The following is a 60,071-nucleotide window of genomic DNA, read 5'->3' on the forward strand; positions in this document are numbered from 1 at the left end:
GACTCTACAGAATTAAGTTTTGGGCAACTGAACTTTGAGCATCATAAATGGGTGGAAAGTAGAGATTCATAACAATGGGTACTTCTATGCCCGGGTGAACCACAGCAAAAGCCCAATGTTATCATCGGCTAACTAGCGCTGGATTTCTCAATGCAAGCACGAATGGAGTTCAGGTATGTGCCCACAGCATAATATTTTAACACTATTTAATCCATTTTACACCAGATTTCCCCTTTAATATCCAGGAGTCCATTTCAGCCTTGTTGAGGTCTAAAATATCTAATATCCCTGACATTATCCTTTGGTCTATCCCATGTTGATGAGTTTGGAGTCTGGTTGACTGACTGATACTATGAACCAATTCTTCTGATTCAATGTGTCTTTTATGCATGTTACTGCAGTTTACAGGTGTGTTTGATTCAAATAACAAGTTGATTGGAAGTACCTATCAGGTCTGTGGGACCAGAACTCCAATGCCTCTTTTCCACTGCCGGTTTTCTGGTAGGCCTACGGCTCGACACAGCTTGACTCGGCTGCCACTTTTTGCTTTACGATTGAGCTGTGTCGTGCCTATTTGAAAAGCAAAAGGTGGCGGCCAAGTCGCACTGTGTTGAGCTGTAGGCCTACCAGAAAACCGGCAGTTGAAAAGAGGCATTAATGGTTGGAAGTGGGATCAAATACGTCTTTGCCTCAATGAAATATAAATCATATTATATTATATTATATTCTTAAAAAATTATTTCTGGATTTTCTTTTTGATATTCTGTCTCTCCATGTTGGAATACTATCATTAAAATTATAGACTGATCATGTCTTTGTTAGTAGGAAACAAGCAAAATCAGTAAGGGCGGAATTCTCCCGTCTCCACTTAAGTCGGTTTTACGCACGCACTTTTTACGCGCTTTGATCCTACGCGTATTCTCCCCTCTGAAATATGACCACACCCCTCGCGCTTAACTCCGAAAAACAGCGCGTAGCCCAACATGGGCGTGATATATGCTAAATGGGGGGATGAGTCTTCCCCGACTTCATCAGTTGTGATTTCAAAGAAACCACGGAGCATAGATTTTCAGATCAACCATGTGAAAACCTCGGCAGTCCATTGAGATCCAAAACTGAACTTTAACTTTGAATTTAGAACCACGTGCCAAAAGTCCTCGTGCAAAAGCATCTCAAAATCTAACCTCAGCTCATTTTCACAAACACAAGACGAGTAGGTGAGATATTGAGATGGAAACGCGCGGGAACTGAGCTGAGCGTTTTGGTGCGCAACAGGTTGATTGAAACATGATGAAACGTTTGGTTAAAAATGGAGTTTGGTGTGTTGCCTAAAGTCCGGAAAATAAAAACTGATTTAAAAGGCTGATCATTGCCTCTGAATTTTCACAGTAACAGCCACATTGTATTTGCTGACTTTTAAAAGCGCTTCTCCACTTCTCTGTACAGTAACGTGACATTAATATCATTGGAAATATGTGGATCTCAGCTGTCCGTCAGCATATGACACTTACATGCATGCTGAAGAACGAACAAGGAAATCGATCGACATGAAAAAAACGTTATATTCTGTCGCAGACATGGGAATTAATTGGGCATGTGTGACGGAGGTCATCTTGCACCTGTTCACCCCCCTCGGGGATCGAACTTGCATCCTCGTCAACTACAACGGTTCGGCAATGGGAGACACAATACGATACCGCTGGGCCAAGAGACTAGTCTCTCGGCCCAACGGCACGAGACTGTATGAGGCTGTCGGAGGGAGGTTTACCAACGTTCCACGCCAACTCTGTGCTAGTTAGCCTCCGTTACACTCTCCCCCTTAAACCTCACTCCCATCCGGGTCACGGCACCACTGTGACGGAGGTCATCTTGCACCTGTTCACCCCCCTCGGGGATCGAACTTGCATCCTCGTCAACTACAACGGTTCGGCAATGGGAGACACAGTACGATACCGCTGGGCCAAGAGACTAGTCTCTCGGCCCAACGGCACGAGACTGTATGAGGCTGTCGGAGGGAGGTTTACCAACGTTCCACGCCAACTCTGTGCTAGTTAGCCTCCGTTACACATGCATGGGCATGCGACACCAAGCCAGGATTTAAAGGGTTTATGAAACGAAAACAAAGTAAAGGAATTTGACCATTTCCAGGACAGATTCTGAAAGTTCTAAGCCTTGTGAATAAAATGGGATATTGTCTGGGTGATATTTTGTCCTAAAAGTCATGTTAAAACGTTCCCAAAAAGTGTTATGTTGACTTTTTTTCGTGACATGCAAATTTTATGCAAATGATATGCGTGACATAGAAGGGGAAAGTTCACCTCATTCCACCTTGTTCAGATCAATGGCGGCTAGTACCAAAACAAAGCCCAGTGTCAAGCAGTGTGTTGCTGGAGGGCCGAACGGTGCCAGCTGCAAAAATGGCTACTTGACAGAAGGAATATCTTTGCACAAGTTCCCTTCTGTGAAGAATGATGGAACTGTGGCCGACAAGGAGAAGGCTAAAACAAGGGCTCTGTGGATCCAATTCGTACGCAGGCACCGGCGTGGTTTTGAAGCAAGCTCGTGGTCACTGTTGTGCTCGGCACATTTCCACCCCTCGTGCTTCACCACAAATGTGGAGATCGCGGGCATGGTTGGACTGAAGAGAATGCTATTGCCTCAAACAGTTCCAACAATTGACATCGTCGGCGTGCAGACTGAAACTGCCCCTGTAGCCTAACTGCTCGGGCACGAAGACAGGTGAGTGCACTGCTTTGCTTTAGGCTACTCGTTTTACCTTGTCCATCTGCTTTGTATGTTGTTTTCAAGAAAGGGTAATGCACATTACATGCCAAACCGATGCGAATGCTCTCGGGATATGCACTTTTTGTTGATTGCCATTCAACTGGTCAATAAATTGGTTTTGGGAGGATATCCGCGCTTCAGCCTCCGTGGTGCTCTCGGTCGAGGACAGCCAACTCACAGACTGGGCTACTGCTTAGCGAATAAACGGAGATGCATATAGCGTAGGCCTACTTTGAAGCGTTTGATTGTTTGTTTTTAGTATTGTGGTGCACGTGTGGCTGACGTTTGGACACACCTCGTCCTTAGAGTCAGGCTGAGGGACACGCGACGCCTGTGACTTTGAGCACAAAAAATAATAATAATGATAAACGCTAAAAATATGTTGAGGCGCGCTAAGCCCCCCACATTTGGGCTTGCCTGCCCACCCTTGGGGACCCCGGTTCGAGTCCGGCCGGGGTCATTTCCCAGTCCTCCCCTGTCTCTCTGCCCCATTCGCTTCCTGTCACCATCTTCAACTGTCCTGTCAAATAAAGGCATAAAAGCCCCTAAAAATATATATTTAAAAAAATATATATGTTGAGGACTCAGGCTATCTAGGGTGTTTTTCCAACAGCCTAATACCTCAGTTTTTTCTCTAGTTGATGATATTGTTGCATGTACATGCATTTCAATCACACTATATCGCGCAATTCAATCAAAATGCCGCCCATTTGTCAACAAATACACACGCCACGTCATCTTTGGGTCATGGCAAAGCGCCCTTAGCAACCGTCCGTAACCATAAACAAAACGAACTGTCAGGCTATGTCAACACCGCCATCGTCACTAAATCGTCACTTCGCCTGTCAGACATGTCACTTTCTGCAGACGTATCAGTGCCTCTGAAATAGATTTGTGCTGCTGTTTTTTTTTCTCATGAGGTTGGATGTGTGGTTGTTCGACACACTGATGTTTGTCAGAATTTTGGTTCCTTTATAAGATGTGGGTCCATCAAATGTGTGTTGTTTTCTCAGATCGCCATACTAGCAAACCAGGGACTTTCCTCTATGACGTCACAGCCCAGCTCATTAGTCAAACCAAATTTCACAGAATTCACACCTTGAGTTGCCATTTTCACAAGTTCCTCCAGGATGATTGGGTTCAAAGTCTCATCGATGCTATTGTGGCACTCAGGAATATACTTGTTATATTGAATACTTGTTTCATGCGGTATCTGATTCCCCCTTTCTTATGTGTTTGGTCTTTTCAAGTAAATGACTTATTTAGTTGCAGTACCGGGAGAAGTCACAGGGTGGCGCTGTGGGCTGCGGATGTAGCTTGGGATGCCTTTAGCTGCAAGGTCTCGTCTTTACTTTGTCCATTACTGGAGATGAACGAGACTACTGAAGATATCAAGCCACTCTGATTGTTTTGTACTGCATATGTGATTTCAGGTGGGTTTGTAGTAACAGAAACGAATGTATTTGCTGTCTTAGTAATGTATAAATGTTCTGGAAGATTAATAACTGTGTAAAGTGCTTTAGTTTAACTCAAGAATTCCGTTTGTTTTGTGTAAACTGTAGCACACTCGTCTGACAACACGAACGAGTGTCTGAAGGGAATTGCGTTGTACAACGAGTTGGGAATGTGAATATGTGCGCGGGATTTTCTAAGGGAATTGTATTCGACACTTTAGAAAGTTGGAAATGTTGGAAATGTAATGTTAAGGAGATTGTGTTTCAATGTTCATGAGAATGTTTATGAGATAAAGGTCTCATCTCGTCTTTACTTTGTCCATTACTGGAGATGAACGAGACTACTGAAGATATCAAGCCACTCTGATTGTTTTGTACTGCATATGTGATTTCAGATTTAATAAATATGTGGCACTGAAGAAGTGACTCCTGTCCGTATGTGCAACATATTTTGGCGAGCCACCTACAAACCTTGAAGACATGGAGGAATTGCAGGACTCTGTAAGTGCAAAGTTTCTTACACTTGAAACTCCTGATCTCATCAAAGTGTGCACTTACCTGAAATGCGACGAACCAGCTGGTGGGTTTGAAGGGCAATCCAGGCGTGCTCTGGTCCGACTGATGGAGAAGACGTTGGATGAGATTCAAGAGGGGGAGGAGGATTCTGAGCACTTCACAGCTTACCTCAATGAACTCTTGTCATTTTTGGACACATTAAATGAAAAATCCAAAGACCCACCATTAAACCACGAGGAACTGGAAGAGTTGAGAAAGCAGTATACGCAGCTGCAACAAACACAGACAGAAGTACGGCAGACTCTGATGGATCAGATAAGGACGATGGAGGAGAAAATAAAAAAATCACCTGACGCCTCAGCCTCTGGACCTGCCTCGGTGCCAGAAGTGACCCTGAGAAAGGATTTCAGAATTTTTGGACAGATAGGGGAGCCTGGCCAAAAAGAAAAACTCTCCTACACAAGTCTAATCAATCAGATAGAGTCAGGGCTGAAAAAGGGTTACACAGAGACGGAAGTCGTCGAGGCCGTTGTCAGGGCAGTGAGTCCGGGGCTTCACTTAAGAGAACTCCTTGAAATTAAGCGAAACATGACACTTCCATCATTGAAAACCATACTGAAGGGCCACTACAAAGTCGATTCATCATCAGATTTGCTGCACAGGCTCATGAACATTGCCCAAGAACCCAAAGAGTCAGCCCAGAGCTTCTTGTTCAGGGCTATAGAATTGAGAGAGAAATTACTACGCGCATCGGATGAGGATGAGGTGAGTGACAAATATAGTCCTGAATTCATCCAAAAGAAATTCCTTCGCTCTGTAGAGACTGGACTTGTAAGCGATTCTGTGAAATTTCAGATCAGACCGTATTTCAGCAGTCCTGACATTACAGATGAGATGCTGATAGAAAAATTAGGTGAAGCAGCTAATTTAGAGATGGAAAGACAAAACAAGCTTAAGAAAACAATCCTAACTAGACCCCTCAAGCTGAATGAAATTCAGGCAGACACTCAGGATTCTGGAGACGACGCGCTGAGCAAGGAAGCAACCACACCACGTGAGAAGAAAAGACAGGGGCAGAATAATGGTACTGCCATAGATACAGCTAAAGCAATTGAAGACCTCAGAGCTGATGTAATGGAAATGACAAAAATGTTCTCACAGACCATCCAGGCAGCCAAGTCGCTTGCTCATGTAAATGTGACACCAGTCTCGGCTGACAGACGGCAAAGGGGTTGCAAATCATGCCGAGATGCCCAGAAAGGTGAGATGTGTAGTCACTGTTATCGTTGTGGGCAAGATGGGCACTTCTCCCGGGGGTGTAGACAGAGAACAATGCAGGGAAACGAGAGGGGGCTGCTGAGCCGGGACCCCCAGTAGCCCACTCCTCGACCTTGTCCCAGGAAAACTCAGCGTTTCTACAAGCCTCCAGACCACCACAGGCTAAGCATAACAGTAGTGAAAATTACCCTGACACACAAAACATGGACAAAGCAACTCTCGATAGCAATGGCCATCCTCAACAGAATGAAGGCAAACTTCTCAACCTCATTGGAAAGCGGTGTCTTGTGCACTGTCAGTTAGATGGTGTGGCAGTTGAGGCTTTATGGGACACAGGGGCCCAAGCTAGCATTATAAATGACGACTGGAGGAAGGAACATCTGCCTGCTACCACCATCCGCCCAATTGAAGAGCTGCTTGGACCTGGAACATTAACTGGATTAGCTGCCAACCAGACAGAGATCCCTTTTTCTGGGTGGGTGGAGGTCAAGTTTTGTTTAAGCAGTGAGCCACACACAAGAGAAACCCTGCTAGTGCCAATGTTGGTGACAAGTGACCAAAATGTAGCAGAGAATCCAATTATTGGATTTAATGTTATAGAAGAGCTGATTAACAGGTGGGAAAAACAGAGACCAAAATTTAATTCTGTCCAGGTCATAAGCCAATCTTTCTCAGTCTCTGCGAAAACAGCAAGATCAATGATCAGTCTAATGCAAACTGCAGATGCAACAAAAGACATTGGGACTGTGCAGGCTGGCAAGAAAAACATACACCTGACTGCTGAGCACATAACCACCATTTATGCCAGGGCACATGTTGGTAAACAGTTTTGGGGCCAGAATTTGCTTTTTGTCCCATGCATGTCCGTACAGATACCAGAAGGCCTAGTCATCCAAGAAGGCCTTGTCAATGTGATGGGCGAAAAGACAGTCTATGTGCCTGTGTCCATTGCTAACACAAACACCCACCCAGTGACCCTTGGTCCACGCCTTATCCTGGGCCACCTCCAAATGATAAAAACAGCATATCCAGTTACAGCTGAGTTCTGGCAGAAGAAAGATGCTCATAGTGCAATGACATGTCACTTGCCCCTACCCAGAATGCAACAGTGTGAGGTCACCCAGTCCACAACAGCTAGACCGACCCAATGGGACCCCCCTGTTAAGCTAGGCCAGCTAAGTGAGCCCCAACAAGAGACAGTGAGGAAACTGTTAAGAGAGGAATGTAATGCATTCTCCTTTGATAGCGACGACGTTGGCTGTATCCCCTCACTCAATATGCATATTACTCTGCATGATAAAACACCTGTGCGGAAGACCTACCTGTCTGTGCCAAAGCCTTTACATCAGGAAGTGAAGGAATATCTCCAAGACTTACTGAGTAGAGGCTGGATAAGCAAGTCCAGATCACCATATTCTTCCCCCATTGTGTGTGTAAGAAAGAAGGACGGAAGCCTGAGGCTATGCTGTGACTACCGTGAACTAAACCGCAAGTCAGTGCCTGACAGGCATCCGATCCCAAGAATTCAGGACATGCTTGATTCTCTCCGTGGCAGCTCCTGGTTCTCTGTACTGGACCAGGGGAAGGCCTACCATCAGGGCTACCTGGATGCTGAGAGCCGACCGCTGACAGCCTTTATAACACCATGGGGGCTGTATGAGTGGAAGAGAATTCCATTTGGCCTCAGCTCTGCACCTGGAGAATTTCAGAGGAACATGGAAGAATGCCTGGAAGGCTTGCGGGATGTCATCTGTCAGCCATATTTGGACGACAATTTAGTACACAGCGCCTCCTTTCATGATCATGTCAATCACATCAGAACTGTTTTGCAAAGGTACCAGCAACATGGGGTCAAGCTTAGCCCCAGTAAATGTGAGATGTTCCGAAGAGAAGTACGGTTCCTAGGACGGATGGTGTCGGAAGAGGGGTATTCAATGGATCCAGCGGAGATAGCCCCCGTCCAGGCACTTAAGAAAAGGACACCACAAACTGTTGGGGAGCTTAGAAAGATGATGGGATTCCTTTCTTACTATAGGACTTACATACCCGATTTTTCCAGGATAGCACAGCCCTTATACAAGCTGTTGGCTGTACCTGACTTTGAGTCCTCACCTCCCAGGCCACGTAAAGGTAGGGACAAGAAAATGTCAGTTACAAAGTCAAAAGGTCACATGCCCCCCAGTACCCCCATATGCTGGACCCAGACCCACCAAGATGCACTGAAAATCCTGATTGACTGCTTAACCGAACCCCCTATCCTAGCCCCCTATCCTAGCCTACCCTGATTTTACATTACCATTTGTTCTTCACTGTGATGCATCCCAGGAAGGTTTGGGTAGTATATTATATCAGCGTCAGTCTGGAAAGATGAGAGTGATTGCATATGGCTCCAGAACCCTCACACCCTCAGAGAAGAACTATCATATGCATTCAGGGAAACTGGAGTTTCTGGCTCTAAAGTGGGCCATTTGTGAACGGTTCAGGGATTATCTGTTTCATGCTCCCCACTTTGTAGTATACACAGATAACAATCCCTTGACATATGTTCTTACGACTGCAAAATTAAACGCCACGGGTCATAGGTGGGTAGCCCAGCTAGCTGACTTTAATTTTACCATTAAATATCGCCCTGGGATACAAAATGCAGATGCAGATGGCCTCTCTCGCATGGCACTTGATTTTGATACGTTTGCAAGGCAATGTACAGAAGAGGTGGACCAGAATGTAATCAGTGCATCGATACAGGGGTTGACCATTGGATCTAGGAGCCCTCCTCTATGGGCAAACATGTTGAGCATACAAGCGATTGACTTACTAAGAGGTGTAAGTCCACAAACCCAAAGCCAGCTGTTGTCACCAGAGCAGATCAAACAGAGCCAAGAAAAAGATGCCACCATCAGCCGGGTCCTGTGGTATAAATCCAGCAACCGCAGACCATCCAGACACACCTTAAGAGCAGAGCCACCCGAGGTGAAACTCCTGCTGAAACAGTGGAACAAGCTGCAAGTGAATGATGAGGGAATCTTGTATAGGGTAGCTGGAAGGAGAGAGCAGTTGATTTTACCACAGGAGCATCGCCACCTGGTGTTCAGGGAGTTACACAAAGGAATGGGTCATCCAGGCGTGGAGAGGACTCTCGATCTGATTAGAGACAGATTTTACTGGCCAAGAATGCATAGGGATACAGAACACTTTGTGACAGCTGAATGTGAGTGCTTGAAAAGAAAGAAACCAAACAAGATCACACGGGCCCCGCTGACTCCAATCAAGTCAACACATCCATTTCAGTTAGTCTGTGTAGATTTCCTGCACCTGGAAACATGCAAACATGGGTATGAGTATATCCTGGTAATAATGGATCACTTTACAAGATTTGCCCAGGCCTATGCTACTAAGAACAAATCAGCAAAGACAGTGGTGCAATGCCTGTTTGAGGACTTCACCTTGAAGTTTGGATTCCCAGAGCGTGTCCACCATGACATGGGAAAAGAGTTTGAAAATCAATTGGTAGCTGAGCTGCAAAAGGTCTGTGGTATTCGTGGATCTCACACAACCCCCTATCATCCAATGGGAAATGGGCAAGTGGAGCGATTCAATCGGACATTGCTGTCAATGCTCAGAACTCTGGATGACAATGAGAAAACGGACTGGAAGCGTTCGTTGCCAAAGGTAGTTCACGCATACAATTGCATGCGCTGTGAGGCCACAGGGTTCTCGCCTTACTTCCTGTTATTTGGCCGCTCTCCTCGTCTGCCTGTGGACCTCATGTTCAACTTGCCTTCAAATGAGGAACATCGAAGCCATGTAGACTATGTGGCAGACTGGCAAACACGAATGCAAGAGGCCTACGAAATTGCATCCAAGACTGCAAATAAAGAGGCTTTGAGAGGGAAACAATATTATGATAGGAAGGTTCATGGTGTTGAGTTGCAAGTCGGCGGCAGGGTTCTCCTTCGCAATCTGAGTGAGAGAGGAGGGCCGGGTAAACTCCGGTCGCACTGGGAGAATACAGTGTACAAGATCCTAGGGAGAAAAAGCCCTGACAGTCCTGTATATGAAATTGTTCCTGAGACAGGAGGACCTAGCCGGATAGTACACCGAAATCTTCTGCTGCCATGTGACTGTCTACCGGTGGAAGGACAGCCTGTGATGAGAGAGACCAACAGACCCACCAAGCAAAGACGAGTGAAGACACCCCTTCAAGATCAAACAAAAGACCAACAGCCAGACTACGACATAGACAGTGAGGATGAGGAGGGTAGCTATACCCTGACCTTGCATGACCACTTTGTGGAAGATGACTCAAATGGACCCATCATGCTGAATGCAGCAGCAGAACCCTTTGAGCCAGCACCAGCAATAAATGTATGCCATGATCACTCAACAGCAGATGAATTCGAGACAATTCGTTTCACAGAAGAGGAAGGTATACAGCAGGAGCCTGAGGAAGAGGCAGTGTCTGAGGAGGAGCCAGACTATGAAGAAGCACAAGAGGCACCATACCGGTCTCCATATCCCCAGAGGGAACGCCGTCAGCCCAGGATACTTACATATGATGAGTTTGGGAAGCCGGCTGTGATCTCCAGGAACGCAGCAGTTAGAGGGGTAAGTTTGAATCCCTCTTGCCATCAGCTCCTGTGGAGACCTTGGGTTTCTGACAGGCACTGAAATAATGCTTACACTTACTGTGGTCAATGGACTAATCAATGGGGGAAAAAAGTAATACATACTTTGGAATGGCATTTAAATGGCCATATAATATGATTTAATTCATGTTGATTTAATTGTTTTTGAGACTCTTGTTTCTAACAATTTTGGTGATAATTGATGGTTACTATATTAAATGTCTGGGAGACATTTTTTTTTAAGTGGGGGAGGGTGTGGCACTCAGGAATATACTTGTTATATTGAATACTTGTTTCATGCGGTATCTGATTCCCCCTTTCTTATGTGTTTGGTCTTTTCAAGTAAATGACTTATTTAGTTGCAGTACCGGGAGAAGTCACAGGGTGGCGCTGTGGGCTGCGGATGTAGCTTGGGATGCCTTTAGCTGCAAGGTCTCGTCTTTACTTTGTCCATTACTGGAGATGAACGAGACTACTGAAGATATCAAGCCACTCTGATTGTTTTGTACTGCATATGTGATTTCAGGTGGGTTTGTAGTAACAGAAACGAATGTATTTGCTGTCTTAGTAATGTATAAATGTTCTGGAAGATTAATAACTGTGTAAAGTGCTTTAGTTTAACTCAAGAATTCCGTTTGTTTTGTGTAAACTGTAGCACACTCGTCTGACAACACGAACGAGTGTCTGAAGGGAATTGCGTTGTACAACGAGTTGGGAATGTGAATATGTGCGCGGGATTTTCTAAGGGAATTGTATTCGACACTTTAGAAAGTTGGAAATGTTGGAAATGTAATGTTAAGGAGATTGTGTTTCAATGTTCATGAGAATGTTTATGAGATAAAGGTCTCATCTGGTCTTTACTTTGTCCATTACTGGAGATGAACGAGACTACTGAAGATATCAAGCCACTCTGATTGTTTTGTACTGCATATGTGATTTCAGATTTAATAAATATGTGGCACTGAAGAAGTGACTCCTGTCCGTATGTGCAACACTATCAGAAAAAACAAGGCTTTAATGGGAATGACCGTTTGTTTTCGTTTCATAACCTCTTTAAACACGCAGCTGATGCCAAAGACATGCTCTGATATGTAGGCCTACCTTTTTACGTTTAGCTATAATGAGATTCAGGAAATATTTTGTGTCGTACAAAAACAGATAGGACAACCTGTAGCCTACCTCAGTAGGTCGTGGCTTTGTATGTCGGGCATCAGTTCAGAAAGTTTAAAAGGCTTCATCACATAGGCCCTATGCACGAGTTCCAATAAATCGCAAAAGGTTAGGAGTTGCAATAAAAACCCCTTACTTAACCTGGCTACAACATAGTAAAAAATGGTGAAGGTTCTTTTTGAATAGGCATACTTTGGGTGGCTGTTTGGACGACTGGAACGTCAGTCTTTAGTCTGACGTGCCTTGTCAATTTGCGCATGGTGCAATGAGGTGTTTGGTTTTGGTTACCGTCCGTGGGCACAAGATGATGATCCTCAAACTGATTGATTAATTAATTGCTTTTGTTTGGAAGTTCTTCGATATGAGAACATGCTCTGGGCAGCTGGTCATATTTTGTCACAGTTAATATGTGGAACAGTGAATGAATTTCGATTTGGACCCACGCTGACGGTAAGAAACATCAGCAAAGCATAGGCCTACCGTGTAACATGCTCAAAATGCCAAGCGAGCATCAAATGCAATATTACATTTTACCTCATAGTGGCGCTTGACCTTACTACAGCCCTTCGATGCGCGTAAAGGAAAAGGTGCGTAAGTGGACGGGAGAATACGCTTAGGATTGATTTACATGAGAAACACCCTGATTTTGGCCTGGCCCCACCCAAAGTGTGCAACTGGTCATATCCCGCGTAAGCCCCGCTTAATCACTGACTTGAGTCAGCTTGGAGGCGCTGTTGTGCGCTTTTTTTGACTTTCGCGGGTGGGAGAATTCCGCCCTGAGGGCGGAATTTTGCGCGGTCTTATCTTGCGCGTATTCTCCCCTCTGGAACGTCGCCACACCCCTCGCGCTTAACTCAGAAAAACAGCGCGTAACCCAACACAGGCGTGATATATGCTAAATGGGGGGATGAGTCTCCGCCAAGTTCATCAGTTGTGGCTACAATGAAACTATGGAGCATGGATTTTCAGATCAACCATGTGAAAACCTTGACAGTCCATTGAGATCCAACACTGAACTTTAACTTTGAATTTAAAACCACGTGCCAAAAGTCCTCTTGCAAAAGCGTTTCAAAATCTAACCTCCGCTCCTTTTCACAAACACAAGGCAAGTATTGGAGGTGAGATAATGAGATGGAAACGCGATGTGTCCCATTCGCGGGAACTGTAGCTCAGCGTTTTGGAGCGCACAGGTTGATTGAAAGAATAAACATCATGAAACGTGTTGCCTACATAATACCGGAGATTAAAAACGTATTTAAAATGCTGGTCGTTGCATCTTAATTCCCCCAGTAACAAACATTGTAGGGCCTATATGCTGACTTTTGAAAGCGTCTCTCCACGTCTCACACAGCAGCAACGTGATATTAATATTATGTGAAAGGGCAGAAAATCAGCCTTCCATTGATACCCACGCATACATTCTACGAAGCGATGTCAACGCAAATATTTATTGTAAACGTGTGTGCAAAACCTGACACTCTATATTCTGTCGCAGACATGGAAATTGCGCATGGCACTACTAGGACTTAAACACGCAGCTGATGGGGTATAATAGAGACCAGAAGCGAAATGCCAAAGAAATGCTCTGACATGTAGGCCGGCCTTTTTACGTTTAGCGGCAATGAGCTTCAGTAAATATGTGTGTGTCTTAAAAAACAGATAGGACAACATGCAATAGGTTGATGGTGATTTGTATGTCGGTGACCAGTCCAGGAAGTTTAATAGCCTACATGCACATATATGCACGAGTTCCAATACATCACAAAAGTGGAGCATTTACTTAATTTGGCTACAACATAATACAAATGGTGAAGATTGTTTTGGAATAGCCCAGAATTGGATGGCTGTCCAGACGATTGGAACAGCATTATACTCATCACAGACGGCATTATATTTGGTCGGACGTGCCTTCCTTGTCCACTTGCGCATGGTGCAACAAGGTTGATGTTTTGGTTGCAGTACATGGGCACAAAATGATATGATCCTCATACTAAATTAATTAATTGTTTGCATTTGTTTGTACGTTCACCGATATGAGAACATGTAATGTGCCACAGGTAACGTGTAGTTTAGAACTACTGAGAATTGAATTTCGGAATTTTGGACTCACGCTGACGGTACGGAACATCATCAAAGCATACCGTGTAAAATGTTCAAAATGCGAGCCAAAGCGGACACCAAATGCAATATTACATTTTGCCTCATAGTGGCGCTTGACTTTACTACAGCCCTTTGACGTGCGTAAAGGGAAACGCGCTTAAGTGCACGGGAGAATACGCTTAGGATTCATTTACATGCGAAACTCCCAGGTTTTGGCCTGGCCCCACCCAAAGTGCACAACTAGTGAAATCTAGCGTAAATCCCGCTTAATCACAGACTTCAGTAAGCACGGAGGCGCTGTTGCACGCTTTTTTTGACTTACGGGGGTGGGAGAATACAGCCCTAAGTGATCAAATACCTATTAGTCTCACTGTAGGCCTACATAAAGGCCACATTTGAACGGGGTCTGCTCGTTTTTCCGACGCACCATTGGTCCGATGTGTCAATATTCTGAGCATTTCCCATTGATCTTACAGCCCTTAGTCTTACAGACCTTTTACCAGATAAAATGAAACCCTTTGTCCCGACAGTCCAATCGTCCGACCAAAAGCTGCTTTAGATCACCGTCATCTCTGATATGCGCAGTGGTCATGCAGCTGTCTGTGACAGGTTAGGTTTAGGGAATGGTTTTAAGTAGAGCACAATTGTAAAACTTGAAAAAATTGCATTAATGACAGGTTAGGTATAGGGGTGGTTTTGGTAAGGGCACAGCTTGACCAATCAGACGCCATATGTGCTCATCGCAGCCCATGCAGCTGAAGTCTACTTGGCACCGGGGAAAAGAGGAGCATGCAGGACATATGACCTGGGGAATTATGATGACCGACCCCAAACAGCCATTGGTCGGAACATTGAGCTGTCGGAGCAAAGGGTTTAATTTAATCATTTCGAGTTAGTGGGCTGTGATCAATGGGAAATTTTCGCGTCGGCGAAAAATGACATGCTACATTTGAACTGACTCTCGCCAGACCCTTGTGTCTTTCTCAGCTTCATGAGCTCACACAAGGGTGTGAGCCCTGTTCCCAAACCAAAATGCAGTAGAACCAATTTCAGAGATGTAGTGGACGGAGAAGGGAAAAAATTGTTTCAGCAACAACGCACATGGACTCACTCATCGACATCGATCCTGTATTTTTAACTGTATTTTCGAATCTGTGAGTAGTTAAAGTAGCAGCTCGTTAAAAAAGCCAGACAAGTGTTTCCCATTTTGTCTTGGTTGGTCTGTTGTTACTGACAAGAGTTAAAAAAAATGAAACGTCTTAACTGGTTAGATAGTAGGCCTATTAGGGATGTTTGCTTACTACCCTGGTGGGATGTTTTTTTAAAATTTATTTTCCCCCTGTGGCTGAGAAAGCAGCGAATGGTTTGAGCGTCGTAGCCAATCAAAAACCAGCATGGCAGAACTGCTCTGGGAAAAGACCAGATGCATTATGCATCACAGAACAGCTGTGTTCATACTATTCTATTGATTGGAACGCACACAGATTAACTCTTCTATAATTAGGTCAACATTCGAAAATTCAAAAATCAACACAACTTTTGAAGACAACTATGGACTGCGAGTAAAGGGAGCTAAATACTTTTAGCACATCCAGAACCATGCATTTCAGGGGTGAGTTTCTCAAAAGGGAAGTTGTTAGCCTGTTAGCAACTTTGGTAGTTGCCAATGGGAAAATGCATTGAAAGCAACGAAGTAGCTAATGTAGTAAGCAACTTTGGTTTCGAGAAATTCACCCCAGAGTTGTGACAGTCGCGGTAGGTGACACGGTTAGTGACATGATTCATGTAAATTCAAATAATTCTAGGCAGTGGCTTTCTTTGTGCTAGAGACTAACACAGAACCACTATACTGGACTGGACTGGCCATCTGGCATAGCGGGCATTTCCCGGTGGGTCCCACACCCTCGTGGGTCCCTATTTACAGAAATGTTTTTAAAAAAATGCCCGGGCCTTGTTTCTCCCCCAGTCCAGCCCTGACTATAACAAGCAAACATGACGGAAAAAAAAGAATTAAAATGGATTACATTTACCTTTACTGCTCTTTATGTGTTCGACACACTTCCTGGAGCTATTTTGGAACTATGTCAATAGTAATTTGTGTGTCAAAGGCTTTGTGAGCCGTCATGTTTGTGTAAAAATTAAATGTGGAGGTCAATGGGATTAGCCCATCTCATACTTCCATCGCTCCCGGTACACCCTCTGTATTTGTAGAGCAAGTTTAAAATCAAATATAAATTTCATTTCACTTATCGATTGTGTGCAACATTTCACATCAACATTTAAATTGAATATATTTAGGCTATGTTTGTGGTCATAGTGTGGCTAAATGTTGAAAAGTTAGAAGGGTATGAATACTTTTTGCCAGGCTTTGTATGTTGATAAAATCATACATGCTTTAACTACTTTTTCTTTTGAATGCATTTGTTGTAAAGAAATACATGTGCGAACGTGTCATCACATTATGTGGACAATATGTAGAATGTAAAAATGTAAGAAGACCTAATCAGAAAAAAGTGTGTGTGAGAGAAAGAAAGAGTCAATGAGCACAGTTATACAATATAGTTTTCCGATTTCAAATAGAATATTGACAGTATTAGGAATGAGGGGCATAAGCCTGTAAGTAGTGAATATGATAAGATGGTAGAAGGACATGGAAAGGAATGAAAAGAATCTTCATAAAAGTCAGAGTATGCACATCCCACCTCTCTGAGGCCAGGTGCAGGACAAAGGCGCATCTAATAGTAGAAAAGAGTAGGTGTCCGCACACTGTGGCTCCGCTTTGAAAATGTATTCAGGTCATACAAGGTTTCGACCCAACAGGGTCTTCAAGGTTTCGACCCAACAGGGTCTTCATCAGCCTGATGAAGACCCTGTTGGGTCGAAACCTTGTATGACCTGAATACATTTTCAAAGCGGAGCCACAGTGTGCGGACATCTACTCCTTTCTACTAAGGAATGAAAAGAAGGCAGGGATGAAGGGAAAGGATAGAAGGAAAAGTGAAGTTTAGGTCAAAGGCCACGTTGTCAGATTCTTGGATATGTGAAATGTGTGTCTTGTGTTATTCCGGAAAAGCCATGTGCAACAGCGTTCTGCAACTGGAAAATCTGCTGAAAGGTCGTAAAAAGTATTCCAACTGCTATAAAATAAAATAAAAAATGACCCAAGAAGCTTCACAAACAGCCTGCATGAAGAAAATGCTGCCTTATACCTCACCAATTCCTTTGATGGTCTACATTATTCTACTGCATGTTTTGGTTGGCCTGTCAGCTTGTTAAGACTTTAGCTGATGATTCAGGATGCAACAGCAGCAGCAGCAGAATGTTCTTCTTTGGTCAGCCAAAAACAGCTGATGAGACTCCTTGTCCCATTATAGTTCCCCCCAGAACCAAACTACCCCAATTGCCAATTCCCCCTTTCGTCACTCAACCACGAAAAACGAGGCTATATCGTGACGGCACCACAAAGCTTATAGTTGATTTTGTTCTGTTTTTCTGTTCTGTTCTGTGAGCAGCCTTTCACATCAACATTTGAATTTAATATATTTATGCTTGTGCTCATAGTCTGGCTAAATGTTGAGAAGTTAGGGGGGTGTGAATACTTTTCTGCTGCTCTGTATGTTGATAAAATCATACATGCTTTAACTACTTTTCCTTTTGAATCCCTTTGTTGTAAAGAAATGCATGTGCAAACTTGCCATCACATCATGTGGAAAATGTATAGAATGTAGAAGACCTAATCAGAAAAAGTGTGTGTGTGAGAGAGGAAGAGTCAATGAGCACAGTCAGTAGGCCTATTAGGTTTTAAAACAAGGTCCGGAAAAATTGTGTGCAACAGTGTTCTGCAACTGGAAAATTAGCTTAAAGCTCATAAAAAGTAGGTCTATTCCAATGCTCAATCAACTACTATAAAATGAAAAAACAAAAGTGACCCAAGAAGCTTCACAAACAGCCTGCATGAAGAAAATGCTGCCTTATACCTCACCAATTCCTTTGATGGTCTATATTATTCTACTGCATGTTTTGGTTGGCCTGTCAGCTTGCTAAGAGTTTAGCTGATGATTCAGGATGCAACAGCAGCAGCAGAATGTTCTTCTTTGGTCAGCCAAAAACAGCTCATGTGACTCTCCTTGTCTGTCTGGCTCTATCTGCATTAGCTTCCTGTTACAAATCACCACTCACACTCTGAGGAGAACGCTCACGTATCTCCATGGGATTAGAATTTTAGCAAGTCTTTGAGCTTTGCCAATCATGTTAATACTTTGAGACTGACGTTTAACAAATATCTATGGGAGTTGTAGAGTGAAAGTTGTAGTGAGAGTAAAATCTAGAAGGACTGGGGAAAACCCTAATTCCTCGGAGGGTTCAGGGAACTCTATTGGAATGTACTCCCTCCTGTTTCAGTATAATCCGCATGGTTCAGCTTCAGTGCATGCTGGCTTACTGTCAGTGACAGGTGTGATCAGTCAAGACTGAAGGTTTTTGCATTGCCTTCGATACACACCCGTTCTGAGAGTAGGCCCATGGCCGTAACTACCATTGAGGACACAGAGGTCATGTCCTCTGTATTTTTTTCAGTAATGTAAAAATTATCTATGATGAAAATTGAAAACCAACAATGATAAATTCCGTCTGTATATGATACCCCCATTTATCCTCAAGACAGTGATTAATAAAAGCAAACTTAACAGTTTGACTTGAGTATTTGAAGCATTCTATAGTATACAGTACACCATGCAGTATTTGACCACAGTATTTGAAAATGTATGGTTACGGCCCTGAGTAGGCCTTTAGATATTTTCAACTCAAACAAGACATGTCTGCCAGGGGGTGGTGCGGTGCAGACTAGAGCGCTAATGATTTTAGGACGAAGACATCTGAAAGGCTCCCCCCATCCAATGTAATCAAAACCCAATTTTGGGCCGCCTCTCTGATCCCTCTGACAACTGATCCCTTTATCCTCCTGCTCAGTGTTGCCAAATTGGGCGGTTAAACCTGCGGGTAAAATATGGAAAAATTGGCCATTTGACGTTTTTATTTCTGCAGTTTTGTGCCCATAGAAATGCAAAATGCAATTTGCTGAAATTGGGCGGAATTTAGCACATTTTGAGAACCTTTTGGGCGGGATTTGGACAAACACATCTGGCAACACATGCTCCTGCTGGCTTTCCTGTGCCCGGTGTTCCAGGTTAGAGTTCGGCCTGGGTCATCCCACACCCTGCGCCATCTCTGTCTAGTCTCTCCCACTCACTTTCCTGCCTGTCACTCATTCACTATCTTGTCATATAAAGACTAACAATGGCCCAAGAAAAAATAAAGCAAGTAAACCAGACATACCGGTATTCTGTTCAACATACTCAAAACAATTCACAATATTAAATGCGCTAATGTTCACTTATTGACAATTAATTCATATTACATGTATACAGCCATATACACACCAAATTACAAACACTTTTTTGCTATGCACTGCGATACACAGACAATTCTTAAAGTGTAAGCAACTTGGTACTAGGCCTACTTAAGTGACAAAATAATTTAGTTTAATTAAGGTTAAGTATTCATGAAAGTAGACATAATTGTATACAAATAACAACAGTTAGGATGTATTATTATGCTATTGTTCCTTCCTCCTGTTTTTTCCCCTTTCCATGAAAAAAGGAAAACTGTGGTCATCTGTTTAATAGTTTAGCAGATTGGATGTCTACAAAGGATAATTTTAAAATGGGAAGGAAAGGAAGCACATTAGTGAAAGTTGCATGGTTTCAGTTATGCAATAAGTCTGCTGGAAGGGGGAAAAAAAAAATCCCGCCCACTTCCTTATGTTCCAGGCGGAAAGTTTGTGTGCAGGCTACTTGAGCAGCCACTATCAGCTTGACAAGAAAGGCAGGCGCTTGCTTCAAGAGTGAAAGGAAGAAACTCCCTTCTATGTTTGTGGTCAGTGCCCACGGATTTGTAAGTACACTTAAATAGGCCTACTCTCATTATCCCCATAACATTGTTGCTCTGTTGTTCTGCATGTACCATCTTTGAACCTATTTTGACAATTGAATAGGCAAGTACATTGTCTATGGTTGCTTTCAAGGTATTGTGCAACTTGTGAAGTGGCAGCACTGCACTTGGTGCTTTGTGAAACAAATCCTACTACTTTTTGTGATGGATGCAAACCTAATCCATAAAAGCACACGTTAACACAGCCTGTGTTAGTTTCATAAATTGTGTAAATCCACACCAAAGACAGCTATACTTCTCTACAAGTATAACATTAAGACATGTGACTAAAATCTAACATCCAATTGAATAACACGAAGGTTAGATTGAGGAAAAGTGATTTATTAGCTGCTTTATTAGTGATATGTAGCATATACTGACATGTGAAGCGCACCTATTCCCCTTTCTGTTTTGCTGAGGTTTGTTAGCTGTTGTATAGCAATCACCTTTTTGGCTGCTTTCCACAGTAATGAGTTCACATTCTGCATGTTGCTGCAAGTTGCCAAATCTTCGTTTGTTGCATTCCCGCATGCTCGCTCACCACGAACCACATGCACCAACAAAAACCTATGCTTTCACAAATGACAATGCCTCTTTAAAGTGATTTGACTGTCTTCATCTTTCAATGTAATATATTATTTTTTTGTAACATTATTATTTTTCAATGTGTTGTCAGTGAGGCAATATCAGATACCTGCTGGAAAGTTTGGGCAACTATATATTATGTTTGGAGGAAATGTGTGTAGCTTGTGTATACAGTGTATGCAGTATAGTGTTGATGGGAACTTTACGAAAACATTTGTGGCTCAATAAAGATCCATTCACAGCATATAGTGTGAAAAAATTTGTGGCTGTGTGTGAAAAGAGTGAAGGGAAGGAACAATGTCACAAGGATGCTAAGACAAGCAGGGTTTTGTAGCACACACAGCTGATGCATAGGAAAAAGCGTCTCCTCTTTTTATGATCTTGGTCATTATAGGATAATATTGTCTATCAACAGACTATATCACAAGTGGGGAGTCTAAACTACTATCTAAAACTTGATGGAAATCTGGTTTCACATCTGGGGTCAACATGGTGGATATTTAAAAAAAAAAAAAGAAATCCTGACAAATTTCTGTTTGTTTCATAAGAAGTCTGTCTGACCTTCCCTCACCATTCTGTAATTGGGATCCCAAAGATTTTTTGTCACTCCAGCAACTCTGGCAGCATTGTCTTATAAGGAATGGACATGGCAGTAGCATAAGTAACTTGTCAGTTTTTTCAAAATCATAGCTGGAATTGCAGAATTCTTCACTAACGTTATCCATAATTTCCGTTTTTAACATGTTGCATCTTTCAAGAACATGACGATGTGACATTTGCTTTGGGAATGGTTGGTTTTGAAGGCCCATGACATTTGCATGCATTTCGTGCACGGTCTTTCATGTCTGCCGGGAAACCTGAATCACAGACACACATGGTGAAATCCCAAAGCACATAATAATTAAAGTTAAAGAGCAACTTGGGTTAGAATGTTGCAATGTAGCCTAATATACTGTATATAAAAACTTAATCATGCAAAATGCAGAGACAGACAGCGACAAACTGAGAGGTTATATGGTGAAGTTTAAACTAGCAAACTAGCAAGAAAATTAGAGACGCTGTTGGTTCTCTAAAAATTTGCAAGATGACGTCATGTCATAACGTATGAATTCATAGCATTATGCATGTTACATCAATCCATACAAAATGTTTCTACATATGGTCATAATGCTAAAGAGAGAGATTACAAACGTAAAAAAAAGAATTCTGGTGGTGGCTCAGCGTTATGTTGAAAAACAACAGTGTTTCCCATACATTGAGGAAACTATGGCGGCCCGCCATAGTTTAAATTTGGCCGCCATAGTTTCCGAAAATGTATAAAAAAAATAAAAAAAATCTTTTTTTTATGTTTTTTTTTACGATTTCCGTGTTTGTTTTAAAAACGATTTGAATTACGATTTCCTTCGCATTTTCCTCCTGGAATAAATACATCCTATAGAGAAAACCACAAGTGCTTGAAAGACAGAGGGATCAAAAGCCTAGTCAAGTTGTTGTAGTTAACTTGGGTTTGGGAGCAATAAAAAATAAACCTTCAGAGAAGGGACAGTTGGGATGAGTTTACTAACACTCCCCAGGCTTTGTTTTACAGTTGTAATTAATTAGGTGACAGGCCTTCATTGACACGGCAGAGGAGACATCGGGCTGCATATAGAAATGAATGTGTAATGAATGTGAATATAAACATAAATGTGCAATATGTTGTTCAGCCCTTTTAATGGGAGGAATTTTGAAAAACTGGCCCTGTGACCAGCACCCCTCATGTAGAATGTGTACGCCTATGTGTGTGTGGGGAAAAGGCATAGCCTACCCTCTTAGACCCTTTTTGTCTATGCATTAACAATTTCACAGTACTCTTAAATTCTAATCTCTGCTCCTATTTTGTTTTATAATTTTTTTCATTACATAGACCCCTGCATGAGGGATGAATGAAACTGTGTTGTAAACAGAAATGATTCACTGTACTGCATTAAAATATATATATATATATAAATGACAATGTACTACTAATATCATGGGTAAAATGTTATGTAGCCTTATTTCTCAAAATATAATTGGCTGAAATGTAGGCCTAGGCCTATAGTTTCTTCATGCGCCAATGTCATTCTGTCCTCATTGTTTTGCCATTTTGCATTTACACTGCGTGAATACAACCCCCCCCCCCCCAAAAAAAAAGGCCCGCGTGAAAAGACCCCCCACCCCCCAGAAAAAAAAATCCTGGCTGCCCCCATAGTTTCCAAAATTTCTGTGGGAAACACTGAACAATGATTTTGTCACTTGAACTTGCCACTCGCCAGACAATCCCTGATAGAGATTTTGAGTTGCTGGAGACCGCTAAAGGCCGCTAAGTCTATAATGACAAAGTCACTAAATTGGGGAGCACCTCCGAACCCCCCGTCCAAAAATATGTCCAGCTTTTTACTGTCGTGGAGATGGTCACCCTATTCCGATCGCCGCAAAGCATGTGTGGTGGTAACCAAGTGAGTAATGCAAAGAAAAGTGTCCCATTCTTTTTAAGTCAAGCAGTTTTTGGCATCCCTGGCGACTAAAAACTTAATCTAGCGACTTAGCGACTTTTTGGTGCATCTGGCGACTTTTAAAAACGTTCCTTTCCATTGACAAAATCATTGTTTTTCAACATAATTGTTAATAATTAGATTAGCGCGGTGTGCGTAACACTGTGATGTCACACGTGACATCATGACGTCATCTAGCGACTTCTAGACTTTTCAGCGAGCCAATAGCGACTTTGGCTGATTTTTTTTTTGTTTGCAACACTGACTGTGACCACTGAAGCAGATACTCTCTGTGGAGGTTTAACATAGGGGTGTACTCACTTCTGCACCACCATAATTTCACCAAAAAAAACCCAAAACGTATCATTAAAGTTATATTATCAACCTAAAGTGGTATTGCCGATTTCCTTGCCAACCTCTGTAGTTCGGGCAATGTGGACTTAAGGCATTAGGTGCATTCGATATGTGTCAACGCATGCATGCGCATTTAGACAGCAATGCAACCTGGATGGAAAATGCTGCATGACGGTTAGATTTCCTGTCAAACTTCGAAATTTCGTCGACGTTGCGTTGACGAGGTGACATGTCACATGGTGTAAAACTATCGCGGGATGAATGCGGCTGCAGTCACATCTTGCAACCTCTGCAGTTGCTTATCCCCTTCAACGCTCGTCGGCGGACTGCCTCCGAGGTCACGCGCCCATGAACTGGTTGGTCAACAACTCACTCACGTGTGTATATGGGTCTTGTCTCACACCTCTACACAAGTTTGCGAAGGTCCCCACTTCAGCTCCTCCTCACTGCCTGTCCCCCCACTCCTCACACGTGGTGTGTTAGTAGAGCAAACCGGTGCGAGCTCATCGTCTCGTTCATATTTGTGGCCGACTTTAAATGCGCTGTATTTAATAACACCCACATCGTGACAACAAGTTCTCGCTCACGTGCTTCCGTCAACGTTGGTCGACAGCATCAAAGTCGTATGGGCTTACTGGCAGTGTTGCCAGATGTGTTTGATCAAACCCCGCCCAAAAGGTTCTGAAAAAACGCCAAAATGAGGTGAATTCCGCCGAATTTCAACAAATTGCATTGATTTCTATGGGCACAGAACTGCAGAAAAAACGCGAAATGGCCAATTTTTCCTGTTTATACCCACAGACGGACATCCCAAGTAGTCCAATTGGGCTGGCAACACTGATGGCATTGGTGTTAACCAAAGCAATCATTTCATGAGTCATTCCATGTCAATTCAGTTCAAATCCCTGCATGACGTGTATGGAAGGCTTACATTGTGCGACTTTTTGCCCGATTTTGCCGCAATTTGGCACTCGCACGACTTTTTGATTGTCGAGACGATTTCTTGATCAAGCGCAGGTCAGTCATGAGTCTCGCATCGTGCAGTGTACATGGTGTAAGGACAAGCAATTTCGCCTCACGATCGTGCAATCGCAGGGTCGCAAGAAAATCAAAACGGTTTGAAATTCTGGTTGTGGCTCGTGGGTAAACCGCACAGTGAAAGCAGTGCTACGACCCGATTTGACTTCACATGCACAAATGAATAGGGCCGTGCGATTCGCTGTTGAGCGTGACCTCATCTCCACCTCAGGTGCGCATGTTCCCTCCTCAGACCGGTGGAAGCATTTCGCTCGCATCCGACTGTCGGCTCGTGTAGTGTGAGGACGTGAGCTGTGAACCTTTAAACAGTGAAATTCCATCGTGCAGTGTGAGCAGAAGTTTAAGATCCACGAGTGAAGATATCGCACAGTGTATGCCCGGCTTAAGACATTCCTATTATCATCCAAAACAGCTTGCGTTTCATTCTGTTCTGCATTTGAATGCTCATATACAGTAGGGCCTAGTTGCAGGATCATTCATTCTTGTATCTGCTTCTTCATGGTAACCCTGTAGGCCTATATACAGAGTGCATATATACAATATGCGACCTTGCCTCCTCCACTTGTGCTTGTTTCCTCGTACCAGGAAGTAATATGTCATGATGACATCACTGACAACAGCATTATATTTTAATATCTTGCAAAAGCTCAATTGTAAAGTCTTCTTCTCATTTGCAATTAGGATGGTGAATGAAAAACAGTCTCTCGCAAGGTCGCATATTGTAACGCACTCAGAGAAGCGATGTCTACATCTGAACCAGAGCAATAGCATTTGGCTGTCTTATCCATGATCATCTGATAGAAATCAAGCTTGATTTCTGGCAAATGATACTGTCCAAGAACATTAATTCCCCCATCACATACTTGCACCAACACTCTAAGATACAATCTATCAGTTTAATCAAGGAAGAAGCCAATTAGCAGTCAATTTACCAAACTACACCCAGAAAACACACCCACATCCTTGAGCAAAGTTGGTAGAGGGGCCTGTTTGGCAAACAGAAGGTTGCCGGTTTCGTGCCATCAGCCGCAGCTTGTTTCAAAACTTGTGGAAAAAAATTCTCAACATGTTTTTAGAAAAACAGCACATCTATGGGCGGGCACAAACCCAAGTGGGCAACGCCTTTTTTCGAAGTGACGTAGAAGAGTTTGTATAGGCTCTTCCTGATTCGACCCTGGCTCTGCATTGTTTATGTAAATTGGACAGTGTTGCCAGATTCAATTGGGCTACTTGGGATCAGCGTCTGCGGATAAAAACGGGAAAAATAGACCATTTGGCGGATTTTTCAGCCGTTTTGGGCCCATAGAAGTCAATGTAATTTGTTGAATTTGGAAGGAATTTAGCGCATTTAGGCAGTTTTTGAGAAACTTTTGGGCGGGTTTTGGTCCGACAGATCTGGCAACACTGAAATTGGCAAACAGCCTGTGGCGATGACTCGCCACTTGGAAGCACAGCATGTGTATGTAACTTGGGCTAACCCTCCAATTTTCAGAAGGAGTGAGTAAACAAGTGGAAGTTGATCTTTAACCTCATATTGTTCCTGGTGGCAAGGTGGTACCTTGTATGTGAGCTGTACATGTTAAGCGCTTTTTGTACTCAAAGGAGTGGAAAGGTGTTATATAAATGCATGGGCAACCTGGAGTCATTAGTTTTACAACCCAGTGCCACATAGTCCAAATGACCTGTGTTTACCGGTCCGATTCAACCAGGTGATCATTCAATCAGGTGATTTCCTGTTGCAATGATCATCTGACTGCCAGGTCATTTGGAATGTATGGCACTGTAGCGTGTAAAAAAAAAACAAATCCAGGTTGCGCATCACTGCACATAATATGTACTGTACATAACCACTGCACATCAATGTTCATCCTGTTGTCTTTAGGATGCATGGCACGATGACGGCAGACCATAATGAGCGGGATTCGGCGAAGCAGGTTGCAAAACCAGCCCTGGCTCCACGAGGTGTTTTCTATAATATAAAGGTAAAGAACAAAGAAGATATCCTTTATAAAGTAGGCCTAATAGTTGACCACTGAATGTCGGGAAAGCCCATTGAAAGTGAATGGAAGCTCTCGCAATATTCTAGAGGGCAGTCATTTCAATTGTGTGTTAGATTTTTATTATTATTAATGACGTTGTCTTGTTGAGTAAAATCGTTCAGCCGGTAAAAAACAGATGGAGTAATCATCCCCACCATCCTCCCAGCAAGTCTCACCCTGTCTGTAGCATAATAACATAAACAAGAGTGAGGGGAAAAATAGCAAATTTATACAAATAATAAAATAGCAATAGTATTTAGTATTTAGAAATAGTATTTAATAATTCAGTGGGTTTAGTGTGAATGTACCTTTAATTACCTGGATTAAGTGGAAAGAATAATGGAGTGGAATTGATGGACAAGCCACTGATCTTTTAATGAAGAAGAGAAGAATGATGTGTATATCAGTGGTTAAGACATACCAAATGAGTGATTTTGTTTATTTCAATGACTGAAGGAGTCAAGTTAGGTTAATATGTTTGCATGTGAGGACATGTTTGTCAAAATGTGCTGCACAGCATCAGACAATGTTACTCATAACAAACCTTGGTGTATTTGAACAAGTTGAGGCACGTAACCCTCATTGCTCCAGGGGGTCAGAGAGTGTGGTTATTGAGACAGCATTACAATAGATTACTAAACTATTACATTAAATAACTTAACAATCATAAAACTAATGGTTGACATAAAAAAAACACAGAGATAGCCTTACCTTTAAACTTAGCCAGGTATTCTGCTATTAATTTGTTCTTTTCGAACATTCACCTAAACCATCTTTACACCAGGACTGCTCTTGACAGCTAAGCACGGCCCTAGAACCTACATATAAAATATATGTAAAAAGATATGATTTACTGTATGCTTACTTTCAGCATGGCTGGGAGACGGTGCTTTGTAAAACACCCCAGAGACAACAAGTTCCATTTTATAGTATCTGGTGCCACACAAATGTCTATTTTTTGTTATTTATTTTTTCAGGGCAGAAAGACTAACGTTTTGTCGAAACGTTAGTCAAAGAAGGTGGATCTAACAAGAAGCGTCATTTTGTTTCCTTTCCGGTATCCACTTTATGTCGGGTGAACGCTCCTTTAGGAGACCTTGGTTAGGAGACCTTTGGAGTCCTGAGGTTGAGAATCAATGAAGTCCCCTTAGCGCTGTAGATGGCGGTATCGCACGTCTTGCGCAAACACCTCAAAAAGTGAAGAAGAAGTGGGGGACAACGCCCCCTTAGGAGGAGACCCAACTTGAGCACACGCTTTTGCATTGAGCGGGCGTGTTTTGCGATATCTTGGTCTTATTCAGTATTTTTGTGTTAGTCTTAAAGCACTGAAAAAATAAATAAGAGAAAAAATAGACATCCGTGTGGCACCAGATTCTTTTCCCTTTACACTTATAATTAAGTCCTGCTCTCGTTGCACCGGATTGTTAATTTAGAAGCGCGGCGTGCATATCTCCTTTGTTTTCCTTTTTATAGTATTTTTGGGGCTTTTGCCTTTTATTTGATGGACATATTAGGCCTGCGGTTGATAAAACAGTGTAGAGACAGATGACAAGAAAGGAGCTGGTAGAGAGAGATGAGGCAGAATTGGAAAATGATCTGGGGTAGATTCGAACCCAGGTCCCCATGAGCAACCTACACATCCACAGTATGGTGTTATGGTGTCTTTGCGCAGTCAAAACAGGAAAGGTCCTATTTCAGCAGTCCTTTGTACACACATTCTAGTCACGGTTCCCCTCTAAAATAATCGAGCCCACATGCAGTTAAAAACCTCTAGTGCCCCCAATAAAGTCAAAGTTTGAGGTACCGTTTCTGCTTGTAACTTTTTAACCGTCCACCTAATTTTTAAAAAATTTGGTGCCTCTAAAATCGGCATGTCTGCCGGAATAGAATTGCCGCCATTTTTGATTTTAGGAAACCAATAAAATGATTCTACTCCTACAAATGTGTTCAGATTTTCCCAAAGAGAACACATGATTGTTGTTCCACTGCAAACAATTAAACCTCGAAGGGATTTTTAAAATGTCCTATCATTTGGCAGTGACAGCCAAACAAACGTGTTTGAAAAGTTGCAAAACAGGAATTGACCTCGTTTCTCGGCAGCTCTTAAATGGATTGAAACCAAACCTAGTACACATGATTGATCAGCACCCCTCTATGAGGGATGCACACCAAAGTTGTAGAGATTTGACCCATAGGAGACGCTGCAATTAGCAAAAATGCTACAAGGGTCATGGTTTGAGTTACAATTGTAACTTGTAAGAACTTGCCTCTGACCTACCTCTGCCATGTCAGTTCTATCTATTGCCATAGCAGCTTATGTAGGTTTGCTGCTTGGCCCTGAATTGCTGCTTGCAGCTGTAATTTATATATTGGCTATCGTAGTCGGTTCACAAACTGAGGCAGTGAATTGTTCGTTTTAACTGTTTGGCTGCTTCAGTTCACTGCCAACAATGGAAGGACAAGCTGAACTACCAGATATTTACAGCAGTCACGAACTAAGGCCTAGGCCTACTGCCAAAACGGACTTTGAAATCAGGTAACATAAAACCCTTACAGGAAGAGGAGTAGCCTAGGCCTATCAATAGATCTGGAACGTGTTCAGGAAGACTGGAAGAATTTGTTAAACCATTCAACCGTTACATTTCTTTTACTGTGTTTCAGAAGGACATATTGAGCCCGTTTGTATGCACATCAATAAACCGTTAATAATCAGGGTTTTGGAGTAGGCTAACCTGTTTATTCAAGTGCTCATGTAAACTGAATGAACAGTTTATAATAATCGACTTATTGCAGTTATCGGTTTATGAGAAATCCGATTTGCACAGATAGGTTTTTGGCTAATAAACTGATTTCTCAAGACATCTATCCAGCATAAAAGGCTTATTATCGTGTTATTGAAATTCTAGAATGATAAGTAGTCAATTACAAGCCTTAAATCCTAACTTCGTGTCACACACTTGAGTGGAACACAGGCAACTGACAGACTGTATGTAAACAGCAAACAGTTTGCTCCAATAGCCTGCTATTCCAATAACCCGATTATTGCGGCAATGTAAACAGGCTATGCAGTTGGCTACATCAAATAACCACATACAATTAAATAATATACACATACATTCCTTAAGATTGTCTATGAATCTTTTTTTTTGCAGTTTTTTGTGCTTTGTCATGGAATACTACAACTTTCTCAGCTACTGGTCTCCGGTTATTTAAAAGCTTCAATATCTACGATTGAGAAAAGGTATGGCCTCACCAGTCAGAAATCAGGACTATTTGCCGCTTTCAATGAGGTGAGTATTTCTGCTCCACATTACAAAGGCTAGGAAATAGACTACTAGACCTACCATAAAAAAGTGCTGTAAATTTACAAGGAAAATGATCTTAAAAAGTTTAATTCATGAAAATGACCCCTTACAAATTAGAGTGGTTTTTTTTTCAGTTTCCGAAGTATGTCTTTAAGAGTATCCATTACATGCTACCCAAATTATTTCAGTTCAAGTTATTACACTGAGAAGAAATGCAAAGAGGCAAATTTCATGTTCCAGCACAACTTTGTGAACAGAGAAAACTTGAAGTTGCTACCGTTAAGTTAAACTATTTTTTTCCTATGTGTCTAGGTTGGAAACACAATTCTTATTGTGTTTGTGAGTTTCTTCGGGGCACGTGTGCACAGGCCTCGGTTCATTGGTGTCGGAGCCATTATAGCAAGTGCTGGCGTCTTTGTCATCGCAGTGCCACATTTTCTTAGCGGACCTTATGAATTCTCTGTTCTACTCAACAGTGGGTGACGTAAAGAAAACTTATATAATATGAATTCATGTAGCCTAACATATACAAATTCAGTTTTTTTTGTGGGGGGAGGGGAGCTCAACCCATCAGATGGCGCAACGGCAAATGTCCATAACTTAAAGGGCAATTCCGGCCAGTTTGAATTCATATCCCATCTTGGGTGGACCCAGGGAAAAGGATGAAAGGGGAAACCGCGAGAAATTTTCATGCGTGCTGCGCAAAGTTGTTCAATTGCGCTGTTTTCGGTTAAACCCTGGCCCATCGGGCAGATATTTGACCTGTTTTAAAGCTCCTAGCGTGCATTAAAACCCTTTTGAACGCTTTGGCCGTGGTGTGTGGGTCCATACAAGTCGATCTAGTGGTTCACAGTTCCATTAGGTAGCACAGGTACGATACAACAAGAGTTTTCGAAAGTGGCGCACCTACCTCTTTCAGCTTCCGCCTTCCAACTACAGTCCCAGGAAAAAGTTTGTACACCCTTTGAAATTTCTTACATTTCTGTCAAAATTGGTCATAAAACATTGTCTGATCTTCCCGGAAATCTCAAGAAGGAACAATCAGAGTCTGCTTTAATTAATTCCACCCAAACATTTACATGTTATCGTATTTTCATTGGTCATAAGGCCATAACATTCACAGGAGAGCAGGGCATAAGTAAGTACACCCTTGCATTAAATAGGTTTTAACCCTCAGTTAGTGGCAATATCATCAACCAGACTTGTCCTGTAGTTGCAGATCAGATTTAAAAAACAATCTGTTTGTATCTTGTCTCCCTCTTCTTTAGAGAACTGCCTCTCGTCAGCAAGGTTTGTGGGATGTCTGGAGTGCATAGCTTTCTTGACTTCATGCCATATGATCTCAATTGTTTTTTTTCAGGGCTTTGACTGGGCTATTCCAGAATGTGTATTTCATTATTATGAAGCCATTCTAAAGTCGATTTGCTTCTAAAGTGGGTTGTTGTCACATTTCAGGACCCATACTCTTGTGTGCTTCAACTGTGTGACAGACTACCTCACGTTTTTTTTCTGTAAAATATCACAATAAACTTGAGTTCATTGTTCCACTGATAATAGCAAACTGTCAAGGGCCTGAGGCAGCAAGGTAGCCGCATATAATGATGCTCCCGCCACCATACTCAGAAGAGGAGATGTAACCCAGAATCGCTAAAAATGGGATTCATTCTGCCAATCTAAAATGAATGGGGTTTCTGTCCAAAAAAATATTGCTGCACCTTTGAGGTTTGCGAAAAAGCATTTATATGCTTCATAGAATTACTGCAAAATATTCTGTAGACCAACGTTGAAATCAAAGTTGAATTGTTCAAGGGAACACACAATGTCATGTTTGGAGGAGAACTGGAGAACCACATCTTCACCAAAACATCATCTCCACCTTTGAGTATGGTGGCGAGAACATCATTATATGCGGCTACCTTGCTGCCTCAGCTGCTTTCAGTTAGCTATTTTCAGTGGAACAATGAATTCAGAAGTTTATCGAGATATTTTACAGAAAAAAGTGAGGTAGTCTGTCACACAGTTGAAGCACACAAGAGGATGGGTGCTGAAAATGTGACAACAACCCATACTTTAGAAGCAAATCGACTTTAGAATGGCTTCATAATAATGAAATACACATTCTGGAATAGCCCAGTCAAAGCCCTGACAAAAAACAATTGAGATTATATGGCATGAAGTCAAGAAAGCTATGCACTCCAGACATCCCACAAACCTTGCTGACGAGAGGCAGTTTTGTAAAGAAGAGGGAGACCAGATACATCCAGATTGTTTTGTTAATCTGATCTGCAACTACAGGAAACATCTGGTTGAGGTTATTGCGACTAACTTAGGGTTAAAACCTATTGAATGCAAGGGTGTACTTACTTATGCCTTGCTGTCCTGTGAATCTTTACATCTTATGGCCAATGAAAATATGAAAACTTGTAAATGTTTGGGTTGAATCAGTTAAAGCAGACTCTGGTTGTTCCTTCTTGTGATTTCCGGGAAGATCGGACCATGTTTTATGACCAATTTTGGCAGAAAGGTCAGAAGTTTCAAAGGGTGTACAAACTTTTTCTTGGGACTGTACGTCCGCAAAATGGTTCGCCAAAGTGATACTTCATAGTAATCCATTTTATTTTTGTCCACCAAAGACGAGCCACAAGAAACATATTCACACGTTTCCATGACCTGTGTTGTTATTGTCTCGCAGATTCATTTCCCTGTCACTGAACGCAGTTTAGTGAGAGAGAGAGGCGCTGTCGTAATATACTGTTTGATATTTTGAGATGGATCCTTCGTTGGGGTCTGGTGGTTCAATTGAAGAGTTTGGTGGCCATGGTTATCTTTTTCGAACCAGAATATTTGTTACAGATAAAGAATTATTGCCAGGAGTCATGTGACACCGTGACGTCACTAAACTGCGTTCAGTGACAGAGAAATGAATCTGCGAGACAATAACAACACAGGTCATGGAAACGTGTGAATATGTTTCTTGTGGCTCGTCTTTGGTGGACATAAATAAAATGGATTACTATGAAGTATCACTTTGGCGAACCATTTTGCGGACGTAGTTGGAAGGCGGAAGCTGAAAGAGGTAGGTGCGCCACTTTCGAAAACTCCTGTTGTATCGTACCTGTGCTACCTAATGGAACTGTGAACCACTAGATCGACTTGTATGGACCCACACACCACGGCCAAAGCGTTCAAAAGGGTTTTAATGCACGCTAGGAGCTTTAAAACAGGTCAAATATCTGCCCGATGGGCCAGGGTTTAACCGAAAACAGCGCAATTGAACAACTTTGCGCAGCACGCATGAAAATTTCTCGCGGTTTCCCCTTTCATCCTTTTCCCTGGGTCCACCCAAGATGGGATATGAATCTAAACTGGCCGGAATTGCCCTTTAATTAGTAATTGGTGGTTGATATGCTGCAATGAGTATGCTTGTTAGATAGTCCACTAAAAACAAATAAACAACTAAAAATACATACAAATAATGGGCACTGACTGTCATTGCGCATCCCTGATGTGTGCTAGCTTAGGCTACTGCTGAAACATCACTGATATAATATATGTTTAACCATTTTATTTTTTTTAGGTACCAACAATACCAGCTCTGAAATGTGCCGATTAAAGGCCCATAACTGTAGTCAGCAGGATATTGTGGTTCAGGAAGACGTGTTCCCCATATTACTTCTGGGCCAGCTACTCTTGGGGATTGGTGGCGTCCCAATTCAGCCCTTTGGAATCTCATACATTGATGACTTCGCTAATAAGCGGAATTCACCGATTTATCTGGGTAAGCAAAACAGTTAATTCCAAGAATTGAAGTGTTTCACTGAGTATATTACTGCAAGTATATTCTGTTTGACATTTGTTAGGCCTATCTGATGAGTGGTTATGCGGCACTATTCAGACATGCCGCTATTCAGACATTGATGTCTATTGTCTGAATATCGGCACATTTCCCACCGAAATCTGCCAAATCTGTGGTTTGTGCTACGTTGCTCAGGTTTTAGAGTAGAGTAGAGTAGAGTACTTTTATTGATCCCGAAGGAAATTAAGGTGTCTGTCAGCTTACATAAATACACAAATCCAAACATACACAAAGAACTTATACACATAAATGCACATTACCGTAAAAGTGTATCACAACACACACTCTATCTCCGTCCCTCCCTCTCCCCCTCTCTCACACACACACATCCTCTCTCCCCCCCCCCAACACACACACATTGTCACACACACACACACACACACACACACACACACACACACACACACACACACACACACACACACACACACACACACACACACACACACACACACAAAAGGTCCTTGTAGGGCATCATGTTGCATACATACACACAAAAAGTCAAGATAAAAGTGTTCAGCACACATAAAAGAGCCAAAGTAGCTCTAATGATTGTGCATTGTAGAAGAAATAATAAATAAATAAATAAAAATAAATAAAATATAACAGTTTATGAAGAGATAGAGTGCATTCAGTTACACTAACCTACCCTAGCCTATTTTCAGAGACAGTTAAAAGGCAGGTTGTTTGTTGTTCAGGGGGGTGGGGGGTAATTTGTTTGGTTATTTGTGTTTTTATTCTGTGAAACTAAAGGCAATTTTCATGCTGGCATAACAATTAAGTCTGTTCTATTCTATTCTATTCTATTCAACTCTACTCTATTTTAACTTATATACTTTGATTTTTAGGCATACTTTTTGCGGTGACTGTGATTGGTCCAGCTTTTGGCTATCTTTTGAGTGCTGTCATGCTTCGTTTCAATGTGGATATTGACAAGCTTCTGGATGGTGAGTCTGCTATAGCATGCTGAAATGTGTACATACAGTAATGTACAGTAAAATCCCATTAAGTACATGAAGCTATGCATGTCAATGGGTGCGTGGATGGTTCATGTGGTCAGACACTGTAGCAACACAACAGCTATTTGCAGAAAAATGATTCAAAAGTTTCGTTAACTTGAGTTTTTTTAATGTAAGATTTTTAATTTGAGTGTTGGATTTATTATGTTACGCTGTGATTTACAGATTTACAGATTTAATTGAACTTCATATGCATGATTTCCCTTTTCAGATTCCGCCAGGATAGATAGAAGTGATCCACGATGGATTGGAGCATGGTGGCTGGGCTTTCTTGTGGCTGCTTCTTTGCTTTTCCTCAGTTCCATTCCTTACTTCTTCTTCCCAAGGACAATGCCAAAACAGGTAGACAAGACTACAGTAAAACAGAAATATTTGCTCCCTCCCAATTTGAATTGGCTCCTCAAATGAAAAGGGGTTTTTACCCCTGCTGTAAATCATTCATAACCATACAAATATACTGCCCTACAAAGCAAAAAGGCAGTAACTGCGCAGAGCTCAAAACTGAGTCAGTTGACTTTAAAATGATGCTGAAATCCAGTATAAGTGGTTTTTGGGATATTACTGATATGTGACAGTTTTGTTACTTTATATTACCACCCTTTTTCCAAATCAATCATTTTATTTATCTGTAGACTTTGATATATATGGCATTAAATGTATAGTTAGCCATTTTAAACGGCAACGCAGTTACTGCCCTTTTGCTTTGTAGGGCAGTATAGCCTACTGTGCATACACATACAGACACATACACACACTGTGGGTGCGTTCCAGTATGTGACCGTGCGTCCTCCACTTGCGCTTGTGGCCTTTTATCAGGAAGCAATACGTCGTGATGACATCACTGACAACAGCATCATATTTCAACATCCCACAAAAGCTCATTTTCTCATTTGCAAACTGGATTGTGAATGAAGAATAGTCCTCAACATTTTTTTGTGGCTAGGCTGACAGCGGGGAAACTTAATTGTTTTCTCCCCGGAGGTGGGGCATCAGCAAAACGTGAGGCCATTTTGGAATTGTGCTAATCTGTTAATTGTTGGAAACACAAATATCCATGTGCATTATGTTTATTGGTAGACTCTGTACATTTCATGTCCAAGATGTGTGTGTGTGTGTGTGTGTGTGTGTGTGTGTGTGTGTGTGTGTGTGTGTGTGTGTGTGTGTGTGTGTGTGTGTGTGTGTGTGTGTTTATGTACTGTAGGCTATATCTGTACGGGCTATGTTGCTGTTTTTACACATTCACACGTAAGTTGTACAGTTTTGGAGCTAAGGCAAACACATATTTGATCGCCCTGAGTAACGTGTGTTGGTTTTGGCCATCTGCCATGTCCTAGATCTGCTCAATCTCTTTCTGTATCCTGTAAAATTCCTGTAAACCTCTTGCACAAGCCCTGTTAGGGGGCTCCCCATGCGCCTGCGGGTGGTCTCTCTGTCTGCATGAGGTTTCGTTGTGCATCATAGTTCTCGCTTTATGCTTGTTCGTGTCCACTCGAACAAAGCCTTTTCTCTTTCAAGAGCGCTTCCTCGTAATAATACTAAAGTCATCAAAACAAAACCAGACTATTTCACAAGTGACATAGTCTGGAGGCTACCTATGCAATTTCTTTTTGGAAATCTGTGGTTTATGATTGCATGTGGTGGTTTATCCGGCATTACGTGTGTATCATTTGGCATATATGGGTCATTCTCCATAGTGTATATATTTAAGTTTACAAATAAACAAATTGCCAAGCTTAATCTTAAGTCATCTGATAAATAATCTAATGAAAGCGAACATTTGCTTGATTATTTTGTCAACAGTGGTATGGACAAATACTAACTTATGTCATTTCAAACATATATAAAAATGCTACAGAGTTGAAACAACATACGTTTAAAAGTGCTTATGTCCCTTAACAATAATGTTGTCATTAATCCGTGCAACTGATATAGAAAATGTGATTGTTGAGCTTCACAAGTAGGATTGTATGATTCACTGTGATACAGACTGACACATTTTTCATTATAAATCCCTGTAACGTCTGATTTGAATTTAGTCACCCTTGTTACACAAGACTTCCCTGTCCAGAGATAATCCCTAGTGTCTGTTCATAGGATTTTTCCAACACATAAGGGATGAATAGCACAAAAACACTTTCAAAACAGTCAGCTGTCTTACTCAACAGTCAACAAGCCGGCAATTTTTTAGGAGAAAAAACAGAGCAGACAAACCCATCTCCCTAGAACACAAATTATTTTGTGTGTTTGTCTGTCAATATGGAGACAAATTGGCAAAAACATACTCCTCCTCAACTGTCATAGCTGATGCGCAACACCATTGACGGTAACACGGCTTGACATTTCAGCCATTTTTATGGTGTTGTGCTAACTGAGGACCTCAGAAGTGCCACCACAACACCTTAATCAATTCATGTATTTGTATGCTTTATCTGTGTTTTTCTACATGTGATTTCTAATTCAGATTCTTATGAATATGTTGATAACACAGTTGACAGGCAATTTTCCCACTATGAGAACATGAAAAAGAATGGATTAAATTATGGAAGGATGGAGCTCAAAACTTACCAAAAAGTCTTCCCATATCCTGCCAAAGAGGTTATGACATCACATGATGTTATTCGTATGGCCTAAGACCAAACCATTACTGATTTATGGAGGGGGTCAGACCGTGACACGGTTAACACAGTTTTCGTGGACACACACAAAATGGCAAATTTCATGTATAATGGAAAGCACAGTGATCTTTCTGACAGTTTTGTCATATTGTGATGATTACTGTGAATCAACATTTGCAATCGTCTTGGGCAAAAAAACAAGTTTCTTGACATGCTAATACGAAGACTGAATCTGACATTTGGAAAACAGGACGGCATGAAAATGCCCAAAACCAGTATTAAATATTCATTCTTGCTGAGGGAAATAATGCCATGTCTACACTTTCTGTGTTATATGAAAGATAAATGTGTGCTAATGTCCAAAACATCATTGGATGCAGTTAATAGTTAGTGGAGTTGGCAAATAAAATCCATGGACTTAAAAGCGCAGCCGAATCGTAGAATGACCCATATATGTAGCCCAGAGTCTATTGTGTCAATTCAGTTGTATCTATTTAAACAAGCAGCAAGCTTCTGTTTTTTTCAGTAGTTCACATCACTGTCTTTCGACCTCTCCCCGCTCTCTGATTGGCTCCCTGGCTCTGGGTCCCTTGTAGCCTGGGAACTCCCATACTGCCTTTAGTTCTACACAATCATTTCGATCTGAAAGACAGTCTGGCGAGGATGACTCATAACGTCCAAGATCATGGTACCTGTGTCATAATGGTCAAGCATTCCGACCTTTACAGTTTCTCTGCCCAATCAGAGAACAGGGCAGTGTGTCATAACAGCCAAGTATTCTGCCCCCTACGGAATTTAATATAGGCAACTCCCCAGACCTAATCTCACTTGTGATTAGGTCTGGTGTTAACCAGGCAAGGTCCCTTGCTGGAGTAAGGACTGTCCCCAGGTTCTTCTAGAATTTTACTTGAACACTCTACAGCTCCCATAGAAGTCTGTGTTAAAAATCTTGCAAAGTCCTTATGACATCATAATGAGAACTCAAAATTTGGGCAAAATTCTAATCACATATTTGTGATGGTACTCCTCAAAGGGTTAAGGCAGCTGCCATGCTGTCTCTCAGATGGGAATGATTGTTCAGGCAGGCTATGCGTTTGTAGCTGTGTAAACAGCATGATGTGTTCTAAGTCCATTTGGATACACATGTTTGCTAAATGTACTGTCATGTACTGTAACATAGGTCATGTTAGTCAAAAGACTTTCACTTTCTGCTGGTCTGATGGTTACATCACTAACAGTAAAGGGAGACAATTTCAGAAGCCCATGGCCTACAGCAGGGCCGCTGACAGCTTTGGCTGGGCCTACAGGACAATAAAATGTAATGAGGATCCAATTCTGGGCCCCCTTTCTCCCTGGGCCCGTTACAAGTGACCCCTTTGTCCCCCCCTGTCGGCTTCCCTGGCCTACAGTGTATCACCATCTAGTGTACCTTTCCACTCTTTCTCCCATATTCTTTCAAACTAGACCTTTCATGTTGTCATGCTGAGTTTACACTCCAGCTTCTCCTTTGCCCTCAGCTCCGTCAAATCTTTAAATCATCTTCAATCTTTCTCCTCTTGAGGATCTTACCATAAAAGACCTTGGTGAACCCAGCATTCTTAGCTTCCAGAACAGGGGTGAGCAAGGCCTTAAAATCACCTGTTTTTTATCAAACCTTCGGGGCTAAGCTTCTTTCCCGCTGAGTTTTATGTTTCCTTTTTGGGGCAGTCAGCTGAAAATGGGTGGAAAAGAGGGAGAGAAGAAACAACCACATGTCTAGGTTGTAATGCAGGGCCAGATGATCTTTTTGTGTTTGCTTATTCTCAAAAGATGATTTTGTCCGCTTTATTTATGTGACCATACAGGAAACGACGGGGAATGATCAAATCTCCAAGCAGGAAGAAGCATTTAATGTGGAAAAACCAAAACCGGACCAGGTCCGACAACCCACCCTCTTACAGTTCATTAAGAGTAAGTTAAGTACCCATATCCTTCCTAAAAATTACACTGTGTGTGAAGGAAATCTAGACTGTTTATTTTTTATATAGACCATGACCTGATGTCTTTGAAAGTGAAAGCTTTGATAGTATGTCTCAATTGTTTACACAATATCAACTGGGGAAAAACTTGATATGCCATATACTAAGAAATTTTAATTTTACTTGTAATATACTGCATGCTACTACAATTTAAAAAACTGTAGTGGCAAAGGTGTAAAAATGAAAGTAACACAGCCCCAAATCATTAAATCCTCTCAGGTTTTCCCATCACACTGATGAGAACACTGCGCAGCCCCATATATCTGCTGGTGGTCGTGGCTCAGATCCACTTGGCTGCCATGGTGGCTGGTCTGGCCACTTTCATGCCCAAATTCATCGAAAAACAGTTCAGGGTTACGGCGTCATTCTCCAACATCATGATTGGTATGTCTTTATATATATTTTTTTTTCAGCTCCTATTTGACTGGATAGTGAAGAATATAGATAGGAAACAGGTTGGAGAGAGAGAGACAGATGGGTTATGATTGGGAAATGAACCAGTCCAGTCTTGAACCTGGATCCTCACAGCCATGTAGTAGCAGCCAGTATGTGAAGTCACATGAAGTCACAACAATGTAAAGGATTACAAAATGCTTTAATGCACACTTCAAAGTATGCACATTGAGACAAAAATATTGCCTGTCAAAATATTGCCAAAATGGCCCCACCGTGGTAAGTACTGGGCTGCTACGCCGGGGACCCGGTTCGATTCCGGCCTGGGTCCTTTGTCAACCCTTCCCCATCTCTCTCTCCCTCTCCACTCATTTCCTGTCCCTCTCTCGACTGTCTTCTCAAACAAAGCCATAAAAAGCCAAAACAAATATTAAAATACTGTATATATATAGTGTGTATATATAGTGCCAAAATATTCCCACCAAGCATATTCTTTTCCTTCCTGTACTTTAGGTGGTTTGAACATTCCCTCAGCTACATTGGGTATAATGACGGGAGGGATCGTTCTCAGAAGGTTTGGTCTGTCTGTGAGAGGATCGGCTCTAATGTGCACAATCTGTGTCCTGGTATCCATCCTGTTTGCTTTGCCCCTCCTTTTCCTGGGTTGTCCCACACAACCAATCGCTGGACTAACCAGGTGAGTCTTTACCAAAATCAAACCTGTAGAGATTTACAGTCAGTTTACAGTACCTCAATGGTGCAGCACTAACACAATAACAAAATCTTTCCTTTTTTACATTACAAAAAAAATACAGAGGACATGACCTCTGTGTCCTCAATGGTAGTTACGGCCATGCTTTGGGATATGTAAATCAAACGATCATACGTGTAGCAAATATTTCCTTGTCGATTTATCAGTTTTTTAAACTGATCTTGGTGAAAACTTTATGCAACGCTTGATGGAAACAAATCCAGACATTGCAGAAGTGTATTGAAACAATGCAACACCAAATGTGACAGAGTTGTCAAAAGTAAAAGTAAATTCAAGGTGTAAGTACAACACTAGCACACAATACTACATAGCTGTTACATCATCTACTCCATTGTACCTAATGAGGGAGCTATGTTGTTACTGAAACACACTACAAACCTAGCAAGAATCCACCACAACTTGACCCAACCTGCACAGAGTTAGCTGATCGTAAGACAACTACACAGATAAGTTACTTGTGTTGGAAGGAGATTATGTTTCTCGTTTTCTCTTTTTCTTTCACTTTTGACATCTCTGAAATGTGAGCTGCAATCCACACTAAAGGTGGTCCAACAACATAGTGTATGTGGCCTTGTTTGTTTTTTTTGGACCAGGTTGTGTACCAAGAGAATTGTATGTAATTCATATTGTCAGCCATGCCTGGACCAATGTTGCAGCTTGAGAATAGTCAGTAACAAAACAATAAAATAATATCTGAAAATTCTGTAAATTCTGCTACACTTTGGAAATAAACACCTACTTTATACTGATTTATATTGTGTATATTTTATTGGGATACCCTGTTCATGCACACAGCCTTATGGTGGACATTTTAAAGACCCTATTCTATTTTTTACAGTCAAAAGGACAGTCCCCTTGACTGTGGAACACCATGCTCATGCTCGGATGGAGACTTTAATCCCATCTGTGGATCAAATGACATTGAATTCAGGTCTCCATGTCATGCAGGCTGCAGAACGTCAATATTTGATGGCAGAAATGTTGTGGTAAGTATACCTACTTTTTATTTTCCTTACCTACTACTTTATTTCCCTTTCTATCCATGCAAGAAGTCTCTGTTGCTGCTGAATGTGCGCTCCTTTGGAAATAAAAGGTTATCGTGGGCTGTATTTAAATTTTTCATCTGGGCATCTTCCTTGTGGGCCAAACACAGAAATCAATGCATTGTGAAAATGAAAACACAGACCACAAACTGTACTATATAATGCTTATAATGCTGTACTACTGTATACAACGCGGACATAATTTCTCTGCCGTATATAGCTGGAATATTGAAACATTAACTTGTTTATGTGTGGGAGCCACTTTTCTGTTCATGTGCCTCCCTCTTAAGGAACCAAAAGTGTTGTGACAAACTTGTCGCCTTTTACTATTTGGTGGCAAATCTTTAACAATGATGTGCATTTTTTACTTTTACTTTGATAGAGTAGTGAGATGTGGAACAGGAAATAGGTGCAGTAGAGAGAGAGAGAGAGAGAGAGAGAGAGAGAGAGAGAGAGAGAGAGAGAGAGAGAGATTGGGTGCATTCTGATATGCGGACTCCCGTCCTCCCCTGCTCACTTGCATGCTTGTGGCCTCGTGATGACGTCACGAGACATGTATCGAGACGTCATGAGTATCACAGATACTGCATAATAACTCCTGGAGTCTCTGTCAATATCTTGCAAAAGCGCAGTTCTAATGTGATTTTCTCATTTGCAATCGGGATGGTGAATGAAGAATAGTCCCCCAAAAGTTGTATTGTTGTGGCTAGGCTGACAGCAGGGATACATTATTGTTTTCTCCACGGAAGCGGGGTGTCGGCAAAACGTGAGGCCACAAGCACAAGCCGAGGATGGGAGTCCGCATATTGGAAAGCACTCATGGGACAGGATCAGCAAACAACTTTGGATGTACTCAATGCACCCAAGGTCCCCACGATCAGCTTGCCTATGGTACAGCTGCTTTGTGCAGTGTCACAGCACCCCCTAGCTGGAGACAATATTATTGGATGATGCCAAACTATTAAAGGAACAGACCATCCTTTTTGATTTTCACATATTTGCAGTATTTTCCAGCATTATTCATGAATGTGCATATCATTTACTGCTCAGTGTTTTCAGTAGTTAGATTTATTGAATCAGAAGTATTAGCATAGCTTAGCATAATCACTGGAAGTAACTGGTAACTTTAGTCAAGTCAAGTCAAGTAGGTTTTATTGTCAATTTCTTTACATGCACTGGTCATACAAAGAATTTGAAATTACATTTCCTGCTTTCCCATACAGACATAGACTAATCTAGGTAAGGACATAGACAGTATAGACATAGACAGTACTTATACATGGACTTAAGACAGTATGGACATAAACAGTGCTCATACAGACATTTAAAGTGCAAGACTGGACAACAGAAGACTTGTAGAGGACATACATTAAGAGGTATTGTTGTGCTTTTGTACTTTTCCTAAAAAGTCCTTTATAGCGTTCTGACATGGTAATAGTAGCATTTTGAAGAAAATAAATATTAAAAAGGTCTGTCAAGTACACCAGCAGCAGTGTGTGTGTGTGTGTGTGTGTGTGTGTGTGTGTGTGTGTGTGTGTGTGTGTGTGTGTGTGTGTGTGTGTGTGTGTGTGTGTGTGTATGTGTTTAGTGCAGGTAGAAGGTGCGGTGTGCGTCTGTGTGTGTGTTCGTGTGTGTCTGTGTGTGTGTGTGTGTGTCAGTGTGTGTATGTTTGGGTTTAGTGCAGAAAGTGGAGTGTGCTTGTGTGTGTGTGTGTGTGTGTGTGTGTGTGTGTGTGTGTGTGTGTGTGTGTGTGTGTGTGTGTGTGTGTGTGTGTGTGTGTGTGTGTGTGGTGTGGTGTGCATGTTTTGAGTTAGTGCAGGTTGAAAGTTCAGTCACAAGTATAGTAGTGCAGGTGGAATGTTCAGTCGCAGATATGGTGGTGGGGGATGGGGGGGGGGAATGGGGGTTGTCAGTGGCCTTGCTGGCTAGAGGCTGACAGTGGAGGGAGAGTGGGTTGAGTGTTCAGCATCTTGATCGCTTGGTGCATTGTGCTGCTCGCCAGCCTGGTGGTAAGGGAACGGAGGCGCCTGTACCTCTTTCCAGAGGGCAGGAGGCTGAACAGTTTGTGTGCAGGGTGGCTTGTGTCTTTGATGATCATCAGTGCTTTCCGGGTGAGGCGTGTGGTGTAAATGTCCTGCAGGGAGGGGAGTGGTACTCCAATGATCTTCGCTGTGTTCACAACACGCTGGAGTGTCTTCCTGTTTTTCTCCGTGCAGCTTCCTCCCCACACTGTGATGCAGTTGGACACGCCGCTCTCTATGGTTCCTCTGTAGAATGTTGTCATGATGGAGGGTGTAGCACTTGTCTTCTTTAGTTTGCGCAGGAAGTAGAGACGCTGATGGGCCTTCTTCGCCAGTGATGTAGTGTTGGTGGTCCAAGAGAGGTCGTCGCTGATGTGCACTCCAAGGAACTTGGTGCTGCTCACTCTCTCTCCACAGCATCGCCGTCGATGGTCAGTGGTGGCAGTTGTTTTTGGACCCTTTGGAAGTTGACAACAATCTCCTTGGTCTTGTTGACATTCAGCAGGAGGTTGTTGTCTTTGCACCATCTGGCCAGCAGGTCTACTTCTTCTCTGTAGTGAGTCTCATCGCCCTTGGTGATGAGGCCCACCAGTGTTGTATCATCCGCAAACTTCACTAGATGGTTAGTGCTGTGGGTCGTTGTGCAGTCGTGTGTCAGCAGCGTGAACAGAAGGGGGCTGAGAACACAACCTTGCGGAGCCCCTGTGCTCAGGGTCAGGGTGCTTGAGGTGTTGTTCCCTACCCGTACTGCTTGTGGTCTTTGCATCAGGAAGTCCAGCAGCCAGTTGCAGAGGGAGGTGCTGAAACCTAGTTTGTCCAGTTTTCTGATGAGTTGTTGTGGTATTATGGTATTGAATGCTGAACTGAAGTCAATGAACAGCATTCTCACATATGAGTCTTTATTGTCCAAGTGGGTGAGGGCTGGATGGAGGGCAGAGCAGATTGCATCCTCCGTGGATCGCTTGGCTCGGTATGTGAACTGGTAGGGGTCCAGGGTGGGGGATAGGGTGGCTTTGATGTGTGACAGGACTAGCCGTTCGAAGCACTTCATGATTATGGGCGTCAGTGCTACAGGACGGTAGTCATTGAAGCATGATGGGGATGATTTCTTCGGCACAGGTATGATGGTAGCAGCTTTGAAAAGTGATGGGATGACTGCTTGCTCCAGAGAGATGTTAAAGATGTCTGTGAAGACATCCTTCAGCTCTTCAGCACAATCCTTCAACACTCGGCATCACTTTAGCATCAAGCCACAAGTGATCACTGGACAGAATTACATTGCTGTTTTACACTCTGGTGTAAATTTTACATTTTACATTTATTTTAAAGGGGTTTATAAGTACATTTGATGATGTTTTATTTTGTACCATAAACTTGCAGTACTATGCCTAATTTGGCTATACTGTTAAACGGGGCAATGTAAACACCTAGACGAAAACGATTATGCACATTCGTGCATAGATTCAAGATTCAAGATTCAAGAATTTATTGTCATTGTCAAAAAGGCAACGAAATTGTGTTTGGGGTACAATACTTAGTAGCAGCAGCTTTTCAAATAAAGTGCAATAAGAGGTAAAAGTGACACCAGTGCTTGACCCCCCCCCCCAGCATAGCACTGGGAAATACTGCAAATATGTTAAAATCAAAAAAGGGTGGTCTGTTCCTTTAATAAATGTTCTTCATTACAGACAGCACTCAACCTTGAACAACAAAATATATGGATTTACATAAAGAATCATATTCACAAAGATTATTGAAATTCTCCCAGGGAGCTCCAAACTTCCAAGCCGAGAGATTATGAGCAAAAGCTCTGACTTGTACAAGTGAGCAAGGAAGGGACAGACAGTTTTGTTTGCAGTTCTGGTCTGCATTGTTGCTATGTGTAGAAATGGTGATGTAGAGATGTGTAGAGGTAGAGAGACAGAGTGAGAGAGAGAGATAGAGAGAGAGAGAGAGAGAGAGAGAGAGAGAGAGAGAGAGAGAGAGAGAGAGAGAGAGAGAGAGAGGAAATGAACGTTTCAAGCCGCTTATACAACACAAGATACGAATATTATACAGTATACTGTACTGTATTGCAAGATCAAATTGTGCTCAGCCCCATACATACATACAAAAGCCCAAAACAAAACAAGTCAAACATTCAGGCATAAATAGATTTGTTTTAAAAATCACTTCTTGTCTATAAGTGCTCCTTTAGGTAAATAGAAAACATCAGTGGCCAACTGGTAGGGCACTCATCTGCAGGGCCGCTGACAGCTTTTGCTGGGCCCAGGACAAAATCATCATAAAGGGCCCCCTACCCAATACAAACAATGTAATGGGCACCCAATTTTGGGCCCCCTATCTCCCTGGGCCCGGGACAACATACCCCTTTGTCCCTCCCTGTCGGCTGGCCTGCTCATCTGCAATGCAGCCGACCTGGGTTCGATTCCCGGCTCGGGTCGTTTGCTGACCCCTCCCCTTCTCTCTCCCCATTCGCTTCCTGTCCACCTCTCAAACTGTCCTGTCATCAATAAAGTCGTAAGGCGAACAAAGAAGAAAAAAAATTGAAAACATCACTTTCTCTCCTTCTACAGAACTACACAGACTGTGGGTGTGTGGGGCAGGAGAGCCTGAGTTACGCAGTACCTGGGGGCTGCAGCAAGAGTTGCACTCATCTCCTCCTCCCATTCATGGTCCTGTCATCTATAACCTGCTTCGTCGCCTCTCTTTCTCAGACGCCTTCCTTCATGATGATCCTGAGGTACTGACCACAACTATGCATTTTCTTTATACCACTTGTACATAGAGAAGGTTCAAGGGCTATGGTTAAAATTAATTACATACACGTAATTGGTTGTTTTTCATGTTACTGGAGCCTCTTTTATTGTAAAGAGTTCACTCCTGTAAGGTACCAGCTTCAAAAAGCACAGCTCGCAGCTCTTTCTTTTATACAGGGATTATGCTATGGAATAGCCTTCCGCTAAATATTAAAATGGCAGAAACAAAAAGGTGTTTTAAACAAAGAGTTAGAGTATTTTTGTGGAATAAAGTGGAGAACTAGGTGACGTAGGAATGTGATGGCATATGTGTATGTGATATCTGTTACATGTTTTTGTTATGTCTTGTCCTCTTCCATCAGGGACCGTGTTGGAAATAAGTGTTTACGCTTTTACATGTTATCCCTTGGATACCTTTTGTCTTCCTATATCCATAAATAAACCAAACCAAACCAAAAAATAGTCAGGCAATAATATTATTCTGTAACATTTGTGCAGATTTTGCTGTAGCAATACTGCAAGGATATTGCGACTAACTAAGGGTTAAAACCTATTGAATGCAAGGGTGTACTTACTTATGCCTTGCTCTCCTGTGAATGTTTACTTATGGCCAATAAAATATGATAACATGTAAATGTTTGGGTGGGATTAGTTAAAGCAGACTCTGATTGTTCCTTCTTATGATTTCCGGGAAGATCAGACCATGTTTTATGACCAATTTTGACAGAAATGTATGAAATTTCAAAGGGTGGCGGTGTACAAACTTTTTCCTAGGACTGTACGTACCAAAAGTGCATCAATCCATGCATAAACAGGTTTTCACATACATTCTCAAAATGTGTCCTATTTCATGGGAAGAAACACTGTGCACTCACTTTTTCATGTTAGGTCAGTCTGAGTTCATCCAAATATTTGTGTGAGAAGTTACACGTGGTGTTTTGTGCGTAAGCCTCAGGAGTTTAAATGGCATCCGCCATCTGTTTCAGGACGGTCACACCAGAGTCTAAATCCTTTGCCCTTGGAGTTCAGTTCATGCTTTTCCGAGTGCTAGGTGAGTACAATAACGCAGCGATCCAATTGCAAATGGACCTCAGTTTGAAGTAGAATGGGTTTGGACCCATGGTTTGGACCTGACCACTAATTAAGCACCAATTTCAGGTGGGAGGGGTGAACTCTGGGTAAAATCATAACATTTCAAACGCCAACAATCTTTGGTTTGAGACTGCTTTACACTGATCATTTCAATCAACCTTTTTATTTTACTTCTTTTGGATGCAGAGCTGACTAGACGTATTTATGCAATTAAACAAGTTTCATGATTGCAAAGTATTTTAGTAGAGAACATCTCCAGCACAAGCATATCATCACTGACACCTTAATCAATCTATCTTGTTTCCCAATAGCATTTTTGCCAGCACCTGTTGTGTATGGAAAGGCAATAGACACCACTTGCATTCTTTGGGGAAAGAGATGTGGTAAACCAACAGCATGTCAATACTACAATCTGGATATGTTCAGGCAAAGGTAAGGTAACACCTACTTTACAGCTAAGTACAGTCACTTTTGCAGCTAAATCAATCAACATCCACCTCTTTACATATGAAAAGTATTATTTTCCCCAGTCGTAATGAATATTTAAAAATGTACGGTGGAAAGTATTCCTGAAAAAGATGACATTTGTGAATGTAAACTTTCTAATGAATGCATGTCTGCATGTGTATCTTTTTTTCATTTTCACAACTGAAATCGTATCATTGTAGAAAACACAGCAATTGTTTCGTAATGGTCATGTTCCGTGTCAGATTTTTAGGTCTTCAAACATTCTGCATATTTGGAGGATTCGTCTGCTTCCTCCTGTCTGTCGTCGTCCTCAACAAAATGGCATCAAAAACAGCGAACACACATCAAACACAAAGAGCAAGCTTGCTAAAGAGGGAGGATGGCAAATAACAACATCTAATTAAGTAGCTGTTGAGTGATAAGTCAAGTCATGGTTGAGCTCATGACCAAACTATAAAAAAACCTGCATTTGATGTGAAGAGGCTGATGGGAACTAAGGATGTGTAACTTTTTTTAATTTTGAAGAATTTACCCATTTAGTTTTAAAGACAGATGCTATTTGCACCCAGGAGGGCTTATATTGTCATTCACAGACGTTAAATAGCCACTGTTGCTATTAAGAGACATGCCATTCAGGTGTTTGTGTCACAAAAGCTTTTCACACCCACAGGGTACAGCATCTACATGTAAGTGGGCAGACACCGGGGTGGGCATTCGAAAGAGTTTTACACGGGCGCTCAGTGTATGGTTTCTACAAGTTAGATGGCCAAAAAGGTTATACGACTGTTGCGATGTCACATCTGCAGCAGCCAGAGACAGCCTGACATCCCTTACTAAAAACATATAGTAGAAAAACGCCTTATGTGTACTTGCTGTAAGTAAGCATTCACACACATGCCATGTACTGCAGTTGAAACTTTTTAAAAACACTTTTCTCTATTTTATCTTGTGTGAATGTTATATTTTACTTTGTTGTGAAGCACTTTGAAGTCCACTGTTGTGTTTAAATATGCTATAAAAAATAAAGTGACTTGACTACGGGGACAATATAATAACGTGCCATATAGGAATTGCATAGTCTACAGTATATTAATAATGTTGTAAGTTTTATATATAGGGTGTTCCCACAGTTTATACACACTTAAGATCATTGTGAAGTGAGTGGCTTTTCAGATTCTCAAAGTGCAATTGCATTGCTTTTTCACCACACCTTTTCAAAAATTGATACAGTATGCTCTCTTGGAATGCTTTCCCCCCCTTTTAATGGCTGAATTCAATTTCAGTTACTGTTTCAGGTCTCATAGTGCAGGCATTCATTCGTCATCAGTTTGAGAATAAGGGGTGACAAAACGTTAGGCTTATTGCAAATTATATTGCACTACAATTTCGAGTTTCATTACTAACTTGCTTTTAGAATGGAATAATGAGTTCAATGGCCAAAGTCTTCCATTTCAAGCACCTCTGTCCTCTGTTGAAAGCCCAAGCATTTCCAAATATCATGCGTAACCATCTCTTGAGTTAGCTAATACAGACTGGGATTATCCACTGGCTGTAAGGGCCGCCGCACACCGGCTCAGACAAAGTGCAGAGCACTGCTCCGCTAAAGTTCGATTCCCTTTTTTTCAATGCACACCGGCACCGATGTCCGTGGTTAGTGATTAGAGACCAGTTCTATTTTGTCGGAGCCGCTCATTGACTATCCATTCTCTGCTGTGGTGAAATCGTCTGCGGGGGTCGGAATTGTGTCGGAAGTGAAAGTGCTCCGTAGTGCTGTCGGAACCGATGTGTGGAGGCCCTTACAGTGACACTGCTGCCATTGATCTTGCTGTGATGTGATAACATTTAATCTCATTTTTATTGGCGTCTGGAAAAGCAAAACTGTAGCCTACAAATATATTTTTGTAACGACTATTATATTTACTCACTTGTTTGTCATACCTTATATTTTTTTTACATTTTGTTATTTTTGAACTCCCATGAACTTTGGAATTGGTACCTGTGCATACACTGTTTAACAGTATACTTTTTCCCTTGACATGGGCATAAACATAGGAAATGTTTAATTTTTTCACTACTAATACCCAGGGTGCAAATATATGCTCAGGTTTTTTTTTAACTTCTAACAGGCGAGGAACTATAACCAAACTGTGAATGTTTGTATGTTCATTATATCCTTTTATTTTTTTAAAGAAATGTAAGATTGTGCAGTTCTCATTTGAAATAAAAAGAAGCAATAAAAGATGTGCAATCAACTTTACAGCATTTTAGGGTTTTTGTTTGTTTGTTTGTTTTGTTATCCTGTATGGAGAAAAATGCATGAACGATAACAGTGCATTCATTTTGTAAGATAAGGTAACAGAAAGAAAGAAGGCAAGTCTTCAAGAAGTTAATTTGTCATACTTAATCACACATTCAGGTAGTGAGAATGAAATATCCATTGAGAAGAAAACACTGTTGTGTGCATGTCAGCATTGTGAGCAATCAGAAAACATTTCACAGCATTATGCGTTGTACAGTAGTTTCTTTAGAAACACAATTTATTTCGGAATAATAAGGTAATTCAAAAAGAATGAATCAATTTCACGCCTCATTATATCAGATCTCGATCATAGTCATGAAATGGTTATTTGAAAGATTATTTGTCAGAGAGAGGCCGCTAGAGCAGTGTTGCCAGATGTGTCTGATCAAATCCCGCCCAAAAGATTCTCAAAAACCACGAAAATGTGCTAAATTCAGACCAATTTCAACAAATTGCATTGATTTCTATGGGCACAAAACTGCAGCACAAAACGTACAAATGGTAAATTTTTCCCGGTTTTACCAGCAGACGGCCATTCCAAATAGCCCAATTGGGCGGGTAACCGCCCAATCTGGCAACACTGTGCTAGAGACCGTGCATTTCAGAAATGTTCCACATACATTAATGGTACAGTTTGTAATGACAGTCTGACGGATGACTGCATATGTCCCGCCTGCTCTGCTGCCAGCAGCCAATCATATGCTGAGCTGAACGAACACGGTTCCAATCATCTTGCAGCTTCGTTCTTCTCATGCCATTACAAAAGTACTGCGCCTGCACAGCATCAAAATAACCCCTGAGAAATTGGCTTTTAAAGATTTATTTCGATTCATGCGGACCAACTACACACGTAGAAAAAAAAATCTACTTTTCACTATGGTTTGAACTATATGAATTTCGCAACCACTAGTTGCTTGAAGCATTTCTGCATTTGCATTTCTGGCGTTTCCCCATTTGTTTTGACACAGTCTAGTCTTACTGACCCAAAAAAGATGCCGGAGGGCATAATCACCAAAATGGCCGCCAACTGAAAGGACCTCTATGAGAATGACTTTCCACTCCCTCTACAAAGATGTGAAGAAACGAACAGTCACATCTCTCTATCAGCTAACGTCTGCTATCTTCTCTCTCTCATCAACAGGTCATCATACCAGAGCGTTAAGATAACATGACGACTTGAACCGTCTATCGCCTTAGCATGTTAACTCGTGCACCACAACACCCTGTGACAGGTTAAGTTTAGGCATGTGCAAACCTTGTCACAAGACAAAAGTGCTTTCCCGCAGCGTTAAGGAGCACAACTTAACTTTTAAAAGCGTTACACCTCAACACGGAATGCACTTGCGTGAAATAAATACACCGTTGCATGATGACAGTCTGTTCTAATTCTCCATTGACATCCTACTTTAGGATATTTAACTGCTGATCAATCTCCCAGCAGCAGTCTTCTCTAGATAGGGGTGGTGACCACAACTCCCACCTTGACATGTGACGGGTTTGACTGTTCATCACCATCAGAAGCAGTCATCTCTCTTCTAGGGAGGTGTAACCAGGGTTCCCACTCTAATTCAGATATAAAATTCCATGATTTTCCATGACTTTCCAGACCCAAAACACAGAATTGCCATGACCACTTCCATGAAAATAAATAGCGCTAAGTTTTAAAAAGTGTGAAAACTGAAGATTATTTTCACCTCTAGAACTGAGGGCGAGCTACCGCCAGACTAAAGAGTGCTCATTGCATCCTAGAATGTTGCACATTACAGCGTGAAACCAAACTAAGCGTTGTAGTATAACCAGTAAGAAAAAATGTTATACACAAAACAAAAAAAGTTTTTGCTTCTACACAACTGTTAAGAAAATTCCATGATCTTCCATGACTGTGCATGCAAAATGGCAAAATTCCATGACTTTCCATGACTGGAAAAACTTTTATGAAATTCCATGATATTCCAGAAATTCCATGACCCGTGGGAACCCTGTGTAACAATAGCGACGCCATAACAGTCGTCATGGGAGGTGTAACAATAACGACCAGTGTTGCCAGATGTACGATAATTATCGTATTTGTACCATCATTTTGTCCATTTTGTCCTCTGTGCGATCAAAAAAACAAGATGTACGATAATTTCAGAGTTGTCCTTCAGTTCATTTAGATGCCTTGAAACAACAATTTGGGTCTTGTACGACAATTTCCACCCAAAAACGATAATTTTGAGGTTTTGGTACGATGATACAGCATTTTCCATCTGGCAACACTGATAACGACACCATAACATTTGTCATGGCAGGTGTAACAATAACGACACCATAACATATTTATCAGGCCCTGCCGTGGCCAACTGGTAGGGCGCTCGTCTGCCATGCAGCCGATCCGGGTTCGATTACCGGCACGGCTCATTTGCCGACCCCACCCCATCTCTCTCTCCATTCGCTTCCTGTCCACCTCTCAAACTGTCCCGTCATCAATGAAGCCGTAAAAGACCAAAAAAAAATCTTTAAAAAAAAAACACATTTATCAAGGGAGTGGAACTGATATGGGTCCTCGCATGAGGAATGAAACAACTTCCAAGCTGCAACAAGTCGTCCAGTTGCTTAGAACTAAATTCTTTGGATAAATTGTGACCATTTGCATACACATTTATAACCACCTGTTACCGAATGTGCCATCACAGATCCTTACTTATTGCAAGGTAAAAAACAACATTTATGCACAGGAACGACCCAAAAGTTCAACTCCCTAAAAACACTCGAAAAAAGTCTGTGTATGTGTGTGTGTGTGTGTGTGTGTGTGTGTGTGTGTGTGTGTGTGTGTGTGTGTGTGTGTGTGTGTGTGTGTGTGTGTAAGCGTGCAAAAGTCCTGATTGTCTTCAGATGAACAACAGTCTTAATTGATTGGCTCGTAACCTTGTGGTTGGCGGCGGCTTTTGAAGACGCAGGCAAAAACTCCGCCAAAGAGGATAAGAGCGAGGGGAGTGCCCAAACCCACGGCCATGATGATCATCACCAGAGGGGAGAAGGAGTCCTGTGGCGGAGCGCCCCATCCCACCAACATAGACCTAAAAAAACACACGGAGAAGGGAAGAGGGGAACAAGCGACTATGAGCATTCCCTTTCACCAAAACACAGACCTAAAACACACCCAGAAGGAAACAAGGGCTCAAGAGCAATCCTATGACTTTGAGGTGCCTAAGTCAAGACCTTCTACTTCTGGACCATGGGGGCTTAAGTCGCAAGCATTTTGAATGGAAGTAAATGGAGCAAGTCAAGGAAAATACTGATTCCATTTGACACGTGCTGCATGTAGGATAAGCGACGTCTCTTGTGTAGTCCAAATAATCACTCTATATTTGCACACACACAACTCACAAATAGCTCGACAAATGAAGTCGACAACCACACCATTGCTTATGATTAATTCAGAGGTACAGTTTATGGATGATCTAGTGGGGAAAGGCGAGGTGGAACGGAAAATAGGTTTGATCAGTCCATTAGATCTCAGTCAAAATGTTTGACTTCTCAGGTCCCATGAGCAGTGCGGGAAAGGGTGCAGACTTAGGTGCTGTTTCCACATAGGCTGCCATTTTTAAATGTGGGTATTTTTTTCTCCTGTTATAGGTGGAAACGCAACATGGGGATAAAAATAAAAACTCCATTGTAACAGATGCATTTTGCCCCCCTAAATGGGATATTTTTAAAGCCTGCTTTTTGATATGTGGGTTTTAAAAATCTGATACGTGGAAACGGAAGGCCAAAACCAATGTAACCAGGCGACTAGCTGAATGTAACCAGCTACATGGAAACAGCTCTTTAGGCACCAAATTTCCTTCAACCAACAATGAGTGGATTCCAATATGCAGACTTCCGTCCTGCCTTGCTCACTTGCCTGCTTGTGACCTCATGATGACATCACTGACAACGACAGAAAATGAATTCAATATCTTGCAAAAGCACAATTCTAATGTGATTTCCTCATTTGCAATCTGGATGGTGAATGAAGAACAGTCCCCCAAAAATTGTTTCTCCACGGAGGCGGGGCATCAGCAAAATGCGAGGCCAGAAGCACAAGTGGAGAACGGGAGTGTGCATATTGGAATGCACCCTGAGTGTTGATTAAGAATGGAACACAAGAATTAAGAGAGGGGGCAACAGAACTCATGTGTCCATATACCTACCAGCTGAGGTAGTTGGTGGTGTTGTAGAAGGGATCACCTCCAATACTGAAAGAAAGGTTTAGGGCAGACGTATGGAGTCCATCATCGAAGAAAGCCTTCACCCAGCCAGACGGCGGCAACTCGGAGAGAATAACGGGACTTGAATGGTGACAGGGAGTAGCCTCCTCAAATTTTGGGTGCGCTGTGCGATAGGCCACCGGTTTCCACTGGGTGTACCCCAGGATGTCTGAGGAGTCATTTCCTGGAGCCACAGAGACCCACTGAGACACCTGAAATTTAAAATGGTTAAGAAAGTCACTACACACCTGAATCTTAGATGTGTCATTTTGTCTTTTCCTTTTTTTCTATTTATTGACTCAGATGGCCTACTAAAGAGGTCCAATGTGCCTGGACTACTAGTTTGCGCACAAATGGCAAATAAAGAACTTAGACTTTTACTTTATTTATAGGAAAACTCAACATGCAGTTGTATTGCTCACACTGCCCTTGACTTGTCAGTATCTAACGATGTGACATTTTTTTTTGTTAAGCACTTTCTGAGATCCTGGACAGTCTAATGTGGAGATAAATTATTTACATTATAGAACATGTTCGCATACCCTAAAAATATCATCCCACAACTTTTGCAACTTCAGCAGACACTTAACTCTTGTTCATTTGCTAAGAAAATACTGTAGAGCTGTTATTTAAATTACTCCATTATAGCTTATTAGTTTTACCCTTACGAAATTGTTTAGCCTTTCTGTTTTGTTTGTTTGTTTAATTTTCTTTTGCCTGTCCGCCGCTTTAGCTTGTCACTTGTCATTGTACGGGGTTTGGCTGTCACAGTTCTATGTACGCTGCTCGGGCAGGGCCATACAGTAGACTAGTAGTTTTGAGTGTGATTATACGGATTTATTCTGTGTGTAGTGGATATCCACACTTATTGTCATTTAATCACTTACATAGCGTAGTGAGCCTATGCGCGTGTGTGTGACTGGCGTTTACCATGGGCTCTTGGTTTTGTGCACGAGTGGTGAACTAATTTATTCTCAACTAGTAAGCCTGCCCGGCTGGCCTAGCTCGGTGAACCCCTTTTATCCTGTGGCAGCCAACCCCGTTCCAATGAACATTACTGTTTTTATCCCAGCGGCGCAGGTTTTTAACTATTGACTTTGTATTAATAAAGAAAATATTGTTATTCCTTTAAACAAAGGTACGTCTCTTGTGCATTCTATCCGAACCTGTTGTGCCTTATTGGTTGAAATCAAAATATACTCTGGGGTGGAAGTCCCCCAGTGGCGCAGTCGTGCAATTACAAGTATCAGTTTGATGATCATTATTTTAGGAAAAGTAACATCTAAAGGTCCACTCTGCTACATTTGGCAGAGTGGACTCTGCTACATTTGGCACTCGACAAAATATTACTTCGCTGCCCAACGGTAATATAGATATAAGCCATTTATATAGAAGTGAACCTGAAGAAGCGCAAAGCAAAGCGCTTTGTTCACAAAATAAAAAAGCAGAAAAAAGTTCACCAGTGTGCTGTGATTCTTCCTTTTTTCCATTCATATAGACGTCATGTCTGACCTTAAATATGGATGGTGTGTATTCGTCATCAATAGACTTCAGCACGTCCACATGATCTCGCTGTTGGCCGCTGCTCACAGACTGCAGCTCCAGGGCGAAGCGGGACAGGTTGGAGCGCGGGGCCACGTCGTCCAGCCAGACGCGGAGCTTGGAGGAGTTGGCCGTGTGCAGGAGGCCTGGCCACATGCTGTCTCTGCCTTTGGATCCAAATGCAGAGAACTGCCAACAGAACAGCGTGTATACGCATGAAGATGAGACCATTATCAAATACTCAAAACAACACACACACACACACACACACACACACACACACACACACACACACACACACACCAATTATCTCTAACCCTGTGAAAGTGTGAGGAAATCTATGCAGAACAGCATCAGGGAGGAATCTAACAGGACTTACAGACAGACAGAGGGAGCCGTTCCGGAAACTGTCAGAGTTGTTTTGGCCACAGAGAGTGGCGGAGAGGTTGACAAAGTCAACGGTGGCATTGAGATCACTCCAGCTGAATCCCTGCAGTTCGTATGGAGGGAAGAAGCTGGAAGGGTCGCGCGGGTCTCCCGTATCATTTACATCATTGTACTCCCACAGCTGTATGAAACAAAATTAAAATTACACATTTACCTCTGCTACATAATGTTTTAATAACAACATCTTTTAAGTATGTAAGTATGCCCTTTATTATCCCACAATGGGGAAATGCATGTGTTGCAGAAGTAACATAGCCTATACATACATTAAAAAGGTATTATACATTAAAAACAAGTTTGGGATTTTGTATTATTATTATTATTTAAATTAAAACACCAACAGAGGATGGCAAATACATTGAATTTGCAAGAGGTTGAGAACCCCCCTGCTCTTCTGTCCAAGAACAGAAACCACTCACCCTAGTGAACACTACTGCACTGCTGAACTGTATGCTGCTCTCTGGCAACACTTTCAGGCCACCTGAAAAATTGCCAGCCAAAATGGCGTCCCACTGTATGTCCACACTAGAAGAAGGGGAGTTGGTGTGCACCAGGATCAAAGCAGGCGCTGCCTGGCTACAGAAAAAGTAGTGGAGTGTATCGTTTGGACCCACTGCCCTCACATGAAGCAAATCAACTCCTGCGGATGGTTTTGTCAGACCTGGGTTCAGCTCCATAGACACCTAAGTAAACACATTACAATAACATCACACAATCTTGACACAAAAAAACCCTCCAGAACACAGCACATTTCAAAAACGATATAGACTTAGTCAGAGATATTAACCAAAATCCCATTATACTTTTGGCAAGATGATTAGCACCGAATAGTGTGTAAAAGTCAATGCAATCGCCATGAAAACTGTCCAATCGAAATAATATGAACAATGTCAAAGCTCACGTGTTCACGTACATTGCGTCGAAACTCGTCTTCATGTCCAAAAGATCCCCTTGAGTTGCTCAAAAATAAAACCAAAACAACATAAAATTTAACTGCAAGAACTCCGAAGACGTCCATCTTCAAAATTCAGGAAGAGAAACAAATAAGTCATATGACTTTGTCTTGTTCACGTGACCACGCGTCAGTGGGTGTGTTTGCGGTTGAGCAGCACCCTCTGGCGGCACGCTCGGAAAAATGTGAAGAACTTCCAAAGTCTATTCACTCCATCGGTTCTCTCTCTCTCTCTCTCTCTCTCTCTCTCTCTCTCTCTCTCTCTCTCTGTCTCTCTCTCTCTCTCTCTCTCTCTCTCTCTCTCTCTCTCTCTCTCTCACACACACACAGACACACACACACACACACACACACACACACACACACACACACACACACACACACACACACACACACACACACACACACACACACACACACACACACACACACACACACACACACTCTACAGCCTACCTATAGTAGGCCTATACTGTAGGCCTTGCCATTGCACCATTCCACAACAAATGTGTGTAGGCCTATCCCCAAACATGTCAAACATTATTTGCTCCATAATGTCAATCATGACTATTTTGGGGGTTTCATATAAAATGTTAAGATGAAATCTGAAATGCATTTGTTCAATTTCATCTAACTCAGGGTATTTGCATTGGGTGTGGTGTGTAGATGGTTGTTAAGATCTGTACAAGTCTGATGCCCTAACCGCTTACCCATGTGCTGCCGTGCCTTAATCCATGGCTTCACCGATTGTTGTCACGCCCTGATGGAGCCGATTGAAGGCATCTGTTGTCCTGGAGAGGGAGGCCCCAGACTTTGTGTCCATTAGCCGCCATTAGGCCTTCATTATGTAGGGGGGATCTTGTCACAGACAGGATTGTGCTGTACATTGTGCTAAAGTACTTTAAAAAAAACTACTTAGCATCTGCACTTGTCCTGTATATTTCCTGTGCACTTTATATCTGCTAAAGATGTGGGTTCTGATTTTAAGTCGCTATGGTTTAAAAAAAAAAAAAAAAACTCTGCCAAATGCAATGTAATGTAATGTAAGCTGGTCAAAGCTGTCAACGGCCCTGCACACACATTCGCTTTGTTCCTTGTCTGACTGCTTTTAAAATATATATATATATATATATATATATATATATATATATATATATATATATATATATATATATATTTTTTTTTTTCCCATTGGCAACTACCGAAGTTGCTAACTGCTAACAACTACACTTTCGAGAAATGCACCCCTGTTCTGCTTTTGCCCAGCAGAGGTAGCCATCGTAACAAACATGAAAATACAGCGAAGGCAGAAGTGCTCAGTGCTCAGGACTCAGGAGTGCATTCACCAGAAGTGAGTTCACCGGACTCAACATACTCCTCCTAAGCAGTGGTGTAGTGGGGATTTTTAAAGTGGGGATACGCAATTTGTAAGGTCATCAATTAATTAGGCAACTTATCATGTCAACCCACTTTTTGTTTAAAACATGGACAGATTTTTTTCTTTTTTAAAGCTCAACTCAGGAGAAGTGGGTGAACTGCATACCCCCGCGAACCATGCCCACTACACCCCTGCTCCTAAATTAAAAAAGAGTAAAATACATAAAAAAGAGTTAGACAAAGAACAAAGTGAACTTGTGTGCAGGGTCCGTGACAGCTTTGGCTAGGTCTCATTACATTACCTGACATTGCATTTGGCAGATTCTTTCTTAACCAAAGTGACTTTAAATTAGAGATTTACAGGATCCAAGATCCGGTTACAGATCCGGCAGGATAATAGGGTTTTTCACAGGATCCGGATCCGGTTCCAGGATCCAGGATCCAGGATCCGGTAGCCGAGGTTTTTCAATCACAACCCCAATCGCTGCATGGAGTGAAAGCCCTTTGGAAGCGGCCGTTGCAGGCAGTGTGGCAGTAAGCCAATGAGTCTAAAAAATAGTTTGAGCCAACGTAATAAACGTGTGTGAGTAGGCAATGTGTTCCAACCCTTTCATAGGATCCGGTATCCGGTTCCGGATCCGGCAGGATCTTAACCCTCCTGTTACCCTCAAATTTTGGAACATCCGTGATCCTTGGGGTCAATTTGACCCCAACCACTTAAATGTCTACAAAATCAGTATGAAACAACACTTTGGCACATGTTTATGTCTCAGATATGTATTATTGCTCTGTTGGTGACATAAAAAGTCCTTTCAATATATCCTAGCACCCCCACACATAGCCCACACACCAAAAAAACTTAACCATGACTAGGCGGAAATTAGAAAAAATAGCAATAAAATGTCATTAATTGGTCTAAAAACAGATGGACACAAATTATTTTAATTTTATTGGCTCCATATACTCCCTAAATATGAATTTCTATAACTTAAAACATTTGAAAAGACAAAACAAATTTGAATATCAAGGATATTATCTATCTATTACCATATCGCTCAATTTGACCCTAAAAGAAATAGGCATATTTCCAAACATTCAGAAGGTTTTTTAAGTCCAACATTCATTTTTTTTAATGTTTGAACGTGTATTTATAGCACAAGTGTAATAGTTAGGTAAGAAGAGTTTCGGGAACAACATAGAAAATAATTGTTTTCTACATTGTTTCTACGCTTCAATTAGTGTGCACATAAGGAAAAAAGGTTTGCATGTGCTCCTTGTAGACATATTACATGTTCATGGTTGTGGGGTAATGTTTGAAGGAACAGGGCTAGCAACTTGTATGTTTACTTCTATTCACTATGTATGCCCACTGGAGAACTTGTGGTATGGATGTCAATGTGTATGTCCTTCACAAAAG

General features: G+C 42.0%; 2 protein-coding genes across 2 annotated transcripts; one reads left to right on the plus strand and one right to left on the minus strand.

Moving 5' to 3' along the window:
• Nucleotides 1–19,770: 19,770 nt before the first annotated feature.
• slco2b1 (solute carrier organic anion transporter family, member 2B1) lies at nucleotides 19,771–50,578 on the plus strand. Its single transcript, XM_063185536.1, has 15 exons — nucleotides 19,771–19,879; nucleotides 26,288–26,387; nucleotides 29,597–29,734; nucleotides 30,062–30,224; nucleotides 33,327–33,527; nucleotides 34,454–34,552; nucleotides 34,836–34,966; nucleotides 39,084–39,189; nucleotides 39,477–39,641; nucleotides 40,164–40,347; nucleotides 41,261–41,408; nucleotides 46,063–46,229; nucleotides 47,232–47,296; nucleotides 47,649–47,769; nucleotides 48,048–50,578. The coding sequence occupies exons 2-15, from the start codon at nucleotides 26,289–26,291 to the stop codon at nucleotides 48,193–48,195; spliced, it is 1,935 nt and encodes a 644-aa protein (XP_063041606.1). The 5' UTR covers nucleotides 19,771–19,879; nucleotide 26,288; the 3' UTR covers nucleotides 48,196–50,578.
• Nucleotides 50,579–50,908: 330 nt separating this feature from the next.
• Nucleotides 50,909–57,348, minus strand: glmp (glycosylated lysosomal membrane protein). The gene is made up of 6 exons (XM_063185537.1): nucleotides 57,239–57,348; nucleotides 56,745–57,008; nucleotides 56,258–56,446; nucleotides 55,849–56,067; nucleotides 54,280–54,548; nucleotides 50,909–53,163 (listed from the first exon to the last, which is right to left on the minus strand). The coding sequence occupies exons 1-6, from the start codon at nucleotides 57,341–57,343 to the stop codon at nucleotides 52,992–52,994; spliced, it is 1,218 nt and encodes a 405-aa protein (XP_063041607.1). The 5' UTR covers nucleotides 57,344–57,348; the 3' UTR covers nucleotides 50,909–52,991.
• Nucleotides 57,349–60,071: the final 2,723 nt, after the last annotated feature.

This window comes from Engraulis encrasicolus, chromosome 20 (genome assembly GCF_034702125.1).
Source record: "Engraulis encrasicolus isolate BLACKSEA-1 chromosome 20, IST_EnEncr_1.0, whole genome shotgun sequence".
NCBI classification, from domain to species: Eukaryota; Metazoa; Chordata; class Actinopteri; order Clupeiformes; family Engraulidae; genus Engraulis; species Engraulis encrasicolus.

Bases quoted from the DNA above. Each gene is read 5' to 3' on its own strand.
- slco2b1 (XM_063185536.1), top strand. From the start codon at position 26,289: ATGCATGGCACGATGACGGCAGACCATAATGAGCGGGATTCGGCGAAG. The intron at 39,642-40,163 runs GTATGTCTTTAT...CCTGTACTTTAG, and splicing joins ATTCTCCAACATCATGATTG to GTGGTTTGAACATTCCCTCA. The intron at 47,297-47,648 runs GTGAGTACAATA...GTTTCCCAATAG, and splicing joins CATGCTTTTCCGAGTGCTAG to CATTTTTGCCAGCACCTGTT.
- glmp (XM_063185537.1), bottom strand. From the start codon at position 57,343: ATGGACGTCTTCGGAGTTCTTGCAGTTAAATTTTATGTTGTTTTGGTT. The intron at 54,549-55,848 runs GTCAGACATGAC...TTTAAATTTCAG, and splicing joins ACACACCATCCATATTTAAG to GTGTCTCAGTGGGTCTCTGT. The intron at 53,164-54,279 runs GTAGGTATATGG...GTGTTTTTTTAG, and splicing joins ACCACCAACTACCTCAGCTG to GTCTATGTTGGTGGGATGGG.